This window comes from Ursus maritimus, unplaced genomic scaffold (assembly GCF_017311325.1).
Source record: "Ursus maritimus isolate PB19 unplaced genomic scaffold, ASM1731132v1 scaffold_2, whole genome shotgun sequence".
Taxonomy (NCBI): Eukaryota; Metazoa; Chordata; class Mammalia; order Carnivora; family Ursidae; genus Ursus; species Ursus maritimus.
The window spans coordinates 24,594,499-24,666,587 of NW_024424452.1; the positions used below are offsets into that span (position 1 = coordinate 24,594,499).

General features: G+C 43.5%; 1 protein-coding gene across 4 annotated transcripts; it reads right to left on the minus strand.

Annotated features, from left to right (window-relative positions):
* Positions 1–741: 741 nt before the first annotated feature.
* On the minus strand, positions 742–44,573 carry TMC5 (transmembrane channel like 5). Of its 4 annotated transcripts, XM_008696945.1 has the most exons (20): positions 43,783–44,573; positions 41,684–41,856; positions 36,711–36,800; positions 31,469–31,568; positions 28,769–28,856; positions 28,079–28,327; positions 25,315–25,466; positions 23,337–23,481; positions 22,045–22,200; positions 19,169–19,320; positions 16,740–16,818; positions 15,293–15,390; positions 13,333–13,428; positions 12,897–12,972; positions 12,576–12,709; positions 10,241–10,414; positions 8,707–8,785; positions 3,656–3,760; positions 2,437–2,479; positions 742–1,530 (listed from the first exon to the last, which is right to left on the minus strand). In XM_008696945.1, the coding sequence occupies exons 1-20, from the start codon at positions 44,571–44,573 to the stop codon at positions 1,484–1,486; spliced, it is 3,027 nt and encodes a 1,008-aa protein (XP_008695167.1). In that variant the 3' UTR covers positions 742–1,483. The 4 variants fall into 4 exon arrangements, with proteins under 4 accessions (XP_008695167.1, XP_040491198.1, XP_008695168.1 ...); XM_040635264.1 differs by lacking the exon at positions 22,045–22,200; XM_008696946.1 differs by lacking the exon at positions 10,241–10,414.
* Between the last annotated feature and the right edge of the window lie 27,516 nt (positions 44,574–72,089).

Below are 72,089 nucleotides of genomic sequence, written 5' to 3' on the forward strand. Positions count from 1 at the left end.
TGCTAGGGACGCAGGGTGGCTCAGTCAGTTGGGCGTCTGCCTTCGGCTCAAGTCATGATCCCAGGGTCCTGGGATCAAGTCCTGAGTCGGGCTCCCTGCTCAGCGGGGAATCAGCTTCTCTTTCCTTCTGCCCTCTCCCCTCCCACTCACGTCCTCTCTGCCCTCTCTCTCAAGTAAATAAATGTCTTTTAAAAAATAAAATAATCTGCTAGATAATAAGCAAAGGAGGGCACAGACAGTGTCCTGACTTGCTCACCATCTTGTTCACCACTACTTGGCACATATTTGTTGAATGAATGAACAAACACTACTAGCAAACACTAGCAGGGATAATACCCAAAAAATTAACTCAGTTGATGAAATTTAGTTGATGAAATGAGTTAACAAATAAGTGAACAAAAACATGAATCCATGACTGAGGATTGATTGGATGCTTGTGTTCCAAACGCACGTTAAATGTTTTCAAAATCCAGTTCCAATTACATTTCATGATAGTGATGACTCAAGAGGGGACTTCTCCCCTAAGTAATTTGGTCAATTCCACCTTTCTGCTTCAGTTCTAAGTCCAGTCACATGCCTTGCGGATCATTTGGCAAATCTGCAAAAGAATGCTATATGTTGGGGCACCCGGCTCTTGATTTCAGGGTTGAGAGTTCAAGCCCCACGATGGGTGGAGAGATTACCTAAATAAAAATTTTTTTAAAAGAATGCTATATATACATATGTGTGTGTAGACACACACACAAACACACACATACATATATATTCATTCCACACACACACATATACATACATCTGTATGTTTCACACTTCACCGTGGGTTTCATGTTCGATTCAACGAAAGACTTTGACGCTGACTCACGTATCAACCTCACAGGGGTAGAGTCCCAGTCCACACCCACACCAACCCTAGGTCAACCCCAAAGACTCATACTCGATATGCAATAAAGTTTATAGATAAGACCTCTCGTTGTAATTCACCTCTGGGTAACATGGGGTGGGATATTTGTAGTTTAAAGTCACAAACAAATATAGGTTCCCCAATTCAGAGGCCTCACATCCCTGATTGAGGATTCCATTTTTATTCAGGCTGGACTATTTGTCTGAGCACCAGTTTGCAAACCTTTGCCGGGTCTGGGAGGAGAAGTTTCTAAGGACCAATAATTCATATGCACATCTCTTAAAGACTGAATACATAATTCCCAGGTTATCTCTCCCAGGTCTTTATGAACCAGTTTAAATGTTACAATAGTCTTTATTTTAAAATCCCAAATATTTTTTCTTGGAAAATCAGAAATCCAGGTACGAAAAACCAGCAGGGAATGGCCAAATTTGCTTCAATATATACATTGTGGTCAGTTTCCTGTCCTGGCTCATGGCTGGAATTCCCTCCTGGGAAGCTCAGAAAGACAAGGGTGTCATGGAAGAAGCTGTTCCATCTTTGTCTTTTCATTTGATTGGTGTCTGGCTGCCGCAATAAACATCACGCCTTTGGATTCTCTTCTTGAACTGATCGCCTAAATCGCAGGTCTAGGTTGGACAGGGAAAAGAGAAGTTAGCACAGATGCACGCGGCCTCATGTCTCCAAGGGAAAGACCAAATTCAAGATCCCATGGCTTCTCACACCTTCTGCCTTTCTGCAATTCTCCCCCTTGAACCCCCATCATTGGGTGCCATCAGTAAATGCTATCCAAAAAGATGGATGGGTTTGTATTCATTCCCCTCTGGCCTCAGCTCCTGATTTTCTTTGGGAAGCCACCCTTCTCCATTCTCAGTCCCTGTGGTCTGCTTGGCCCAGCTCTATCTACAGATCTCCGATCTGGCCAATGAAATCATCCCATTTTTGTGGCCACAGCAATTGGTTCATGGATGCACACACCACCAGTCACACATTGAGAATTCTGGGTCTCTCATTCGTTCCCACTAGACTTGAATCTGAGAAGGTACAAGAGGCTGACAAAAGCATCTTGCAATTGTAAGGAAGAGCTTAGTCAGTAAGGTGCTAACATGGAAAAGAAAGGAACAGAAAGAAACCAGGTTCTGTTTTCTCAACTTCTGGCCATGCCTCAAGCAAGAATTATTCTTGGATTTTTGCTAGAGCCAGTTTGGGTCGGTTCTTTTTTTTTTTTTTTTAATTTTATTTATTTGTTTGAGAGAGAGAGAAAGAGAACACAAGTAGGCAGAGTGGCAGGCAGAGGGAGAGGGAGAAGCAGGCTCCCCGTTGAGCAGAAAGCCTGATGTGGGGCTCGATCCCTGGACCCTGGGATCATGACTTGAGCTGAAGACAGATGCTTAACCGACTGAGCCACCCAGGCGCCCCTGGGTTGGTTCCTTTCATTGAAAGAGTAACTGATGCATGAGCAGTTCTGACCCTCTATCTTGGGATATATCATTTGGTTACATTGGGTCTCCTTCAGTGCCAATTTGGTTACTCACCACGAGCAACATCATGTTCCCCGACATGCAAAGGGCCTGGTTGCTGAAAGGGAATAAAACAGGTGGCTTCATCACTGGAAAAGAATGTAGACTCAGGTCCTGTTGCACAGTTGGTGGGATTTGTGAGCCCCCACTATTTTAATGTTAAGATCTGACAGATGAAAACCAAGGCTCGGGCACAGACAAAGCAAACATGTTTTGTTTGGTCTTCTAGGGAAAGTGATTCCATTAATTTATTCATTTCACCCACATTTAATGAGCATCTACAATATGACAGGTAATATATTACGGCCTGGGGCTGTAAGGGTACAGACAGGGTCACTGCCTGCATAGGATTAGAGTCAGGCCTCTAGATCCTGTATCTACATCATGATGACAGTATTAATTTGCCCAGATAGCAAATGGCATGCCAGTCTCTTCTGACAAGATCCTAATTTCCGAAAACGAGTGGCATTTGAATTAACGTGGGTTTACTGTTTCTCCATATTTTCCGGGACACCAAGGAGGCCAGCAAGGGCTTTGGACTTAGACCAGGGTTTCAGACACCTCTTACACCCTCTTGGTAAGCATGAAATTGGTAAAATCTTCGTAAGAGTATGATATGGTAATATCTATTAACATTATCATGTGCGTGCCCTGTGGCAAAAATACATAAAAATAATTAAAACAAAAATGTTTCATTACACACTGCTTTTAGTCTTAGAAACAAAAAAACTTGGAAACAACCCAAATGTCCAACTATGTACAGACTGAAACAATGTCAGAAATATAGTATTAAGTGATGAGGGATGGGGTTATGATACTATGTGTATAGTATAGCCCCACTTTTCTAATAAATTAATAAACAAAAGTGCTAATAGATACATGTATATTTGCAGATGCCTAGGGGAAAAGATCTGGAAGAGTATACGCTGAACCATTAACACAGTGGGGCGAGATTTCAGGGTACTTTCCTTCTCAGCGGGATGTACTTCTGGATGACTGGATTATACAAAAGATATATCCACGCCCCATGAGGGCCTTCACCGTGATAACCCCAGCACTGAGAACAAGGGTCAGCATAGAAAGGGTTGAATAAATATTATTCGTTAAATAAAAAACACAGAAATATTTAAACATAGAAAGTAAAGTGCCCTTATCTTATTCTAGTTTCCTGACACACATTTCACAAGGAGGCAAGTCTGTGTCATGAGGACCCCAAGGCGACCTCCAGTCTCACCTCCACATCTCTCCTTTCTAGTGTGAATGAGCTGGTGTTCGCTCTCTTCTCCGCATCCTGCAGCTTGGTCAACTTTTCTATCAGGAACATTTTATCTTTGCCTTCCTGCCAAGAAGGAAAACAAAAACAAGAACAAAAACATGGAGGATGCTGTGAGGTCGAGAAGCAAATGGTGGAAAGAAGGTTGATTTTTTTTTAGGCAGGTAGAGTCCCAGACACGGGATAGAAACTGCCGCCATGTTTCTCTCTCTCTCTCTTTTTAAATATTTATTTATTTATTTATTTATTTATTTATTTATTTATTTATTTAAGGGCCGGGAGTGGGGGAGGGCAGAGGGAGAGAGAGTCTTAAGCAGACTCTGCACTGAGCAGAGCCCAACGTAGGGCTTGATCTCATGACCCTGAGATTATGACCTGAGCTGAAACCAAGAGTCGGAGGCTTAACTGACTGGGCTACCCAAGTGCCCCCACCATATTTTCTCTTAATGAAAGAGAAGAAACGTTTCACAGCAAAGCCAAATTATCCCCCATAGCCGCCCTGAATTGTAACATTCTCCTCTCAAGCAATTCTTCTAGCAGGCTCGAGTAGCAGCCTCTCTACCTTGCTGCTGAAAGCAACTTAAATGCCACTGTCTGAAGGCCCAGGACAAATGGGGTATAGTAGCCCCCTTCTTGGCATGCCCTGCATCTCAGAACCCATCTGGGCACCCAGCATTGCTGCCCTGTCCTCCCACTGAGAATGTCAAAGCTTACAGCTCTGCATCTAGGGACATCAAACATATTTCACTTGTCAAAGTTACTAGCATCAGTGGAGTAGACCCAGATAAAGAATTCTCAAATTGGGAAGGGAAACAAAGGAAGGGGGATATCTTCCCCAGAAGCATGAATCACGTACCTGTGAAGCTGCTGCAGATGGGAGCATGGAATATTCCACCAGTGTTGAAGTGGGCTAGCAAGCACTATGAATGGTCTGGCCAGTCTAGATCAATCCCATTTCCCGTGCCCTTGTTTCTCCTTAAACTTTCACCCACAAATTTGAGCATCTAACAATTACTATTATCAAGTAGCATCCAACAGTTATTGCTGTGGTATTTGCTTCATAATGATTTTCTTTTTTCTTAAAGGTTTTATTTATTTATTTGACAGAGAGAGAGAGAGAGCACAAGCAGGGGGAGGGGGAGAAGCAGGCTCTCCGCTGAGCAAGGAGCCCAGTGTAGGGCTCGATCCCAGGACCCCGGGATCACGACCTGAGCCGAAGGCAGATGCCCAACAACTGAGCCACCCAAGCACCCCTCATAATAATTTTCTATTTCCCTCATTCCTTCTAGATTTATTCACTGGAATTCTGCAAGGAAGAGCTGTCCTTGGGAATTGGCATTTTAAACAAGTCCCCTTGGATATAGTCAACTTGTTTGGAAATTGCTGGTCTCTAGCAGCTGTTTCCATACTCTAGTGCCAATTAGAATTACCTGGAGAGCTTGCAAAAATGCAAACTCCTAGGATTTATCCAAAAGATCTTGACTCAGGGAGGCAAAGCTGCATTGTAGTTAAGAGTACAAACTTTGGAACTGCCCAGTTCAAATCCCACCATTTACTAGCCCTGTGACTTTGTGCAGGTCGCTTCACTAAGCAAGCCTTAGTTTCCTTAATTTTAAAATAGGGATTAAAGATCTATATGCCCCATAGAGAATAATAAAAATTAAATGAGAATTTTTGTTCATTATTTAGCATATGCCAGGCATCATGTAAGTGCTCAACAAATGTTATCTGTTGCCATTACTGGCTGGAGGAGATGAGGGGAATAGGAATTTGCATTTTTAATCAGCATCCAAGAGTTTCTAATGTAGGTGATCGTATTTTGAGAAGGATTGCTTCTGAGCCTATCCCGAGCCTTTTAGTCTGGGTTCTTCTGGAGACAACAAGCCTGTCTTTGTGGTCCATCCTCTGGGCAAGACTTCCAAGCAAGCAGGCCTGCGATGATGCTTTTGGTGCCTCCCTGAAATGATGCCATCTAAATTCCTCCCCAGTTTACTTGGTACTGCTCTTACAACAGAAGGTTTTAAAAGCAAATCCCTTCCCTGTTAAGATCTTCTTAAGACTTGCCCAAGACATTCAAAGTGCTGCATCAGAAAAATACAGGCGATGCTTGTGGGGACAGGCAGGAGAATGAACATAATTAATCCATGCCCTTTCTTTACATCATATAAAGGGCCAACCTAAGTGATCTGAAACCCAAAGATTCAAGCAGATAGAACCCTGGGGAATCCTGCTTCTTTCCCATGTTCTGAGATGTAAGTGTTCATGTCATAATTCTGTTGGTATTTAGAAGGAAAGGGAACCAGCCCAGTAGCAATGAGCATCCCTATTCCCAGACTGTGGTCTCTAAATACCATTTCACCAGGACTCCTTGAATAAATGTCTGATGTTCTGGGACAGGTAATGAACAAAAAGAGCCTGGAACATCATGTCCTTCCAGACAGCAAGTAAGCTATCCAAGACTTCTGGTATCATAAGGGGCACCTGGCTGGCTCAGCTGGTAGCAGCTGCCTTTGGCTTGGGTCGTGATCCCAGGGTCCTGGGACCGGGTGGGCCTCCCTGCTCAGTGGGGAGCTTGCTTCTCCCTCTCCGTCTGCAGCTCCCCCTGCTTGTGCTCTCTCTCTCTCTGTCAAATAAATTAAATATTAAAAAAAAAAAAAAAGACTTCTGGGGTCATGTCAAAAGAGCCCGGTAGCTAATCCAAAAGGATTTCCACTAGCAAAGGATGAGACTATTTAAGCATAAACAAATTATTATAATAGAAAGATGTCCAAGTATACTTAAATCTATGAATCCATAAGGATAATTTAAAAATCCTCACTGGCCACATTCGGAGGTTGGTAGGCGTAGTGGGTCGAATAGTATCTCCCTTTTAAAAAGATATGTCTAATTTATCCTAACCCCAGTACCTGCGAATGTGGCCTTGTTTGGAAATGAGGTCTTTGCAGACGTAATTAAAGATTCTGGGATAAGACCCTTCTGGATGAGGATGAACCCTAAATTCAATGGCAAGTCCCTAGAAGAGAAGGAGAAACAGACACACGGGAAAAAAGAACTTACAAAGATGGAGGCAGAGACAGCTGTTAGGAAGCCCTGAGCCAAGAAACAGGCAGGTTAGCCACAGGCCCCCAGAAGAAGCTAGGAGAGGCATGGAACAGATTCTCTCTCAGAGCTCCGGAAGGCACCAACCCTGCTGACACCTTGATCTTGGACTTCTGGTGTCCAGAACTGTGAGAGGATAAACTTCTGTTATCTTAAGCCACCAAGTTTGTGGTTATTTGCTATGGCAGGCCCTAGGAACATAATACCCTAGGGTACCAACCCATCATTTCAAAAACTCGTAAATAAAGGGGAAAAAATCAGGCATCTGCATTGCCTTTCCTCTGTAAATTGTATTACAAGGTAATCAAATAGTTGATGAACAAAAATTCCTTTTTTCATAGAAGAATTCTAGCTACTCAATGCAGAAGAATTTCCAGAGTAGAGTACCACTATTTTGTCATCTCTACGGCATCAGTGGGTCTTCTAGGCAATATTCATCAAAGGCTGCAAAATCCATCAGGTGCAAGGTGGATGAGAGGCTTATCATGGATGGGTCAGGCCAACAAAGCATGGACCCACCGATTACTTTAAACATCACACAAAAATAGACAACTGCATATTTTATGTCTCGAGGTGATGCCGTAAGAAGTGCGTGGCATCATCTATGAAGTATCCTGGATAAAACACTGAATCCGGATTTAATCAGGTTTTCAAATCTCACCACCAGGGTATGGGAAATTAAAAGAAAAAAGAAACATGGTAAGCACCACGGCAAAGTTGCAAATCAGATATATCCAGAATGTAAGAACTACCACAAGACAAATGATCTGGTTTCTTCAACAATAAATGGCAAGAGAGGAGGGGTGAACGATTATAGATGAAAAGAAACAAGAGACATATCAACCAAATGCAACCTGTGGCACTTTCTCAGACCCTGATTTGAACAACCCTACTGTAAATGACACTTCATAGGGGCACCTAGGTGGCTCAGATGGTTAAGCCTCTGCCTTTGGCTTGGGTCATGATCTCCAGTTCTAGGATCAAGCCCCAAGTCGGGCTTCCAGCTCATCCGGGAGTCTTCTTCCTCTCCCTCTGCCTCTCCCCCTGCTTGTGCTCTCTCTGTTTCTCTTTCAAATGAATAAATAAAATCTTTAAAAAAAAAAAAAAAAAAGGATGGTCCAGAAAATTTGACCATTGATTACAAATGAGATGATAGTAAGGAATTATTATACTTTCTTTTAGGCATGACGATGGTATTGTGGTTATGTTTTTTAAAAGTCTGTTTCTCCATCGGGCTCCCTGCTTAGCAGGGAGCCTGCTTCTCCCTCTTCTCCAGGCTTGTGCTCTCTCTCGCTATCTCTGTCTCTCTCTCTCTCTCAAATAAGTAAATAAAATCTTTTTTTTAAAAAAAAAGTCTGTTTCTCTTAGGCACATAGAAATTTTTTATAGAAAAAATTATTAAGTCTAAGATTTGCTTTATTTATTTTTTTGATCTGTTCTTTTTTTTTTTTTTTTAGATTTTATTTATTTATTTGACAGAGAGGGAGGCAGCAAGAGAGGGAACACAAGCAGAGGGAGTGGAGTGGGAAAGGAAGAAGCAGGCTTCCCGCTAAGCAGGGAGCCTGATGCGGGGCTCGATCCCAGAACGCTGGGATCATGACCTGAGCCGAAGGCAAATGCTTAACGGCTGAGCCACCCAGGCGCCCCTAAGATTTGCTTTAAAATAATCCAGACATGATGCGCACTAGGTGTTATACATAACTAATGAATCAATGAACACTAAAAAATAACAATAACAACAACAACAACAACAATAATAATAAATAAGAGTATAGAAATGTTGACGGTAGCTGGCACTGGGTGGTGGGCAGGTGTGGGTTCAATGAACTATTTTGGAGTATGTCTGGAAGTTTTCATTATAAAATGTTACAAAAAAGTGGGAGGAGGATAACAGAGGGACTAATGGAACTTACATTAATAATCTGTTCATGGAGAAGTCTGATCATAATCTTCCTTCCCTCTGTGATCTGCCAGTAAAGGTAGGTTATGATTCTAGAAGAGAAGAAAAGAAAGAATGACAGACACTTTTGCCAATGTTTTGCAGGCCCCAAATTCCAAAAAGGTGCAAAGAAACTGAGATATGTGCTTGCAAGCGGATTTTGGCCCGACAATGTTCCTAAAAAGTTGTGTCTGGGTGAGTTACAGGTTAAATACATCAGAGCAACGGTTTTAGGGGCACCTGGGTAGCTCAGTCAGTTACGCGTCTGCCTTCAGCTCGGGTCATGATCTCAGGGTCCTGGAATTGAGCCCCAAGTAGGGCTTCCTACTCAGCGGGGAGTCTGCTTTCCCTTCTCTCTCTGACCCTCCCCCCCCAACTCATGCTCTCTCTCTCTCTCAAGTAAATAAAAATTTTTAAAAGAGAGAGAGAGAGAGCGCACAACGGTTCTCAACCTGGCTGCACATGGAATCACATGAGAGATGGAAAAAAGACTCATTCCATGGCCTCTTCTCGGATCAATTAACTGAGCTTCTCTGGGCATAGGGCCAGACAACAGTATTTTTAGAAATTACACATGATTCTCGCATGCAGCCAGATTTTGTGAATCTGGACAGTGTTATTCAAACCTCAATGTGATACAAATTTCCTAGGAGTTTGTCAAAATGCAGATTCTGGGATTCTGTAGGTCTGGGGGGGGGGGGACGGCAGGTATTGTTTTCTTCATAAAACAGGCAAAAACAAAAAACAAAAAAAAAACCCAAAAAACACAAAAAACAATCTGGGGTAGGGCCCAAGATTCTGGATTTCTAACAAGCTCCCCAGTGAATCGGAATTATGATGCAACAAGCCTAAGTGTTTTAAAGAGGCCAGTGGCAACCCAGTGGAGGGAAGGGAGGGCATGACCAGGGGCGAGGACACCCAGGTTCTAGTCCCTGTGTTACTCATAGGCTGTGCAGCCTGGAACCTATCTCTGCAAGTCAGCCTGCCTCTGTCTCATCACTTCCACCTGTAAAACCAACTGTTCACACAGGAAGATGAACCTGATCTTGGCAGATCTGTTTTTTCACAAGAAGTCAGAAATCGATCGTTTTTATTTGAAAATGGAAGAACGTTATCCTACCTGCCAACAATGCCCAACCCATTTCGAAGTAATCACACTCTCAGAAAGAATCACACATTTAATTTTCCTAAGCAGGCTCAAATCCAGATTTTCATTTTGTTTTCATGTTATTTCTTAAGAGGGGGACGGCAGGTATTGTTTTCTTCATAAAACAGGCAAAAACAAAAAACAAAAAACAAACCCAAAAAACACAAAAAACAAAAATGAAAAATGTAGGACAAGATGATAGTAAGTAACTTTTTAAAAAATTCAAGGGCAAAGTCAGGAGCATCTAGAACACTGAGCTACACTGTAGCCCTTTGCTTTCCTGGCAAACCTCCCCCAGACTATCCACCAGCAGAGTTACCAGTGTGTTTCCCCCACCAGGTTCCGGAGGAGATCCACTTACAGCACAATGAGGGTGAGGATGAAAAAGAAATGCACGCTTCCGATGAGGTTTCGGTAGATCCAAACAACCCACAGGGAGCTGGGCCTTTTACTCAGGGTGTCGATCCAGCCGTAGATGGAGTGAATGAAGAAGGGCAGACCTCGGAAGGGGCCACAGTCAGCTGAAGGTTGCAACCTGGTAAAACAAGGGACAGTAAAACCTCTCCAGCCTAAGATTCGGGTATAGCTTTTCCTAGAATCAAACCGTCCTTTCTGGGCTCTGGATCTGGAACCAGCAATTCTGGCCTGCTGTACGCATACCCTCCTCCCAGAGGAAACCCTCTCCCTCACGGCCTCAGCTGGGGCGTTTTGTACCCGTGATCTGTGCTCTGAGGACCTGTTTCCAGACAGGCTTCTCACTGCATCTACTGGTCGCCAATCCAAAGGCAGTGAACTGTGGGATTACTGACTTGAAGAAATGAACTGGGTGATCGGATTCTTTTTCTGGGGAACTCAAACTAAGAAATATGAAGAGGGGACCTTGTGATCTGTGGAAACTGAAGTTGGGGCAATGGTGGCCATGTGTAGTCAGTTGTTAAGAACCACCAGAAACTAGAGGGAAACTAGGAACTGGTTGGGAAGAGAGAGAACAGAGAGAAGCAAAGACATCATAAAACAGAGGAGCCTGCCCTGACGCCACTTGAGTTCCTGATGGTTCCAGTTCCGCTTACGTCCTAAAAGTTAACTCCTTTATTCATTCATTCATTCATTCATTCAATAAAAGTTTACTGCACCTGTATCTGGCACTGTACTAGATATTAAGCCGTGGGGACTCCATAATAAACAAGACAGACATAGACTCTGCCCTCTCGGGTTCACATTTTTTTTTAAAGATTTTATTTATTTATGTGACAGAGAGACAGCCAGTGAGAGAGGGAACACAGCAGGGGGAGTGGGAGAGGAAGAAACAGGCTCCCAGCGGAGGAGCCCGATGTGGGACTCGATCCCGGAACACCGGGATCATGCCCTGAGCCTAAGGCAGACGCTTAACGACTGCACTACCCAGGCGCCCCTCGGGTTCACATTTTAGTAAGAAAGATGTACAACTAGGGACACCCGGGTGGCTCAGTTGGTTAAGCATCTGCCTTTAGCTCAGGTCATGATCCCAGGGTCCTGGGATGGAGTCCTGCATCAGGCTCCCTGCTCAGCGGGAAGCCTGCTTCTCTCTCTGCCTCTGCCCCTCCCCCTGCTTGTGCATGCACTCTCTCTCTCTCAAATAAATAAAATCTTTTTAAAAAATAAATAAACTATGAGGAAAAAGAGAAAGATGAACAACTAATGAGTAATGATTAAACAAAGATTCAAATGAAGGCATTTCTGACCATGAACGATGAAAAGAAACTGCCCTGAGAGAGAGAAGAGGAGGAACTGACGTAGATGAGCATGAGGGAGCAAGAGGGTCACATCTCGAAGATGACTTCTGAGCTGAGAACCAGAGGGTGGACAGAAGGCCCCCAAGCAAAGGGAGTGGGAGAACACTTCAAACAGAGGACTCCACCCCGTGTCAGGAGAGGCTCACAGGGTCCCGAGCATGGAGCAAGAGCCGTGAGGATGAAGGAAGGTGGAGCCAAAGTGGGGTGAGGTTGGAGAGTTAGGAGGGAACCAGCTCAAGCAGGGCATTTTGGTTCATTTTGCTGGAGTTCTGTCCCCATTCTGGGAAGTTGCAGTTCTTCAAGGAAGTGAGGAAGCTGTGCCCGGTCGCCTGATGGGTGGTGACCAAACTAAGACCTATTCCCTCCCTTTGATGTTGTGTCTGCTGATTTCCAAGGGAACTTGGGTTAAACAATGCATTAAGCATGTCTTCTCACTCTGATGTTTTGACATCTGGGGCCTTACTGCCCCTGGAGAGATGGCCCTTCCCGGGTCACATCCCACCCTCAGGGTCACTATCCCCGTGCCCTGATCACCCCAGGGCCAGGTACCAGACAACTCCAGACAGCCCCTATACCTCGAAACCCACTGAAATTGTTCCAACTAGCCAATCCTAAACCTGCCTACCTTGTCTTGCCCTTTCCTCCCCATGGAAACCACAACAAAGGCTCTTGCTCACATTTTCTCCTCACTCCCTCTGCATCCTGACCAATCCTGGGCCTTCCTCACATGGCCCTCTGTGGTGCAGTATTCCCACCTCTCCACCACCACTTCTACTGGGGTCTGAGAATAACAAATCATCTTTTCAACAGCATTCACCTTTTGATCTACTGGCCTCACCATGACTTAATAATAATAAAGCCAACATGTTAAAACACTCACCCACCCCTTCTCTAAGATCTCACCACGAGGCTACTACCTCCTACCTCCAGATGGTGATGGCCAGGGTGCACAGGACCCCGGTGAAGGATGGGAAAAAGAGCAAGAGGATGAAGAATGTCATCATCTGTGAGGCTCGCCAGGCTTTGCTTGGAGGCTGGAAATTCATCATCAGGCTGATCTGAAGAGAGAGAAACAGCCACCTCCCATCTGTGGCCAGAGAAGTAGGCCAGAGGGACCCCAGCCAGGCACTGTCTTCCTGATACCCTTCCCAGCACCACCCCCACCACCCTCAATGCAATTCCGACCACCACTGGGTCACACGGGACTGAGAGAAACTAATTGATTCCAACTTCAGACTGACTCACATTTTTGACATAAAACATGATGAAAAGAGTAATCATTTGGATAAAAGGCAGCAGAGGGCAGAAGAAGGTTCCAATCCTATGAGGGAGAAGGAGTGTTAGAGGTCAGGGGGAGACACACACAGTGGGGAGTGGGGGCAGATACAGGGTGTGGAGGGAAGAGAAAGAGGGTGTTATGGGCTGAACTGTGTTTCTCTAAAAGCATATGTTGGAGTCCTAACCCCTAGTACCTTGGAATGAGATTATATTTGGAGATATTTGGAGGTAAGGCCTTTAAAGAGGTAATCAAGGTAAAATGAGGTCACTAGGGTGGGCCCTAATGCTATCTGACTAGTGTCCTATTACAGTTATTTATAAAGTGCTCATAAGGGTAACAATAGCCACAACATCCCCACTTACAAAATATTTCTGAGTCAGTCTGAAGATTTTCAAAACTTACCACACCAGAGTTTGTGCATAGATCAGTTCCAAGACATTCCTGGCAATGTCAAACTCCTGTAAGCCAAGACTTGTCATAAACTGCATTCCAATGAGTCTGTGAAAACGTCACTGAGTTTAGTCTCCAAATCATCAACTCTCGCCTTCAAAAGATTCCCCACAATCAACAAAGGAGAGCCTTATCAGTTTGAAATAAAGTCATAAGTTTCCTTGCTAATGTTTGAAAAGTTCCAAGTATAAGCATATTTCCAAAGAAATAATTGAAGGAATTGAGGGAAAATTGACTCAATACAATGCATTCAAATAGAGGTACGGCCGAAGAGGTTTAAAAAGATTCTAGAGGGGTGCCTGGGTGGCTCAGGTTAAGCATCTGACTCTTGATTTCGGCTCAGGTAATAACATCAGGGTTGTCAGATCGAGCCCTGCATTGGGCTCCCTGCTGGGCACGGATCCTGTCTAAAATTCTCTCTCTCCCTCTCCCTCTGCCCCTTCGTCCGCTCTAAAAAAAAAAAGAAAAATTCTAGAGAACTTTATTTAAGTTATCCCACCTGCTATTTAAATAGTTAATTATAAGCTAACAATAGATATTATTCAAATGAGATCATTATTAAAATTATCCTACTATCTTATTTATACCACTCTTTGCTTGTTCAACCATTTTCATAGGGACCAGATAAATTCAGCACCTCCTAACCCAAATAAACTGAATATTTTTCCAGTTTTGATCACTGCTATTGGATTAATAGTGTTTGCCCATTTTCTAAATCCACAAGAGGAAGCCAAGGTCTCCATTTATTCTGAGGAAACTTGAGACCAGTTTGAATTCTTCATACAGAGAGGATGCTCGTTTAAAAAAAAAAAAAAAAGAGGGGCGCCTGGGTGGCACAGCGGTTAAGCGTCTGCCTTCAGCTCAGGGCGTGATCCCAGCGTTCTGAGATGGAGTCCCACATCGGGCTCCTCTGCTATGAGCCTGCTTCTTCATCTCCCACTCCCCCTGCTTGTGTTCCCTCTCTCGCTGGCTGTCTCTATCTCTGTCGAATAAATAAATAAAATCTTTAAAAAAAAAAAAAAGAAAGAAAGAAACTGCCATAAAACAAAACAAAACAAAACAAAACAAAAAAACCTCCTCACCTTTACGTCCAGACCCTGGACAGAGGCTGTAATAAAAGCGAGCTTGGACAGACTGAATGAGGAGATTGGGCATGCAACGTACCCACTGAGGAAAGAATCTTTATGTTATGTCATCCTATCACGGGGGCAGCTTGCAGAAGAAACATGTAAGTGTCTATAAGGAATGAGATGCCCGGCATATTATTAACAAATAAATGAACCAATCAATAAAAGAGGACTATATATGGACCAGTGATAATACTGCCTCAATTCTGCATACCTGGCCCCTAAAATAACAGCACATTAATCAAATTCAATTAAATGAATCATGACATAAATTGAGATGTACTCTCTGGGAAAGATGCCACAGCTGAGTGATAAGATTAATAAGAGCAAACACCACAATGATTTGCAGTGTGACCCCATTTTTGTCTTTGAAATTATATAAAACAGACACATACACAAAGCAGTTTGTGCACAGAAAAATCTGGAAGGATATACACTAGAATTAAAATTATCTATGGTGGAAACTCAAATGACTTTCAGTTTCTGTGTTTTATTTCTAGCACTTTTTTTTTTTCAAGAAAAGGTTGTAAAGGTCTAGCTGAACCAAATGTTCAGGACCTGGACCACAGGACTGTCAGATAAAAGTGAAATATCGGTTAATTCAGAAGAATGCAGTATCCCAAAGAACAAAAGGCAGACTTGTAACAGTGCATGTGGAAGTATATAAGAGACACTTATGTACTAGGCATGTAAGTATAAAGGATACCCATACTTTCTGCTCAGCCAAGACTAGGGCTCTGGTTCCAACATCAGGCATTAATTACTCAAGGCTGACAAATATTTACCTCCTCAGGAACTCGCCCAGGAAGGAATCAGCTAAAGAGAACACAAAATCCATCAGAAGGAGTCGATAGATTTCCTGGCCAATGAGGGTTTCCCAACACTGAAAGGCAAACAAAAATCAGGAGATGGGGGGCGCCTGGGTGGTGCAGTTGTTAAGCATCTGCCTTCGGCTCAGGGCGTGATCCCGGCATTATGGGATCAAGCCCCACATCAGGCTTCTCCGCTGGAAGCCTGCTTCTTCCTCGCCCACTCCCCCTGCTTGTATTCCCTCTCTCGCTGGCTGTCTCTCTCTCTCTGTCAAATAAATAAATAAATAAAATCTTTAAAAAAAAAAAAAAAAGAATCAGGAGATGGGAAGGGGCTGTTGCTTCCCACTCAGTTCCCATCCATTCCTGGCATCCTGCACTCATTAGGACATGGCTAGTAGCTCAGTTTGACCAAATCCTTGTGTACCCAGAAAAGCAGACCCACTCTGGGCAGAGATGCACCATTAGTTTGTTGAGTTTGTTTTCAAGGGTGTTGATTCCCTTTCTGTGCCCCTTCAGTAAGTCTGGTCCCCCACATGTACCCCAAGCTTTCCCTTCTCACTCTCTCTCCTCTTAAAACTTTTCATCCCTGGCCTATGCTCTCTGGATCCCATTTCTCAGCCAGGGAGAGTAGAAGGCATCAATGGCAATAATGTCTTCACTCTTTTTATTAACCTTATGAAAATCTATTAATAATGCTTGATTAAGAAAGTGGCCTAAGGGGGCGCCCGGGTGGCTCAGTCAGTTAAGCATCTACCTTTGGCTCAGGTCATGATCCCAGGGTCCTGGGATTGAGCCCCACATTGGGCTCCCTGCTCAGCGGGAGCCTATTTCTGCCTCTGCCTGTTGCTCCCACTTCTTGTGCTCTCTCTTTCAAATAAATAAATGAAATCTTAAAAAAAGGAAAGAAAGAAAGAAAGAAAGAAAGAAAGAAAGAAAGAAAGAAAGAAAGAAAGAAAGAAAGGAAGGAAGGAAGGAAAGAAGGAAGGAAGGAAGAAAGAAAGGGAGGGGCAGGCCTAGGAGTTTGGCAGGCTAACACAAATTGGAAGGCTGAATTAGTCAGTTCATGAAACTGGTGGTCAATTACCTCTGCAGGAAGTCACTGCTATGAGCTGATGGACTGGGAGCTTTTAGATTTGACTGAACAAGGAGAGGGAGGTTTTGAGTGCACAGCCCAAGGATGGATGGATGGATGGATGGATGGATGGATGGAAGGAAGGAAGGAAGGAAGGAAGGAAGGAAGGAAGGAAGGAAGGAAGGAAGGAAGGATGGATAAATGGACAGATGGAAGAATGGAAGGATAATATGATATCTACTCTAAGATCATGAGTAGAAACTCTGAGAAACCAGAGAAACTCACTTCCTCCCTGGTGGTCAAAGGTTAAGAAACCAAACTCAAGGCAGAACAGCATAGAAATCTCACCTCTTCACCAGCCTGGGCCACAATGTTGAGCCAATAGTAGCAAAGAATTCCAATGATTGATATTTTCAGAAAGATGTTTCTAAGTAGCAGAAGAGAAAACAACTATTATTACCTTCCATGACAATTATTAGAACTGTTTGCCAATATTTCCTTTTGGTCACATGGTAGGACTGAAATTTCTGCTCCCCTGTGGTTTGCGTGGGGCCATAGGGCTAGTTCTGGCAAATGAGTTGTGAGCAGAAGTGAGGTGTGTCACTTTGTGTCACTTCTAGGCTGGAGCATTTAAATGCCAATGAGACTCTCTAGAACTCACTGTCTTCCCTCTGGAATGGCCATCAGCAATATTTGAGATGGTTGCTGCTCTCAGCCGGGACCCCTGCACGAATGACATGAGCAAAACCCCCTACCATCCACAAAGGACATAGCGTATGGGCAAGAAATAAATCTTTGTGTTCTAAGCCATTGAGACTGAGAAGAGAGGGGATGTTTGTTACTGCAGCATGACCTAATTTATATCAACTGATATACCCTCTTTTGGTGTATCTCCAAACTATCTGATTTCACCTGTCACTGATCGTAAAAACAGTAAACATACATACTATTCACTGGGTGCTGACATGGACAGTACGCTGTGTTAAGAACTTTACTGAATCACCTTAATCTTTACAACTTAATGTTTACAACTTTATAACTCTTAATCCTTATAACTCTATCACCAGGTAGATAGCATTTTATGTCCCTCTTACTGATGAAGAAGCTGAAGCTCAAAGGTGAAACAATTGAAACAATTTGTCCAACGTCACACAGCTTGCGAGGGGCATGACAAAGATTGAAACTGAGGATCATCTGCTCTAATAGCCTGAGCTCTTACACCCAATCATTTTGCCGTAAATCAACACCTGCTGGTTTTAATAGGGCTTCAGCATTGGTGTGCCAAGAATTGTGTGCCAATAAACTAGTGGTTCTTAAAGTGTGTCCTCCAACCCAGTAGCATCGGCCTCATCTGTAAATTTGCTAGAAAGGCAAATTTTCAGGCCCCACCCCAGATCTACTGAATCAGAAACTCTGGGGACGGGGCCAAGCAATCCCTTCAGGTAATTCTGTTGTACGCTGAAGATTGAGAACAGTAGTGTTAGACAATACCTTCCATGAAGGAAGAGAACTGGATCTGTCTTTTTCCATGCCAGATCCCCAATCTCTTGCCCATACCTAACTTGCAGCAAACCCTCAATATCTCCTGGATTAATGCGTTAGTGTACTTTTATTGCAGGGTAGCTCCACGTTAAACTTGAAAACACCCATCTAAGCTGAGAAAAGCTCATCTTAGATCGAAAAGAATTGTCTATTTCTGAACTTTCCCATTTTCTCTTCACGCAGAGAAGACTTTGAATATTTTGAATATTTTGTGAAGCAGTACAGATGGCTGATGGCTATGAAAAGACAATTAACCTCTTTAGTGATCAGGAAAAACACAAAAAGCAAAGTGATTGTTTCAAAATGGCCCACTGAGGGGCGCCTGGGTGGCTCAGTTGATCAAGCCACTGCTTTCACCTCAGGTCATGATCCCATGGTCTTGGGATCAAGCCCCACATCAGGCTCCCTGCTGAGCTGCTCCCTCTCCTGCTCCCCCTGCTTGTGCTCTCTGTCAAATAAATCAATAAAATCTTTTTAAAAATATGGCCCACTGAGCATACAGGTCTACCACCCCTCCATCCAAATTCTTCAAATGAGGTTGGAGAGCTGGTCAGGAGTCAGATCTCAGAGGCCATGGAAAGTAAGGGCTCTGGAATTGATCAGTAAAGAAACCCAATTTGCATTGTACAGACCTATTGTTATAAACACCACCATAACCAGAAACTAGTCAGGGCACTAGTCAGAAGAAGGAATAAGGACAAAATTTGGGTAATTTTATGCTTTGTTTATCAAAACCCTGGGGTTACCTCTAACACAAAAAGGCATACCCTTCCAGCCAATGATTTGCCAAAAGCACCCCCTCTACCTCCAAATGGGTGTCTGAATTACAAAAATTCCCCTCTTTCTCCCAGCTGAGGCAGGGGCAACCAAGGCTCATAGCTTGACTAATGGGAACACTGGATAAATTTCAGTCCCCACACAACTCCTCAGCCGGGAACATTTTGCAGTCTACAACATACACATCTGTACATCTCATAACTGAGACCTATCTTAATCCTCAGGCTGATCACAATTGGCAAAGATAAGCCCTTACTTTGAGCAGATGGACTTCACTGTATTTTCTGAGTGCTTTTTGGATTTTCTTGCTATGAACCCACAACACACAAACACACTTTATTCTTGGAATTCTTTCTGGAAAACAGCACTTTGGTACTAGAGCCTAACCCTTTCTAGCTCCCACCTCATTGCCCTCTGTGCAAATGGAGGCTGGTGTTGGACGAGGCAGACACACCTACCGGATCAGGAGGGTATAGACTTCGTGCCGTGGCATCTCATACCGCTCCACCAGCCTGAACATGGAGTAGAGGCGTGGCACAGCCAGGTTGATGCAGGACACAAGGAAAGGCAGTAACAGCACTGCCCCAGGGTCCTTGTGGCTCTTCAGGAACTGTAGGGGGTGAAGGGAAAGAACTGAGATGCCAAGTGTGCACTGAACTCCTCGGCCTTCCACAGAAGACTGCCCACGATGGGAAAATGCCAGGAATAGCTCCTCTGGGGTTAGCTAGCAGGCTACCAGTTCTTGAGCACTTACCCTGAGCCAAGCATCACCCACATGACTGCGGGTAATCCTCACAACAGCCCAGCAGGTGACTATGAACAGACTTATCTGATTGGCAAACTGAGGCTCAGAGAAGCAAAAATGCTTGCCCAGGGTCACCCACTAGGAAGTGGCAGATTTGAACCCGGTCGATGTGTCTTAGGGGCCTGAATGTAAACAGCCATTCTGTGACTTTACTAACTTCAGAAAGAGGTCTGGGGTGATGAGAAGGCGCTCCCTGGCTTTCGGAGCAAACCCTTAAATCTGGTGAAGTTATAGCACGTGGGTATCGATCACTGTAGAATTTTTCCTCCCCTCTCCTGTGTGGCCCTGTTCATTTTCACCAGGCTTCGCTGTCCTTGGGTGCTGAATTAGGGGGAAGGGAGGCCTCCACCAGCCCACGTTATACCTTTGTATGAAGTCCAGAGAGGCACCCCTTTCTTCATGTGAATGCGACACCCAAGCATTTGGTTCAAGGTGGGGTCTAGGGTGTCCCTCTGCCAGGCATCCTTGGAGTAAGGGATTCCAGTGGATTTTTCTTCTGTCTCCCACTACCCCCTTCCCCACCCCCAGGCCTGAACCTGCCTCCCTTTACCTCTGGATGGTTTTGAAAGCCCCACTTGAACTTCTGCAGTATTTTTGTAGCCAGGGTAAGCCGGGTCCAAATACGGCCCCCTCCCCACGCTTATAAGCTGCAAGGTCTGGAGCCAAATGCATAGCTTCTCTAAGTCTCTTTTCCCTGTCTGTATAATGAGGAGATAATCGTGTAACCCACAGAGTCATTTCAAGAATTAAATGAGACCAGGGGCACCTGGATGGCTCAGTTGGTTAAGTGTCTGACTCTTTAGGTTGGCTCAGGTCATGATCTCAGGGTCATAGGATGGAGCCCCACATGGGGCTCCATGCTCAATGGGGAGTCTGCTTCAGATTCTCTCTCCCTCTGCCCTTCCCTCCACTCTCTCTCTCTCAAATAAATAAATCTTAAAAAAAAAAAAAAAAAGAATTGAATGAGACCAAATAAGGCAAGGTCTGGCCCCTAAATAACACAGGTAGGACATCACTCACAGAAAACTGTATTTGCCAATGAATATGACCCCTGGAGCAGTACAAAGGGTTGTTTCTGCCTGGCATAGAGCAGATGTTCGAACAATAGGAATGACTCCACTTCTGCCTCCTCACCTCCTTAGCTGCCCTCCTTCACTTCAAGTGGGTGTAAAGAAAAAGCTTCCAGGTGAAGAAGAAACTCAGAAGTTTTCTTTATGCCTATAATTGCCTGGTCACAGTTTCCACCCTAGGTAGGCATTGCCAAGCCCTTAAGCATTGAGACTCATTTTCCCCTCTTTCAGGGCACTCCTTAATACGGTTAATGGCAAACCCTCAGGTTTATATAATCCCACATCCATTTTCTTGCTGGCTTCTCCTTTACTTATTCACCCATTTGATTGAGCACCTCCTTTGTATGATGTATTGGGCCTGAAGCCCAGCTACCAGACAGATGTATAAACAGGTATTTTCAATACTACACATGATAAGGACACAGGGAAAGCTTACAGAGTCAGGAACATCCAACTCAGTCTAGTGAGGGTGGTGGTGGTAAGAGGAGAAGTTTGCCAGATAAAGGAATTAGGGAAAGTGGGTTGGAAAATGAACTGCACATTTCCCACCTAGAAATAAGGAAAGGCATGGTGTACTCAGGGAACTGCGTTCAGTTCAGCATGTAGTGTTGTTGGAGTATAGGACATGGGTAGTTGTGGGGTGTTGAGACTAGAGATGTGGGCAGGGGTCAGATCATATAAGATCTGTCAATCATGCCATGGAGGATAGATTTTATATTGAGGGTAACAGGAAGCCATTAAAGAAAGTGACATAATCAGACCAATCTGTACCACAATTCTAGAGGTCAGCAAACTGGCTACAATCAGCCCCATTTTCCAGGGGATTTGAAAACCAAAACCTACAGAAAAACAGTACTTTGCCCAGATCACCCAGCTAATTAGTCTCTGAGTTCACACCATTAGGAAAAAAAGAAAAAAAAGCTAACATTCCTTCATCACGCACAGTACTGGACACTGAGTCGACTCTTCACATAACTTTCTCTGGTCCTGACCACACACCTACAAAGCCAGGTACGATCATTCCGGTTTTGCAAGTGAGGAATACAGGGATCAGAAAGGTTAAATCATTCACGACAGTCCATCAGATCACAATACTTGCTGAGTATCTACTCGGTGCCAGGGGCAGTGGGAGGCATAAGGGATATAATAATGAAGGAAGAAATCCCAGATCCCAGGTCTGTGGTCCAAGTGCCCATCTCTCCACTAGCCCAGAGCTTCTCACTCCAAGGTGTGCACACACATCACCTGGGGACACGGCAAAGATAGATTCTGAGTCCGTGGGCCAAGGGAGGGCCCCAAGATTCTGCATTTTTTCATGAGGTTCCAGCGATGTCAACACTGCTGGCCACGGAGTCTGGTTTGAGTAGCAGCTCTACACTGCTCTCCCCTCCAGCATTCCACCCCACCCCTTCACCTCGTTCTGTGCTCTGGACCCTGGGGCTTCTGCCTCTGTGGTTACCTCTGAGTTGTTCTCAGCCAGGTAATAAACAGCGACACAGCAGGCAACCGCCACTCCAGTAGAGACAACCCAGGCCGCCAGGTGGGCAGAGAAGCGGATCAGCTGCTGACTGAGCGTTAACTTGACATTCTCCTGAAGGATTTCTGACAGGTTTTCCTACAAACACAAGGAAGTCAAGTTGGCCCACAGTACCCTCTCCACTGTTAGCAAAGACTCTCCGGGTGAATGCTTGCCACTCCGAGACACAAACCCACCCCAGATCCACAGAAGAAAGAAAGGGGAAAGCTCACGTTGGACACGGATTATGAGAGACCCATGGGAAAATCTCAAATGGACCAAGAACCCCCATCACGGCGTCAAACCCCTTTTCTATCTTAGAGGAACAGATGGGACCAACAGATTGGGACCGTGCTCTTGGGGAAAGTGCTTTGAAGTCATGAAACTCTTTTTTGAAGAATAAGGCTTGGTATCTACACCAAGAAGTCAGCAACTTCAAACCTCTTGTCAAAACTCCTTTGCTTATAAATTCTGCTTGGTTTTTTTTTTTTTTTTTTTTTCCTGTTTCACCCATCCCCCCACCCAGCTCCCCTCTGGGAACCACCAGTTTGTTCTCTGTATTTAAGAGTCTGGGCTTGGGGTTTTTTTTGTTTGTTTATGTGGTTTTTCGTTTTTTCCCCTCTTTCTTTTTAATAAGTTTTCTCCTACAAACCAGGGTTTCTCAACCTTGGCTTTAGTAACATTTTTCAGCCCTTATTCTGTGTTGTGACAACTTTCCTGTGTATTGCAGGATGTTTAGCAATTCAGGCCTCCACCCACTAGACACCAGTAGCACCCACCACCTCACTGTGACCATCAGGAAAGTCTCCAGATATTATCCTATGTCCCCTAAGGGGCAACACTGTCCCGAGTTGAAAACCACTGGAAAAAAGGTTAAACTGGAAACTGTGAGGTCAAGAAGAATTTACACTTAACGTTTTGACATAAATCCTTCAACTGCCCTCCAGTAAATGTGTACCAACTACAGAGCCACCAGGGCTTGTGAAAAGGTTCATTCTCTAAACCATCGGCAGCACTGGGCATTATAAGTATCTTTAGGTGTTTCTGGTTCTGTTTGTTTCTTTTTTATTTTCTTCCTTTTTTTTTTTTTTTTTTTTTTTCTTCCTTTTTTTTTTTTTTTTTTTTGCCATGCTCATGGACCACAAGAAAAAAATCATTATTACTTTAAGAAAAGTTATGGACATACTAAAGGAAGCTGGTTTGGGAAGGTGTTGTGTAAAGCAAGCTCGCCTTACCCTTATTTCAGTGCTAAGATTCTTCTGTTTCAGCTTGACAGCTGTTTCGTGAGTGATGGTGAAGTCCCAACAGAAAATCAGTTTAGCGATTCCTCTGGAGTAAATGTGGGGGTTAATGAAGTTGTTCCGGAAATACCTGGCCATGCTGGGGAAAGCAGAAACCAAAATACTCAAGGGTGATTGGAGCAGGCATTGGGGAGCGCAGGAATTAAGCAAAAGAAAGTCCGATCATTAACAGGGAAAGGAAACACGGCAGAGCCAGCCCCAGGATCTACTGGAACAGTGTGATCTCAGACATAATGGTTAAGAGCACTGGCTTCAAGATCTGACAGGCCTGGCTGACTATCCTGGATCGCCACCTGGGGGATCTTTGTTGTTTTAACTGCTATGAGCCTCAGTTTCCACATCTATACAATGGGGATAATAATAGGACCCACTCACAGAGCTTTTATGAGAATTGTATGAGTTTTTGCTTGCTGCAGCACCAAACTGACCCAAACTTAGGGGCTTAAAAACAACACACATGTATTCTCTTACTGGAAGTCAGAAGTCAGAAAATGGTTCTAAATTCAAGGTGTTGGCAGAGCTGTGTTCCTTCTGGATGCTTTGGGGGAAAATCTGTTCCCCTGCCTTTTCCAGCTTCTAAAGGCTGCCTGCATTCCTCGGCTTACGGCCCCTCCCATCTTCAAGGCCAGGAGAACAGCATCTCCTAGCCTCTCTGATTTTGACCCTTCTGCCTCCCACTTATAAGGCCACTTATGATTAACTGGCCCATTTTAAAATCCTTAATTTAGTCACATCTGCAAAGTCCCCTTTGCCAGGTAAGGTAACATATTCACAGGTTCTGGGGACTAGGACCTGACATCTCTGGGAGGTGGGGGGCACTGTTCAGCCCACCACGAGAGGCAATGTAGCAGTTACAGTAAGCACTTTATCAAGGCAGATGCTATTATCACAGCAACGTTAGCAGGGCTCAGTGAAAAATCAGCCCAGGAGGCACTTAGCACTAAGCCTGACACGTAAAAAGTGCTGTGTAAAATGACACTACCTCTCCAAAATTTGCCACCACGGACTTAACAGCAGCTTAAGAAACATTTCCTAGTTTGAATAAAATAGAACAAAATGAAATCTCACTTTACTTCAAGCTATGGAGCTGGCTCTGAGGTTGTTACGGGCTGGACTGAATACCCTAAAAGTTCGTATGTTGAAGTCCTAACCCCCAGTACCTCAGAATGCAAGAGTATTTGGAAATAGGGTCTTTACAGAGGTAATTTTGTTAAAATGAGGTCGTCAAGGTGGACCTCATCCAAGATGACTGGTGTCCTTATAAGAAGAGGAGATTAAGACTCAGACATGCATTGAGGGAAGACTGTGTGAGGTCACAGTGAGAAGGCAGCCATCCATACACCAAGGACAGAGGCCTGGGAAGAAACCAACTCGACAACACCTTGATCTTAGACTTCTAGCCTCCAGAACTTGAGAAAACAATTTCTTTGAAAACACACAAAAACCTCTATTCTTTATCAAAACGTATAGTCTGTGTTTTATTTTATTTTTTTTAATTGGTTCTCAATACCCTATTTAATTCTTTTTTTATAATAATATTTTTTATTATATTATGTTAGTCTGTGTTTTAAAACAGGAATGATCAGGGGCGCCCCGGGGGGCTCAGTCAGTTAAGCATCTGCCTTTGGCTTAAGTCATGATCTCAGGGTCCTGGGATCGAGCCCTGCGTCGGGCTCCCTGCTCAGCAGGAGCCTGCTTCTCCCACTCTGTCTACCCCTCTGCCGACTTGTGCTCTCTCTCTCTGTCAAGTAAATAAATAACATCTTAAAAATAAATAAATAAAACAGGAATGATCAGACAGCAGTAGGAAGTCAAAATTGCAGAGACACTGTTTCCTGGGTAACTTTTGAGTCTCTTGATTTTACCTCAATCTAAACAGAGCTTAGAATCAAGAAATGCAAATGCTCCATACCTGTATAGCAAACTGAAAAAACAGACGATCAAACACGCTCCGATTGTGAAGAGGTAGGCCAGCTGCATGTTGTAGGATGCCCCACCGTTCCTGTGCCGGATCGTAGAATTGGTGTAAAAGCCATAGTACATCACTGTGTTTCCAAAATAACCCTGAAAGTGACAATAAACTCTAGGTCAGGTGGGTCTACCAAGAAAACAGTGACTATGGTCAATCAGCACAGTGCATCTTTCCCCTCTGCAAAAAAACTTGCATCAGTCAGTTTAGACATTTTGTTTGCAGGGAAAGGACACCCAAGGCCACTGAGAATGTAGACATTTTATCACTAGGCTCTTCGAGTTGGAAAGGACTCTCAAACCCTCCTTACGATGGAGGGACCTAGTTGTCACCACCTGAAACAGTGATCAAACAAGACATGGCTAAAACCAGGACAGCCAGCCAGTATGGGCCCCTGTCACCTGTTAAGTAGTATGGTCAAACATAGAAAGGAATCAAGGCATTAGGTCTAAATTTCAGTTTACAGGAAATAAGAGGCCAGAGGAATAAATCAAAGAGACCATAAGGAAACAATCAGACAATTCCAGAAGGTAGGACATTGGTGTCTGCATGACAACTGGCCTGATTTCTGCAACAAGCCAATGTCAAGAAAAAAGGGGGTTGTGTCTGGAGAGATCATTCTAGATTAATTGAGAATTCAGAGAAAATGCAAGCAAATACAAAGTATGGGCCTTAACTAGATCCTGGTCTGAAGGAGCAAGCTACGGGACAACTGGGAAAATTTGAATATGGTTTGGATTTTAGATAATATTATTTTTTTAATTTTGCTAGGTGTAAGAACTGCAGAAAGTGTCCTTATTTTTCAGAGATGCATGTTGAAGAAGTTTGGTGTAAAATGTCCTGATGTCTGTAATTTACTGTAAAATGCTTCCAAAAACTAGTAAGATAAAACAATATGGCAAAATATTAACAATTTAAAAACCTATGTAGTGATTAATATGAACGTTTACTTAACTACTGTTTATTTTCCTATGGGTTTAAAATTTTCCATAATAAAATGTTTCATATATACAAATATAAAAAATATACATCAGGGGCTCCTGGGTGGCTCAGTTGGTTAAACATCTGACTGTTCTCAGCGTAGGTCTTGACTCTCAGGGTTGTGAGTTCAAGCCCTGTGTTGGGCTCCGTAAAGAGCTAGACAGTAAATCTCTTTGGCTTGGCAGCTAGAGCAACAGCTCCACTCGGCCACCATAGCAGGAAGGCATCGCAGACACATAAACCAAGGGATGTGGCCATGTTCCAAAAGGATTTTATTTATCGGCACAAATTTGAATTTCATGTATAATTTTCATGTTTCACAAAATGTTATCCTTGTTTTGGTTTTTTTTTTTTTTCAACCATTTAAAAATGTAGAAACAGGTGGCAGGCCACATTTGGCCCTGCCTGTAGTTTGTCAATCCCTGGTCTACAGAATCCCAATGGCAGAAATCTTTTCTAGAAGGTAAACTCACAAGACAGGGACCATATGTCTCTCAGTAGGGAGCTGGGCAAATAAGTTACGGCTGCTGTTAAAAAGGATACTGTGGATCTATATAGATGCTCAAGGTACACAGTGAAGCAAAAAATGTTGCAAAATAAGACCTGTAGTAATCTGTTTTCTTTTTTTTTTTTTAATTTTAAAAGATTTTATTTATTTATTTAAGAGAGAGAGTTCGTGCACAATTGGGGGGAGAGGCAGAGGGAGAAGGAGAAGCANNNTCCCTGCTGAACAGGGAGCCTGACACGGGGCTCGATCGTAGGGGCTCGATCCTCGGACCCTGAGATTATGCCCTGAGCCAAAGGCAGACACTTAACCGACTGAGCCACCCAGGACCCCATCTTTTTTTTTTTTAAATGCTTACCTATCTACTTACGTATCGACTTAATTATCTAACTGCATATGTTTGTACATACCTGTCTATCTCTGTCCATATAGAAAGAAAACAGTGGACAAAGATATGCTCTGAGCTGGGGCATTAGACAAGGGAAAAAGGCTAATATGGACTTTCACTTAAAGTTTGCTCTCTTCTCCAGTAGGAACCTTTCAAAAGGAGCATTGTATTTTGTAGAAAGAAAAATAAGAAAGAAAGTGTAGCTCTATGAACACCAATACGAGATGTCTACCACAGAGCGGGTGAAAGAAAGCAAGTCATAGGTGGTATATATGAATAATTCATCTTTTGTTAAAAAAACAAAAGAAAGGGATGCATATTTACATGTGTATATGCGTGTGTGCGTGTGTGTGTCCGTATGTGCACAGAAAAGGAGATAGTGAACAACATAAACTATTAATATGGTTACCTCTAAAGACAGAAAGTCTACTGTGTTGTGTGTATGTTACTTTGAGGGAGAAAAAGAAACACATTTTAAAGCCCCACTTTCAGGGCACCTGGGTGGCTCAGTCCCTTAAGTGTCTGATTCTTGATTTCAGCTCAGGTCATGAATCCAGGGTCCTGTGTCAGGCTCTGCACTCAGCAGGGAGTCTGCTTCAGATTCTCTCTCTCCCTCTCCCTCTGCTGTTCCCCCACCTTCTCCCTCTCTCTCTCTCTCTCTCTCTCTCAAATAAATAAATAAATAAATAAATCTTTAAAATACACAAACAAACAAATAAGTAAAGTCCCACTGCCCCTATCATTTGACTCCCAGGCAAAGTGAGAGGTCTGGCAAGGTATGCCCAGGGGGTTCCCAGCTGGTGAACTCCAGGTGGGCAAAATTAAAGACTTACCGCCCCAGTGAAAAACTCCAGTCCGGTGAACTGGAGGGTGTTCTTCTCAGCCACGGTAAACTGAGGGATTGTGATAAAACTGAAGGTCACAATGAACGAGAAAATGTTGAACTTCAAAAGCCACTTCAGAAAGTTAAAATAGGAGAGGACGCTGGTTCCGAACTTGCCTCCGATGACCTTCAACGTCTTCTGCCATAGGCTGACGGAATCGAGCAGTTCTGATAGGCTGTTCTTAGATCTCCGGTACACCTGGGGTAAGACACCAAGCATGCGGCTTGACATTCCTTCAACAAACACCTACTGAGCAGGTCCCATAAGAGCAAAACCGGCCACTGTGTCTAGAGCATTGTAACATACCAGGTATGTACTCAGCGTGTTTGTAAATGTTATCTCATTTCATCTGCAGGACCACTCTTCAAGGTGAGTGCTATTATTACCTCCCCAGGTTTGCTGTCGAAGGTGACACTCACAACAGCTCAGCTGTCCAAATAACTCAGCAACCTCTTAGTTCTTTGCATGCCCACCTGTTTTGTCTGCATCTAAACTGACCCAATTTCTATGGCTTTCAATGAAAGAGCCCTGAATTTTGGGTTCTCTTCCCCTTGGGTCCCTTTCATTCCCACTCTGCCACCTCCCTGTTTTTACCCTCTTGTTATGCCCATTTTATTGACTGCAATAAAGGCCTCTTACCCGTGAAATGGAGTTTAGACACTGAGCACAGCAGTTGAGCTCAAGCATTCGACGGGACTGCTTACTTTTCTCTTTGTCAACCATTTTCCTGTGGGGAATGGCAGAAGAAAGGGAGAGACACCCATGCTGTAATGATTTCGTTCCCAAAATATTTACTGAGTGCCGATGATGTGCTAGGCACAACCCACATAGTGAGCCAAAAGAGAATGATTTCCCCAGCTCATGGAGCAGACATCTCCCCTAGTTGGGAGAGAAAGACAGTAAACAATAAATAAGAGGTGTACTATGGAAAAGAAAAAGGAAAATAGAGCAGGTAAGGAAATGGGAAATGCTGGAATGGGGACTGTGCTATAATATTCGAGCAAAGCCTTGAAGGAGGGGAGGGGTTAGTTGTATGGATAAGGGATTGTTGCATGCATAGGGAACAGCCAATGGTGGGACCCCAAAGAGGCTGGGATGGCTAAAATGGAATGAACAGGGGGAAGAGAGGTTGAGTGATAGATATTGCAGGGGGAGGGGAAGGGTCCTATAAGTCAGTGGTCCTCAACTTGGGGAGATTTTGCCCCCCAAGGGACATTTGGCAATGTCTGGAAATATTTTTGGTTGTCAAACTCTGGGGGAGAGAGGTTTGCTACGAACATCTAGTGGGTAGAAGGCAAGGATGTGCTAAACCCCCTACAATGAACTGGACAGAACCCCACAACAGAGAATGATCCATCCCCCAATACCGGTCATACTGCGGTTAAAAAATCCTGCTGTAAAGTCTTTGGGGCCCTTATAAGGCCCTTACCCTGTGACAGAGGCAGCCATGCAGAGTTTGAAATGGAAGACTGCTTTCAGAAAGATCCAGCCACAGTTGGATTCTTCACCTTTCCATGAATTCATTGAATCTACCTTGCTCTGGTTCTTTTCTGGTTTTCTTTGTCCAACCCCACATCACCGTCTTCCGAGGGTCAGCTCACATGCCCTCCTGCTTTGCCCAAGCAGCCTGTATCACTCTAGCTAGTCCTGCCACCACTACCTTGATTTGGCCTGATTTCCTTTTTCTCATGTGTAAGTTACTTGTTGACAAATCCATCTCCCCCAGACTTTGTAAGTTATCTTTGCAGCCACAGAATAATTGCATCGTTGAATTATTTATTAGCAATTGTTGCATCCACTCCACTAGTTTCTACCAAGAGTACAAATTGTAAAAGAAAAAGGATGAGGAACAGTAAATATGAAGTCTGACAGCTAAAACAGCCCTCATTCTTAACTCTTGCTCTCTCTCTCTCTTTTTTTTTAAATTCTTTTTTTTTTAAAGATTTTATTTATTTATTCGACAGAGATAGAGACAGCCAGCGAGAGAGGGAACACAGGCAGGGGGAGTGGGAGAGGAAGAAGCAGGCTCCTAGCGGAGGAGCCTGATGTGGGGCTCGATCCCATAACGCCGGGATCACGCCGAGCCGAAGGCAGACGCTTAACTGCTGTGCCACCCAGGCGCCCCTCTTTTTTTAAATTCTTGCCCTTAGAAAGCTTCTCCAGACTTTTTTTCTTTTTCTCTTTCCACTAAACTTTGAATTTTAGAGTAATTTGAGATTTACAAAGAAGTTGCAAAAACAGTACAGAAAATTCCTATACACTATTCACTATTTTCTCCTATTAACATCTTACATTTCTTTTTTTTTTTTTTTTTTTTTTTTTTAGAGAGGGAATGGGGAGTGGCAGAGGGAGAGGGAGAGGGAGAGAGAGAAACCTTAAGCAGACCATGCTCATTGCGGAGCCCAAAGTGGGGCTCGATCTCATGACCCTCAGACGATGACCTGAGCTGAAATCAAGAGTCGGAGGCCCAGGCTACTGAGCCACCCAGGTACCCCAACATCTTACATTTCCATGGTAGTTGTCAAAACTAAAAAAACCAACATTAGCACATATACAAGTACCTAAACTCCACACTATTCTGATTTCACTCTTTCTTCCACCAATGCCATGTTCTATTCTAGGACCCCATCACCCATTCCATTTAGTTTTTCTGACAGTTTTTTTGACTTCCCTTATATTTGATGTCCTTGGTAATTTTGAGGAGTACAGGTCAGGTATTTTGTAGAATGTCCCTCCATTGGGGTCTGCCTGATTTTTTTCTTTGGTCATACTGGGGTTATTGTCTTTAGGAGTGAGTACCACAGAGGGGATGTGCTCTTCTAACCACTTATCTCTGGGGTTGCTAACCTTGATCACCTGGCCAAGGGAGTGTGGGCTAGACCTCGTCACTGGAAAGTTACTCTCCCTCACTTCCCATGCTCTACCCTTTGAAAGCCCATCACTAAGCACAGCCCACACTCCAGGTAGAGGAGAGAGGAGCATCTATATAGATTATTTGGAATTCTTCTGTAGGAAGATTGTCCCTTCTTTTGCATTTATATATTTCTTATCTTTCTTTTTTAAGATCTATTTATTTATTCAAAAGAGAGAGAAAGAGAGAGCAAGTGCGAGAAGCAGAGGGAGAGGGAGAGAATCTCGAGCAGACTCCACGCTGAGCATGGAGCCTGATGTGGGGCTCAATCTCACAATGCTGAGATCACAACCTGAGCCACAACCAGGAGATGGACCCAACTGACTATACCACCCAGGCGTCCCTCTTCCTTATCTTTCTGAGATGGGGCAAAAGTAGAAGACCGAGATTCATGTGAAATCTGGGGAAGAAAAGCTTTGGGTCCATACTTAAGGTTCCTTTTCTCTTCCATGGTTCTTGGTTGACTCCTGATGGCTTTAATTCTGTCTCTAGATGTCATTGGTATCAGAGATGCGATTAACTTTTGTCCTGTGGAGGAAAATAAATGGAGTTTAATTTTGTTTCCTTTCACAGAATATCAGCATTTAAAAATATGGCACTGAACTTCAATAATTTTTTAAATATATATTTTATTTATTTATTTGAAAGAGAGAGAAAGTGAGCGCACGACTTGGGGGAGGGCAAAGGGAGAAGCAGACTCCCCACTGAGCCAGGAGCAGGACAAGGGGCTCTATCCTAGGACTCTGGGATCATGACCTGAGCTGAAGGCAGACGCTTAACTGACTGAGCCACCCAGGTGCCCCCAAGCATGTTCTTATAAGAACACGAGGAAAGAAGAATAAATATATGGACTCAGTGATTCCCCAAGCCACAAATGAAAACAAGACAACGTGGGTTGGTTTTTTTTTTTTTTAAGTAGGCTCCACACATGGCATGGGGCCCAATGCAGGGCTTGAACTCTTAACCCCGAGATCAAGACCTGAGCTGAGATCAAGAGGTGGACACTTAACAGACTGAGCCACTCAGCCGCCCCAACGTGGTGTACTTTTTAACCTCAAAGCCAAAGCAAATGACAATGTTTGCACACAATTCCAATTTGATAGTTTTCTTTTTCCTATGACAAGAAGCATTCAGTGAAGCCACAAGCCCCTGCATCTGGTCAGGCTCCTCCCCTACTTGAATGTCTGAATCACTTTCTCTTGACCCCCACACTCCAGGCCCAGGTACCTTCTTTATATTTCTTGACTGTTGTCATATGCTCTTCTGGCCCCTGGAATAACTCCCCCATCTTCTCCCAATAACTCATATTCACATCTTCACTGAGCATGGCAGATACTGTGGGTCACCTACCCCAGCCATTTCTCCTTTTCAATAGAATCCTAATTTTGTTTAGGAATCTACCCCTTCCTTCCCAAGTCCCTGAGCTTCTGCAGGGTGGGACCCATCTTCAGGCACAGAGGGGGAGCCCCATGAGTCCAAGCTGATCCTTGCAGGTGACTGATTAGGCATGAGCATGCGACAAGATGTTGGCCAATGTTCTGTGACGGGTGATCTGCTGAGGAGTCTCTTGGAAAAGGTTTCTTCCTTTTCAAAAAGTTGAAAACCCCCCACAAAATCTCCAAGAAAAAGACAGATCCTTCTTCCTCTGGATGTTCTTGAGGACACATGTGAAGCCTGGAACTGCAGTCACCATCTTGTAACAGTGAGGAAGCCAGTTGGGGGTTTGAGTGGGGTAACAACAGAGGGAGCGAGCTTGTTCCCTGGTTGAGTTATTGAGCTGAACTCTTTATTTGACCTAGTAGAGGTGAAAAGGAAATTCCCCAAAGAGGGCCACCAAGTCACTCTGCTGAAGACAAGAAATTTGTGTCTCTCCTGAGAGGGAAGGGCAGCTAAAGAGAGAAGAAGAAAGTACAAGGAGGAAGAGGAAAGAATACAGAGATGTGGGGAGACAGTAGCATGAGAGGAGATACCCCAGTCTTCAATAAAGGGGCTAAACCCGCAAAATGCTTTAGTGTGAATGGATTTCTTTCCCTCCTAGAAATCACTGAGAGAGGCTGTACTTTATGTCTGGAATATGATGGGATGAACAGAAACAGCAGACAAGGAACCAGTGTTTGGTCTCAGAAACAGAAAGGCCGGATGTAGTGTCAGCTAAGACCTGGTTTCATGGCGAGCTTGGCAATAAGGGCCATCGTATGTTGCTGAATCCAGGGTGGGGGAGGAACTGGACCAAAGCGAGACAGCGGTTAAAGCGTCTTGCTGCATTTGAGCCCTGGTTCTGCCAGGTCATTTAACTTACTCATCAAGCAAATGGAAGTGGCAAATGTGCTTACCTCAAAGTGTGGGGAATAAGTCAAACTAAATTCGATGGCAAACTAAATTCGATGGCTAAGCAAAAGGAAGTGTTCGGCAGAGTGCAGGGCACAGAAAGTGAGCTTGATCAAGGTAAACTCCTTTCTAGCTGTTAGTTGCTCCCAAGGTGACCCCTTCCTGGGTCCGTCACATCCTTAGATCATCTACCAAACTTCAACCTACTTGATGTCTTAAAACTAAATAATCCTGTAGACAACTTGGAAGTGTTCCTTGCTCCCTTTCCTAACTCCTTTCTCCCAGCGTCTCACTACCTTGAATGTTTTCATGTGAAGTACAAGGAGTGTCTATGCCCACACTTCCTGGGCCATGAAGGGTCTGAGAAAATGATCCATTCAAAGATGTTGAAAACCGCAACAATGGCTTGCTCTTTTTGTCATGTGGGCAGCTGAAACTCTGAGAGTCTGTCACATCGATGTCAGAAACGCGTGAGACCATGCCGAAGCTTGAGTTCACCAGCGTCTTTTCTGGAGCAACCCCAGATGGAACATTCTCAACCTCGATGATGATTTCATTCACTTGGTCATCAGACAGCATCTCTTGCCTCCTCCCAGACTTGCTCTCCACCAGAGTAGCCTCCCAAAGACCTCATAGAGTAGTCACACTGGCATTGTTGGGAGCTGCCAGGAAAAGTGATGACAATCACAGAGAGATGCCCCATTCACAGGTTTTTAAAGACCAGGATGAGATTGCCAAGGCCAGCCCTACACAAATCACGACATAACTCCCTACATCTACACCAGAGGGGTCTCTTCATGAAGAGGTGTGTTTTCCTGCAGAGACCTCTGTCTTGGTAGCTAGGTAAGAAACTGGAAACAGAATCCTTCATTAAAGACAACAGGGTTCTAGAAACAGAAGGCAGAGATTCTTCTAAATGACTCATAATCAAAGGGCAAGATCTTCCTTTTCAATTTGGTACCTGTGGCCTAAAATTTATATTTTATATTTACAATTTTACATGCCTATATAAACCCAGATGGGTTTATAGAAAGACAATTATTATCTCCTGACTTCCTTGGGTAGCCAACCTACCACTTGTCTGTACCCCCGTATCCACTCTCCATTTTTCTCATACTGCCAGAAGCTTCCTTTCCTGTGTAGGCACTGGGCTCAGCTAAAATTCTCCTAGCTTCCTTTGTGGCTAACAATGGACCTGTAACCCCATTCTGGTCAGTGAGACATGGAGCTTCCAGGAATGATTTTTAAAAGGTGAAAGTCTGCCTGGTTCCACTTTTTGCCCTTCACCATTTCTCCTTCTTCCTCACCAGAGGCTGTCATTTTGAAAACAAGAGGACACACATTCAGCTGCGAAGGATGATGGAGAAAGAAGCTACGAAGGAGCTCAGTTCTGACAGCATCCTGTGCAGAGCTGCCATACAAACTATGAAGCCCCTCCCACCACACATAGTACGTGAGAAAAATAAATCCCTTTATTGTGAAGCCATGCTATTTCAGTGCCAGAACCTGAACACAATTCCTACCCAACAGACCTGATTTAGAAATCACCTCGGCCGTGTCATTTATTTAATAGTTGGGGAAACTGAGGTGCACAAAAATAAATTGACCTCCACTCTCATCACACTCTCATTAAACGGCAGGATTGGCCAGGACTTTCCTCCTCCTCCCCATCAATGATAATTAACGGTAACAATACCTGCCATTACTACAGGCCGAGTACTTTAGAGTATATAATTTAATTTTCATAATCACCCTATACATTATGTGCAACAATGAACCCTATTTTATAGCTAAGAAAACTGAGGCCCCAAAAGATTATTTGCCTCAAGTCACAAAGCCAGCAAGCAGCAGAGCTGAGAGTCAAACCCAGGTCCATCTGGACCCAAAGCAGGGCCTCTTAATCACTTCACCCTGGCCCCTTCCCTTCCCGTAATGAGATGCTGATGTATCTTTTATTCGTTCATAAATAAATGAATATTTATGAGTACCTACCATGTGCCAGGGGCTTCATGGGTGCATAGCGTAACCCATCAAAGTGACATCTTATCAGGAGGCTGTCCACCAACTAATTCTACATGGTTTGAGAATCCAAACCAATGCAAAGCAAAATGGTGAAGAAACCAGATTCACCTTTGGGTTCTCTACTTCTTTAATTCTCTCTGCCTTCTGGGACTCTCCCTTCACCAGAGGCCCCAACCTCAGGCTGGCTAGATCGAGCAGTCCAATGAACTTAAAAGCCATTTCCTTTCCTCAGTAGTTAAAGCCATTTTCTCCTCTAGTGGGAACCGAATGGAGAGTGTGATCATTTATACCTTCATGGTTTTCCCTCCCAAGTAGCAATACCCAACCCTGTAGAAGATATACCTCCCCTTGAGAAGGCTCTTAAAGAACGAGGCTAGGAGTGCCTGGGTGACTCAGTCAGTTTAACCTCCAACTCTGGATTTTAGCTCAGCTCATGATCTCAGGGTCGTGGGATCAAAGCCCACATTGGGCTCTGTGCTCAGTGCGGAGTCTGCTTGAGATTCTCTTTCTCTCCCTCTGCCCCTCCTCCTGCTCTCTCTCTCTCAAATAAATAAATAAAACTTGAAAAAAAAAAAAAAGAATGAGGCTAAAGGCTGTCATATCGGCTAGATATGGTTTTAGGTCATGAGGCCCCTTGATTTGCATTACTGTATAGAGGATCCCATCAGCTGGTTTACTCCTTGTTGTTCACAGATTTGCCTCCCAGTTTCAGCATCCCCTGGCCTCTCTCCTCTTTTGCTTCCCTTTCATCTCTCAGTCTCTGCCTCTGATCATACCTTCATCACCACACACAGTGATCCTTACAGAGCTTCCTAATTTCACAGCATTCTTTCTCCAGTCCAACCGCTCCTACACTCCAGCATCATAATAATTCTAAATTATTCAGAAAAATTTTGATCAATGCAGACTCAGAGGCTCTTGTTCCTTAACTCATTCATAAATCAATTCAACAAATATCTCTGAGCATCTACTATGTGCCAAGCTCTGTACTAGGTCCTGCAAGGTAATTCTACTTTCAATTCTTCGCTTCCCCCCTGTCCTTCCAGCCACACGAGCCTGTACATTTCACCTTGGGCCCACGTGAGTTGGGTTTCTGTCACATGAAATCAGAAGAGTCCTGATGAAGACACTTTGATGTCTAGGAGAGAAAAAACTGAAAAAACTCTGCATATCTAAAGATAACCCCCGTTACGGTAAATTAAGCAAGTACTGTATCAGTTACCACAACGGAGGCCAAAAGGAAATAGTGTTATCTGTATTGCCTTGAACGTGTTCCTCTCTAAGGTTGATTTTTTTGGATAGCACCCATTTAAGCCTTACCTTGGGGTGACTTGTGCCAGTCATATCCAGACAATGGTGGGTTTCCATAAACTGGGTGGGGGCTACTTTCACCCACATAAGCAGGATTCACTAGAATGAAGAGGCAGGAGACATCACCAATTAATCCCACCATACTAGATATTCCTGAGCACATAATGGTCAGTAAGACCTCAACCTTGACCTTCAGGTCCTAACAGACTAATGATTTAGTGCTTGGGTGGAAAACAAGATATAAATATGGAAACCATGCTATTCAGTACAAACAGCTTCAATCAATGGTTTTCATTTAAGTATAAGCCACGGTTAAAAATAATTGTTACAAGGGAATATTACTCGGCCATAAAAAGAATGAAATCTTGCCATTTGCAACAACATGGATGGAGTTGGAGGATATATTGCTAAGCAAAATAAGTCAATCAGAGAAAGATAAATACCATATGATCTCACTCATATGTGGAATTTAAGAAACAAAACAAATGAGCAAAGGAAAATAAGAGAGAGAGACAAACTAAGAAACAGACTCTTGACTATAGAGAACACATTGATGGTTACCAGAGGGGAGGTGGGCGGAGGATAGGTGAAATAGGCAATGGGAATTAAGAGTACATTTACCACAATGAGCACTGAGTAATGCATGGAATTGCTGAATCACTATATTGTACACCTGAAACGAATATAACACTGTATGTTAATTCTACTGGAATTAAAATTTAAACCTTGGGGGCACCTGGGTGGCACAGCAGTCAAGCGCCTGCCTTCGGCTCAGGGCATGATCCCGGCGTTATGGGATCGAGCCCCACATCAAGCTCCTCTGCTGGGAGCCTGCTCTTGCTCTCCCACTCCCCCTGCTTGTGTTCCCTCTCTCGCTGGCTATCTCTATCTCTGTCAAATAAATAAATAAAATCTTTAAAAAAAAAATGTAAACCTTGATAAAAATTTAAAAATTATTACACTAAGACCCAGGACATACCTACACATAAATAACTGAAAAGCGAGTTTCACTAAACAATACTTTGCTTGACTACATAAAAGGCTCTCCAATATATTCTTATTCTATTCCATTTCTTTTTTCTTTTCTTTTTTTTTTTTTTAGGTACGCTCCATACCCAGCAGCTCAATACAGGACTTGAACTCACGACCCTGAGATCAAGACCTGAGCTGAAATCAAGAGTCGGACACTTAACCGACTAAGCCATCCAAGCGCCCCCTATTCCATTCTTTTCTATCGCATTTTTCAGAACTAATTTCACAACTTGTTCATGGACTACAACTCGAGTTTGAAAAATACTTGTCTAGGGGGTTGAGAAAAATAGGCAGAGCAGAGGACGTTTAGGGCACTGAAACTGTTCTGTATGATACCATAAGGGTGATACATGTTATTACACCTTTGTTCAAACTCAGAGAATTTCTAGCACCAAGAGTGAATTCTGATGTAAACTATGGACTCGAGATGATAACGATGTGTCGGTGTAGGTCCATCGATTGTAAGACATACATCATTCCGGTGCCAGATGTTGATAATGGGAGAGTCTTTGCTATGTGGGGAAAGGAGTTATGTGGGAAATCTCTGTACCTTCCCCTCCCTCAATTTTACTGTGAACCTTAAACTGTTCTGAAAAAAAATTAAGACAAAAGAAAATGAAACAAACAAAAAGCTTGTCTAGATAATCACAGAAGTTTCTTCTACTTCTAACATATTATGAGAATGCATGAATAAATTTGAAATATGGCACGATTTTCTTAGGGACAGAGTCTACGCTCAGCATCTACACGACAGTGTCATGAATAGTGTATTTTTATTCAACCCACAGTAAACATTAAAACCTAAACTCCTCAACAGAGAAAATAGAACCCATTTTCATGTGAACAATGCACAAAATTACATTGCAGGAAGTTCTGAACTTCTTGCTGGGGATCTGTTTCCAGCTTTGTTACTGGCTGATGCCCTCCGGCATGTTACCTAAACTCTCTGAGCTACGATATTGTAGTCTCTAAAACAGGAATAATGATGGGACCTTCACATAGCATTGTTGAGGGAATCGCATCAGTTAACACATGCAAAGTGCTGAAGGTAATCCTGGAACATAGTAAACTATTGATATGTACTAACTATTGTGGGAGATCAACAGTTATTCAGCATTTATCACACCACCATTCCCTGGACACCTTTACTGAGGTTGGGCTTGGTCATGTGACTTTTATCAATGGAATATGGCAGAAGTGACAGTATGCCAGGTCCATGCCAAAACCTTAGAGGCATTGTGTGGTTTTGCTTGCCACTTTGAGCACTTCTGGCTTATGCCATGGAACAACAATGCCCCCAGGTGGCTCGCTGGTTCAAGAAGAAGGACACTAGGCTCTAGACACAGAACCCATGACCAGGAGTCAAGCACTGCCATACCCAGCCTAGTTCAAACTCCAAGCAAACCTGTGGGTGAGAAATAAATGCTTCTTTATTGCACAACACTGGGTTTTTGCATCTGTTTGTTATGCAGCATTACTGTGGCAATAGCTAACTGATACATCCCTTACCAATGTTGTTGCTATTAATTCATTTAGCACTGCTTAAGCACCTACTGGGGCCAGGCACTGTGACACTAGGAAAATCACCTAGAGCTTTAGAGAATACATGGATGAAGATGGGTTCTTAAGGAGAACATTGTCTATAACGATGGCATAGTACTGGACAAGTGATTGCCAAGGGCTACAATCCTGGTCCTACAAAGGAGTTCAGAAAAAAGAAGTCACACTTGACTACTTTTTTTTTTTTTTTAAGCATAAGTAGTCAGGGGCGCCTGGGTGGCTCAATTGGTTAAGCGTCTGCTTTTGGCTCAGGTCGTGATCCCAGGGTCCTGCTATTGAGCCCCAAGTCAGGCTCCCTGCTCAGCAGGGAGTCTGCTTCTCCCTCTCCCTCTGCTCCTCCCCACCACTCATGTTCTCTCTTGCACACTCTGCTCGCTCTCTCAAATAAATAAATAAATCTTCTTTAAAAAAAATAAATAAAGCATAAGTGGTCAGGAATATTTTTGCATTTGCCCTGATCCTACCCAGCAGCAAAACAGGATAAGTATGAGTCAGGCTTTGGGTCAGACAAACTGGCTCTTTCAATTTAACAATGAGGTGATCTTGGGCACTGCGCCTCTGAGCCTCAGTTTTCCCATCTATAAATAGGGAGAACAGTAGTGGCTCAGTGAAAGGTGGTTGTTCAGATTTAAACAAGGCAATAAAAGTTAAGATCTTGGCAGAGTTTCCAGGGCATAGGAAACATTCAAAATCTGCTTGGCATTATTAGCTCCACTTGCATTGGGATAAGGCTGTGTTTCTCAATCTTTTCTATTGGCCCCCTAAGGAGTCTTTTTAGATATTTCTTCCCTATTACCCTCCCCCATGAAATTTTAATATTACAGAGATACTGTGTATCTACTTATATATGTGTATTGGTGCTTTATATATAAAAAGAGGAAGAGTTTTCTGGCCTTTGAAGAATAAATTTTACTGGGGCGCCAGGTGGCTCAGTTGTTTAAGCATCCAACTCTTGGCTTCGGCTCAAGTTATGGTCTGTGGGTCCTGGGATCAAGCGGTATGTCAGGCTCTGTGCTCAAGAGGGAGTCTGTTTGAGAGTCTCTCCCTCCCCCCTCTGCCCATGCCCCCCACTTGTGAGTGCACACTCCCTATCTCTCTCTCTCTCTCAAATAAATAAATCTTTATTTTTTTTAAGATTTTATTTATTTTTCAGAGAGAGAGAGAGAGAGCACAAGCAGGGGGAGTGGCAGGCAGAGCGAGAAGCAGGCTCCCTGCTGAGCAAGGAGCCCAGTGCTGGACTCAATCCCAGGACCCTGGGATCATCACCTGAGCCGAAGGCAGACACTTAACTGACTGAGCCACTCAGGTGTCCCTAAATATATCTTTAAAAAAAAAAGAATAAATTTCACCCCCTTGGGATTTATATTGCCCCCCCCCCCATTGAGAATGCATGACATAAAGGTTTGGAACAGCCCCAACAAACATTTTCTATGCAAACATGTACTAGTCTTTGTTTTTCATCAGTGCATGACAATGCATCCCATCCCCTCCTCTCCACCTGCTTCAAACTCTTCCCCATTGATCCTCTCAGGCATAAGGAATCCTCCAATTGCATCAACTAGCACTTGGGTCCCTCATTCTGTTCTTGGTTGAACACTCCTCTTTTCTGGCCCCACAGGCTCTAAATTTCTATAATATTGACTCTCGTGTAATGAACTGGCTCCTTTTACTAGATAGCAAGTCCCTATTCCCTCCTGGAGGATAAGAACTTTGGAATTTCCTTTGCCTCCCAGAGCTAAACCTGTACACACAGCAGATTCTCAGGACAACATCATTGTTCACATATGAATAGTCTGCTTGCTCATTTTTTTGTTTTTGTTTTTGTTTTTAGTCTTGACATGCTGGTGTCACCCACCCTTATGCTTTAAATAACTTGAGGACAGAGTTGCCTCTTACTCCCTTTGCCCCCCAGTAGGTTCTGAATACCCACGTGCTGACTGAACAGCACAGTCTGAATCTAGCCCACAAGTGATTTTGTTTACCCAGTTCAGTGCTTTATTTTTTTTTTCTTTGCTTTGGAGCATGTAAAAATCAGGTGGTTTCACTAAACACCCAGATTTCTTGCTTCTTTAGAAAAATCTGAGGATTTGGCCATAGTGAGCCCACATTTCCCCATAACCCCAATGGGCCAAATCTACATATCAGTCACCTCACGTAGGCACAGGGTGTGCACACTCTCATTTTGGATAATCCCTAACCAGGCTGCTTTGACAAGTGATGATACTGCTTGTCTTTTCTAGACCCTCAATATTCAACCTTTGTAAGGTGGGTGTTTGAACAGGGAGGGATTGACCAATTCTTCTCCTCCTGGGACTTTTAATAATTGCTCCCCTAAGCCCACTGATTTGACTTTCTTCCCAGGATATGATCTTCATCTTACAAATGCTTACCATAGCCATAGCCAGGAGCCCCTGGCACAGAGTTGCCATACGGATTTGCCATCTCCAGGGCTTTCATTGCAATACTTTCAGGGTAATCTTCATTCTCTCTCCCATGGATGCCCAAGGGGCCATCACCCTTATGACGAAATGAGGGCCGGATTGAAGATGTTCTCCTGAGCACCCTGAAATCCCAAAATGATGGTTCAGTATTCACCCAGTAGCATAGTAAGGATAGTCATCCATTCATCATCCATCCATCCATGCATCCATTCATTCATTCCACAAATGCTGACTGAATGCCAACCATGTGTTAGGCAAGGTCTAGCGGGTGAGAACACAAAGATAAAAACATGGGGTGTCTACCCTCAAGGAACTTTCAGTCCAATCTGGTAGAACTTCTGAGACACAGCTAAGCAATTACAATACAAGTAGTAACTGGTGAGTGCCAGAAGACAGGCCCAAGGAGCTCAGAGGAAAGAGAAAAGAATTCTGCCTGGCAGTTTGGAGGGAAATCTACATGGAAAAGAAACATTGCAGGTGGGATTGGAAGGATAAATTCATACATAAAGAGTTAGGAGGAGGGCATTCCAATGATGAAGAACAGCATAAATAAAGGTGTGAGACCATAAATAAAAGTGCTGAGTATATAAAGGGAATACTTTAAAAATCAATTAACCTGGAGCAATGGTCTCAATTTTAGGTACATTCCAATTCCCAGTTCCTGCCCCAGACAATGACATCAGAAGCTCTGAAAGTTGGGTCCAGGCACCTGTATTATTTTTAAAGTTCCCCAGGTAATCAGGTGATTCTAAGATTCAGTAGGGAGGGGATAGGGGAGATGGGAGGAAGTCAGTCAGGCAGGTCTTTGGAAGAACTTTACATTAGACCAGTGCATCCCCCTTAAATGTTATCATAAGCAAAGCAGTGTGGCCTTTCTTCCAAAGGTTATGGAGAACCATGGAAGATCAGAAACAAAGGAGTGAGAGAATCAAAGGTATATTTTGAAATGATGAATCAGGCAGTGGGGGAATAAGACCAAGGAGGCCATTTTGATCTGGTTCTGTTAATCTTCATATTTAGGTTCTGAAGACCTTTGACCCTACTGCACACCCAAATCTTAAATCCTTATTCCTCAAGATAAATACAAGCCATTAGCTTTTGTTGAATTTACAAATATTACTAGTAGAACTAGTACATGCTAAATGAGACTCATATTGGTTAAATTTTCACAGGGTAAAATTTGTTACGGATTAAAAGTAATCTGACTAAAGAATCACGTCTTGTTGGCAACAGGAACATTGAAAACTTAACCCAGAAAAAAAACAGATTTGGTAGAACGAAGTCATCCAAACTAACACTGTCAATGTCCAGTACTGTACTTAGTAAAATTTGTCAATGACTAAAAATTGCTGGAATATTAAAAAGATTTTTGACAAAATTTAGTTCTACAAAATCTGAACTAGGAAACATTGGACTTAGTTTTTTAGAATGAACTTAAAGGAATACCAACAATGGGGGAAACTATGATTGATAAAATATGATGAATACAACAATGTAAAAGATCAATAAACTAAATCTGCCATAAACAGGAAAAGTGACCAATTCTGATGACAATAATTATAGTAAAATAAAAATGAAAGTGGAAAAAATCAGGAGTGGTCCAACTACCTTGAATTTTAAAAAAGCAATTGAGGAATTAAATTGAGTTCACGGAATTAGATCTTCAAAAGATTTTCTTGGTTAAAAACACATCCCTGTGGATATAATTCTGGTTAAAAGGTTTGGGTTCATAACTATCAAGTCTTAACCCTAACTTTATTGGCAAAGTAGTAGGGTCAAAACAGTGGGAATCTAAATGTCTTGTAGGGATTATAGGAAGAGGTAGGAGACTGTGGAAGGTGCTATCCAAGCAAGAGGTGATGAAAGATTATGTCCAGGTAACGGCTTGAGAGCTCAGGCTGAACGTCCGTGGCCCAGGTGAGGTCTACAGGTAGGTATGAAAGTTTCCTACAACTTCAGGTCACAAAAACCATCTAATGTGTCCCTAACCCAAACAACACCAACCAGGTTCCATTGGCTTGATGATCTAGCATTCAGCCCCCACTTACTCTCTGGTTATTTCTGAAGTCTCAGAAGAGCCATAATCATGACCATCCTCAGCAATGGGGTAATCAGGATTCCCCCAAAAGGCTGGAGAGTTTTGATGGTCCTCAGCATTGGGATAGTCTGGTTCCGCAGAAAAGATTGGAGAGTTAGGTTGGTTCTCAGCTCCTGGATAATCAGGCTCTCCCAGAGTGTCTATGTATGGATTGATTCTGGAACCAGCATATTCTGGATTCCTTCTGGAACCGGGATGGTTGGAATGTGCTCTGAAGCCAGAATGGTTAGAGTTTCCCTGAGCTCCAGGGTAGTCTGGTTCTCCCAAAGAGTCAAGATAATCAGGATCTGTTCTGAAGCCTGCATAGTTTCCACTGCTTCTGGAACCAGCAAAGTCAGAATTCTGTTGGGATTCAGAGTAGTCTGGCTCTCTGGATGAGCCTGGATGGTATGGTTTGCTCCAAGGTCCAACATAATCTGGCTCTGCCAAAGATGTGGGATAATCTGAACTTCTTCTGGAGCCAGCAGAGAATGGATTGCTTCTGGTGCCAGACTGGCCTGGATTACTCTGAGATCCAGGATAATCTGGTTCTGCTAGAGACCCGGGATAGTCTCGACTTGTTCTGTAGTCTGCAGAGTATGGGTTGCTCCTGGTGCTAGGGTAGGCTGAGTTGTTCAGGGCATCTGGAGAATCTGGATAATCCTGAGTTTTCAAATGCTCCCAGGTACGGTTCCAAGATCCTGAATAGTCGGGGTAGTCTGGATCTTCCTCATACCCCTTATTGCTGTAGTAGGCAGACATGCTGGCACAAATTCTTCACCTGGAGTGTTAAAATGTTCCTGCATTTGAGTTACTCAGGGATCTTTTTTTTTTTAATCTGAAAAACAAAAAGAAGGAAAAGTTCAGATTTTTTTTCTTCCCTGCTGAGATTGCTGGTTATCTTCCACTATCTATTCTCCTTTCTTTCACAGTTAGGTACACAGCTGCTCAGAATCAGGACTATGTTTCCCAGTCTCCTGTGCACCAAGATGTGACCAGGACAGTGGACAATGGGACGTGAGCAGAAGCAATAAATATAACTCCCAGGTTTGTGCTATTTAAGGCAAGGGGCATTTCTCCCTTTCTCGGTCTTCTTACCTACCTCCTGTGGGGTGGAATGTGGAAATGATGGTGTGCCATCTTGGGCCACGGACACAAAGGCGGCACCCACCCTAGGGATCACAGCACAACAGATGGAAGACATCTGGGTTGCTGATGACATCACAGATCAGTACCAGCGTATCAGCTTGGGCTTTTATATAAAAAAAAATAAAACTTTACCTTGCATAAAACACTGTTTTGGGGGGTCTCTGATACATGTGGCCAAACTTAGATCCTAACCACTACATTCCTTGGGTTGTGGAGCGAGCAGAACAAGAAACCAAAAGACTGGAAGAAACAAGGACTTTTTGAGCACTTTGAATGCACTTGTGTTTGTAGGATTGATCAAAGCATAAATTAGTATGAGTGCACAAAGGAAGAACGGTTAATGGTAACTAGAGGAAATGGGTGGGTAAGAAGACAATTGCTACCATCCCTTCCAGTCTGAAAATATGATTTTGTGAGTTCTCTGAGCTCTAATCTATAGACATGGTATACTTTCCAAATCAGAAAAAATGGGATTTTAATTTCTAAGTGTGCTAGATATCTGTTGCTTTTACTATTACTCATTTCCCCTTCTTTTGGCGTCAATGCCCTGATTTTCATCTGGGCATCTGCCCCTCCCCATTCCTGACTCCAAGGACAGTCACATGACCCAAGCCTAGCCAATCAGTATCCACCATGCCCCTGGCCACAGGGTTTGGTTCAGGAATGGGCACATAACCCAGATTGGTCCTCTAGGACCGGATTAACCGGGAAAGACGCACTCTTATGTCACTAGGTTGCCATGGTGATGGAATGTGAGCCTGGAACTGCTGGTATAGTGTCCATAGAAACAGAGAAGAAAATAATTAGGGGAGAAAATGTAAAGGAAAAAATCAACAGGATTTGTGGACTGACTAGATATGGGAAGAGTGAAAGGTAAGGAAATCAAAACACAAAAATAACTCCAGAGTTTCAAGCCAGCGTGATTAGATAAAGTGTTGATGTCATTGAAAGCAGGAAGTAGACCATTTTTAAAGTTCAGCCAATGTTGACAAGTTTATCTCTACGCAAACGAAAAGGGTTAGACTCTTTGTTGAGTAATCAGAGCTGAAGAATTAACTTTCTGCCATTAACTGTAGTTTAGAATGCTCATTTGCCAACTCAACTCCAAATTCCTCAGCATAGTGGAAGTCAATTGTTTATTATTTTGTCCCTGCCCAGCATCCATTTCTCTCTTTTGTGATAACACTTTTCTTTGAATAATACCTCTTCCACCTCTCAGTCCACATGGGCCACATGTGGACATAAAACCCAGGTAGAATTCTTTTCTTTCTGGCCACAGTGATTGGGTCAGGGTACATACATAACCCAGTCAGAGCCAGTGACATTCAACTATGGGAGTTTTGTCAGAAATGTTGGGAAGAGAGAAGCTCTCTCTTGTGGCTGGACTTGATGTTAGGAAGTTATAAGACTAAGCTGCCAGCGGTCACCAGTGGAGGAGGCCTGTCTGAGAGTGATGTCAACAGGGAAGAGATAAATGCCAAGAGATAAACCAAAAGATCAAATACTGGTGACAGGGTTCAAGCACCTGAATCCAGCCATGCCTGAAGACAGCTGACCACTGGACACCTGAATCATTACATTCCCTTTAGACTTAGGTTAAAATTGGATTTCTGTCATTAGCAAATGAAAGAGAAGAATTCTGACGGATATGTCCAGTTTTGCAAACAGAAACATCTACACGCACACACACATGCAAACATCTACACAAACTGTGTCACGAAGACTAAATACTATGTGATAGTGCAAATTATTTGCTTCTATTTAAGACTACAAGTTAATATATTTATGATCTAGGATTTCCGTGACCTACAAAAACCCCAGCCATCTAAAAAGTTAACTGATGCCTTCTAAATTCAAGAAAGTGAAACCTGGTATAACAATACCAACCTAAGAGAAATGAGTATGTCCACCAAAAGGCAATAAGAGCATTCACAGCAGGTTTTTTTCCATAATTGCCAGAAATTGGAAACACCCAAATGTCCTTCAATGGCAGAAGTCAATAAACTGTAGCATATTCATACAATGAAATACTACACAGAAGTAACAAAGACTGACCATCTGCTGGATGCAATGACATGGATACAGCTCACAAATGTAACAATGATTGATAGAGTCAGACACAAAAGTGTACAGACTGAATAACATTTACCCAAAGTTTAAGATCAGGCAAACTAGCAAATGGTGTTAGAAGTCAGAATAGTGATTACCTTGGGGAAGGGAGGAGATGGGAAATGACATGAGGGGGCCTCTGGGTGCTAGAATGTTCCATATCTTGATCTGGGTGATGGTTACATGGGGTGTGGGTGTGTGTATGTGTGTGTGTGTGTGTGTGTGTGTGAAAATTCATCAAATACACTTAAGAACTGTGCACATCTCTGTAAATATATTTGTCCTTGATTTTAAAAAGAAAAGGAAGATGAAAAAGACCTAAACCAGAAGCCATAACATAAAACCCTCTTATTTCCCCCAAGGGGCTATGGAAAAAAAAAAAAAAAAGAATGGTTCTGGCTCACAAACATTCCCAATTTTCTTATATGTATATCACAGAAAATCTAAATTAATGAAAGCAAAAGCTAAGTAAGGATAGGACACGTTATGTGAATCGAATCATCCGTCTATGTGCTACTGTAAAATGAAAGCCCTTGGCATCAGGTATAATTGGATTTAGTTTCCATCTGCTGGCTGTGGGGACCTGGGCAAGCCACTTAACCTCTCTGAGTCTGTTTCCTGGCCCATCCAATCCTGACAATAAATCTCAGAAGGCTGTTGTAAAGAATGAACGAGATAAGGCACAGAAAGTAGTTGGCACCAAGGAAGCATTCACTGAAAATAAGCTATTATTTACCATTATTTGTATTTATGTGTAACATAAACCCTGGCAAGTTCCAAAAGAGAAGGAAGTTGGTGGATAATAAAAGTTCTGCACTCAACCAGGACACCATTAAAAAACAGACAGTGTTTCTGGAACGCCTGGGTGGCTCAGTCAGTTAAGCATCTGCCTTCAGCTCAGGTCATGATACCAGGGTCCTGGGACTGAGTCCCGCATGGGGCTCCCTGCTCAGTGAGCAGCCTGTTTCTCCCTCTGCCTGCCTCTCTCCCTCCCTCTCTCTCTCTGACAAATAGATAAGTAAAATCTTTTTTAAAATAAATAATAAAAAAATAGAAAATATTTAATAATATTATTATAGGGGGGAGCAATTCTGCATAATTCCTAGGTTGACGTAACGCGTCTACCCGAGAATTAAAGTTTGCTGTGAGCTTCTCATTAGTCCAGACTGAAAGGGAATCATGAAAGGCTATCTAATACTCACTACTTGTGAAAAAGGAAGTATACCAGTTCTTCAAAAGGGCCACACGTCTTCCCAGGGTGAGGGATCGGATAACCACACAATAAAGCCAGGGTTCAGGGTCACCAGCAAAAAGCTCCGAAGCTCTAGCAAATTCAGACCAAGCTGCAGGGGTAGAGCAGGGAGGAGACACAAGTCCCCTCCAGGTCACTATGAGATCAGCAGCCCCCTCACAGAAAGGCAGAGGCATATGGCTATTTCCAGCCAATGGTCTGTGAACTTAAGTGACGATGTCACTTCCAAGCCAAAGCATTTAGAAACCCAAACACAACCTTCTAGCTCCATTTTTCTTCCTGCAATGGCAGCGAATGTTATTTCAGACAGGGACCCATTCATCAGCCTGGGTACAGTTCTCTGTTTCACTGATATCATCTGACAGGAGCTTATATACTCCACATCTTTATCACAGCCCAGACACAAATGGTGCTCTAACCACTACCACCCCTATTGGGACAAATTCCTAAACAAAGAGCTAAGCCCACAGAAAAGGACTGGAAAAGAGGAGGGAGGAGGAAATAAGCACAAGGAAATAGTCTTGTACTGATTGTCAATGAAGTGGGAGTGATCTTCCGAGAACCCTACCCATAGTTTCCTAGTAACTCTTTTAGGGAAACAAATGTCTTGCCCTTTCAAAAGAATACTTTTGCTTTGTGCCTTGGAAAAGCACAAGGAAGATACTATATATATATATATTTTTTTTCCCCCTCCCAGTAGTATTGCTCTACTAACTTCCCAATAAGGGCTATTGAGCTATCTATTCTGAGTTCTGCTTTTGACATCCCATTGACATCCATCTCATCCTTGACATCCCATTTAGGGTTTCCCACTTCACAGTTTCAATGGTTTTCAATCACATTCCCATGCAATTATATGCTCATTGTAGACTCCCTGTTTGATATTGCAAGGCTCCTGGTTTGAATGAGTGATCATAACAATCCTGCATTTGTCATTCAGCTAGTCCAGGAATGTTCAGGGGGTGAATTATATCCTACAGTCTTGATGAGGTCTCATTCAGCTACTTCTCTAGATGTCAGCTGCCTCTTAGCCTTCCCAGACTTAAGACAACATAAGCCAAGGCAAGCCACCCATAAGCTCAGTTCTACAGCCACCAAAGTGGCCTCACAAATCATAGGGACCTGAAGGCATGAGGGTTGTCAGGCCAGTTTTGTGTGTGGTGACAAAAAACTGGAAATAATCCAGAAACCATGAACAGGGGATGGGCCAAAGCATAGACAGCACATCTGCATAATGGAATATCATGGAGCTATCAAAAAGAATGCTTGAGATCTTCACACAGCAACAGAAGATAGCTGGCTATGCATGGCCCCTCTCTCTAATCTCCTTTTTCTGTCTCCTGCCCCGGGTCCTGGGATCAAGCCTCACATCAGATTCCCTAGAATCATGGCCATGCAGATGTGAACCATGAAAAGATTAATTATGCTAACTGAGGCCAGTTATTACCCAAAAGAAAAGGAAAAAGAAGCCAATGGCCTGGTAAAACAGCACCAAATGCAGAACATCATCCCATAAGAGGTAAATCCAGGCCACAAATTCTATTCAGCTGCATATTTTATCTTTTAAAGAGGTGAACTTTGGGGGTACCTGGGTGGCTTGGGTCATGATCCTGGGTTCTGGGATTGAACCCCCTTGTCAGGCTCCCTGCTCAGCACGGAGTCTGCTTCTCCCTCTCCCTCTGCCCCTCCCCCGCCCCATGCTCACACGCTCTCTCTCCCTCAAATAAATAAAATAAAAAAAAAAAAGAGGTGAAGTTTGTCGTGCCAACAAGTGACAGGGTAAACCTTTCAGCCTAAGTGAAATCAATGTTGCCTATGCTAGCTACATTTCAGTAAACGTAAATGACATAAGATACATGCCTATTGAGCCCGACAGTCAAAATCATCAAAGCCATCCTGGAGAAATTCATAACTAGTTCCAAAGAGCTACCATCTTTTTGCCTTGAATGTTTTCAGTGCTACTGAAGATGGTCCCCAAGTTGTTGCTCTAATTTCCAACAGCTGCAGGTAGGCAGCCTTTTCACTTACACAATGTCACCCCAGAAGGAAAACCAGGAATACTTCCCAAACTGATCTTTCTTCCTTTTCGCCGGATTACACCCAGTCAGTCCTACATGCAGCTTGCAAAGAATCAAGTGCAAGACGCTGACATAGAAAAACAAGAATGGCAGGGTTAGCCTCCATTAAACTAGGTTTCCTCAATCTCAGCACTGTTCCCATTTGAAGCCAGAGAATTCTTTGTTGTTGGGCAGCTGTCCTGTGCATGGTAGGATGTTCAACAGCACCCCTGGCCTCTACCCACCAGGTGCCAGTAGCCCCTCCCCCAAGGTGTGACAACCGGAAATGCCCCAGGCATTGCCGAATGTCTGCTGGTGACAAAATCACTACTCCCACCACCCCACCCCTGTGTTCCAGAACAGCCAAGTTAAGCTGATATTAACGTGGGAAGATATAAAAGGGCTCTTCCAATTATCCAAATCGACTATGTGAAGAAAAAATTACAAGAAAAAAAAGGAAGAGGATGCAGAACAAAAGGAGACTTTGTCATTAAAGAGAAAAGAGAGGACATTTTGGGTGAAAGTGAAAGCTAAGTGAAGAAGTGAAGTGGACAAAGTAGGAAAATGTGTACTTCTGAGACATAATAACTCCCAGGATTATTCTGAGCCCGGCAGCGAGCAGAACAATGTACATGCATGGTCTCACTTAGTCTTCACTTGATTCAGCGTGGAGACTCTCTACGCTCCCATCTTACAGATGAGAAACTGGGGCTCAGAAACACTTGCTAATGTCTCTGATTCTCGCAGTTAGTAAGTGGGGACAAGGATTTGAATGTACATTTCTTAACTACTACATTTGACCACCTCCCACGCAGACGGACTTTTTCATTCTTTACTTTTTAATTACTTACATATTTGGAACAATCAATGAAGATTGCTCAAGCAGAAAGGGAAACAGGGGCACATTTTTTCCCCTATTAAAGATAGAAAATAAAAACAACACAACTCTGATCCAGGTGAAAAGAAGCCTTCTTTGCAGGAAGGAAAACAGTAAACAAGCTGAATAAAAGGAGGCAAGAATTGGTATAGAGGGAGACATACAGGGGCACCTGGGTGGCTCAGTCAGTTAAGTGTCTGACTCTTGATTTTGGGTCAGGTCATGATCTCAGGGTCATGGGATCCAGCTCCACATCAGGCTCTGTGCTCAGTATGCAGTCTGCTTAAGATTCTCTCTGTCCCTCACCCTCTGCCCTTCCCCTGCTCTCTTTCTCTCTAAATTAATTAATTAATTAATTAATTAGGGGGGCACCTGGGTGGCTCAGTTGGTTGAGTGTCTGCCTTCAGCTCAGGTGATCTTGGGGTCCTGGGGTTGAGCCCCACATTGGGCTTTCTGTTCAGTGGGGAGCCTGCTTCTCCCTCTCCCTCTGCCACTCCCCCTGTTTGTGTTCTCTCACTCTCTCTGTCAACTGAATAGATGAAATCTTTAAAAAATAATTAATAAATAAATAATTTTTTTTAAAGACAGACAAATAAGACCAATGGAATAGAATGGAAAGCCCAGAAATAAACCCTTGCATATAAGGTCAAATGATTTTTGACCAGGGTACCAAAATCATTCAACAAGGAAAGGACAGTCTTTTCAACAAATGGTGTTTGAGAAATTAAAAAGAATGAAGCTGGACTCTTACCATATACCATACCAAAATTAGCACAAAATGGATCAACGACCTAAAAGTAGGACCTAAGACTGACTGTTAGCCTCTTAGAAGAAATCATAGGAGAAAAGCTTCATGTAATTGGACTTGGCAATGATTTCTTGGATGTGATATGAAAATACAGGCAACAAATATAAAAATAGGTCAACTGGCCTACATCAAAACCTTCTATACATCAAAAGACACAATCCAAAGAGTGAAAAGGCATCCATGGAATGGGAGAAAATACTTACAAATCATACATCTGATAAAGAGTTAATATCCAGAATATACAAAGAGCTACCACAACTCGACAACAAAAATCCAACAAAACAAAGAACTAGATTTTAAAAATAGGCAAAGGACTTGAATAGACATTTCTCCAAAAAAGATAAACAAATAGCCAATAAACACATGAAAAGATGCTCAACATCACTAGTCATAGGAGAAATAAAAATCAAAACCACAATGGGATATCATATCTTTTCCATTAGGATGCTATCAGAAAAACAGAAAAAAAGTGTTGATGAGGATGTGGAGAAATTGCAATCCTTGTGCATTGCTGGTAGGAATATAAAATGAATTAGTAGTTATAGAAGACAGGATAGCAGTTCCTTAAAAAAATTAAAATAGAGGGATGCCTGGGTGGCTCAGTCAGTTAGGTGACCGACTCTTGGTTTCAGCTCAGGTCCCAGTCTCAGGGTCATGAGATCAAGTCCTGCGTCAAGCTCCAGGCTTAGCTCTGAGTCTGCTTGGGACTCTCTCTCCCTCTCTTTCTGCCCCTCCCCCCTGCTTGCTTGCTCTCTCCCACTCTCTATCTCCCTCTAAAATAAATAAATAAATAAATCCTTTCAAAAAATTAAAAATTAAGGGGCACCTGGGTGGCTCAGTTGGTAAAGTGTCTGCGTTTGGCTCAGGTCATGATCCCCGGGTCCTGGGATCAAGCCTCACATCAGGCTCCCTGCCAGGGAGCCTGCTTCTCCCTCTCCCACTCCCCCTACTTGCGCTCGCATGCTCTCTCTCTCTCTATCTCTCTCTCAAATAAATAAATAAAATCTTTAAAAAATTAAAAATTAAAAATAGAATTACCATCTGATCCAGCAATTTCATTGCTGTGTCTATGTCCAAAAGAATTGAAAACAGGGTCTCAAAAAAAAAAAAATATATATATATATATATATATATATATATATATATCCCCCCCATTTTCATAGTGGCATTATTCACAAAAGTGAAAAGGTGGAAGTGACCTGCATCCATCAATGGATGAAGGGATAAAAAAAAATTGATATATCCATGCATTGAAATATTATTCAGTCTTAAAAAGCAAGGAAATTCTGACCCCTGCTATAACATGGATGGACCTTGAGGACACCATGCTAAGTAAAAGAAGCCAGTCACAAGAAGACAGATAAGTATGAATTCAGTGTAGAAGTTATCTGGAGTAGTCAAATTCACAGAAATAGAAACAGGCAGCAGAACAGTGGTTGCCAGGATCTGGGAGGAGAAGGAAATGGGATTTATTATTTGCTGTTTGATGGGTATACAGTTTCAGTTTTGCAAGATGAGAAAGTTCTGGAGATGGGTTGCACAGCAATGTGAATATACTTAACACTACTGAATGTATACTTAAAAGTGGTTAAGATGAGGGGCACCTGAGTTAGAATGGCAAAAATAGACAAGGCAAGAAACAACAATTGTTGGAGAGGATGTGGAGAAAGGGGATCCCTCCTACATTGTTGGTGGGAATGCAAGTTGGTACAGCCACTCTGGAAAACAGTGTGGAGGTCCCTTAAAAAGTTAAAAATTGAGCTACCCTATGATCCAGCCATTGCACTACTGGGTATTTACCCCAAAGATACAGACGTAGTGAAGAGAAGGGCCATATGCACCCCAATGTTCATAGCAGCAATGTCCACAATAGCTAAATTGTGGAAGGAGCCGAGATGCCCTTCAACAGATGACTGGATTAAGAAGTTGTGGTCCATATGTACAATGGAATATTACTCAGCTATCAGAAAGAACGAGTTCTCAACATTTGCTACAACATGGACAGCACTGGAGGAGATAATGCTAAGTGAAATAAGTCAAGCAGAGAAAGACAACTATCATATGATTTCTCTCATCTATGGAACATAAGAACTAGGATGATCGGTAGGGGAAGAAAGGGATAAAGAAAGGGGGGGTAATCAGAAGGGGGAATGAAACATGAGAGACTATGGACTATGAGAAACAAACTGAGGACTTCAGAGGGGAGGGGGTGGGGGAATGGGATAGACCGGTGATGGATAGTAAGGAGGGCACGTATTGCATGGTGCACTGGGTGTTATACACAACTAATGAATCATCGAGCCTTACATCGGAAACCGGGGATGTACTGTATGGTGACTAACATAATATAATAAAAAATCATTAAAAAAAAAAAAAAGATGAGGGGCACCTGGATGGCTCAGTCAGTTAAGCGTCTGCCTTCGGCTCAGGTCATGATCCCAGGGTCCTGGGATCAAGGCCCGCGTCGGGCTCCCTGCTCAGCTGGGAGTCTGCTTCTCCCTCCCTCTCCCTTTGCCACTCCACCTGCTTGTGCTCTCTCTCTCTCAAATAAATAAATAAAATCTTTTTTTAAGAATGGTTAAGATGATAAATTTAATGTTACATGTATTTTATCACAATTTAAGAAAAAGGATAGTAAAGACAAAAAAAAGGAAGCAAGAATTTTTCCAAATCACAGTCATTTCAAAGTGAAAACCCATTTTCTAAAAAAAAGTAAAACACTAAAGCACTGTGTCTGGGGGAAAACGGGAGAGAAAATGCTGGAACAAGCCGAGTGTGTGAAGGCTTTTTTCTCCAGTTCCCAAATAAGCTACAGAAGCTCTAAAATAAACCAAAATTAGCTACAATCAAAGCATACTGAGTTTTTGAACTGTGTCATTTACGTTAAACCTCAAAATAAGCACAATAAAATCATTATTGAAATGTTGAGCATAGATTTCATCCCAGCAATGAAAGGAAATTGAAAAACCAACAGCCCTGAACACATTTCCAGCCCCACCTGCACTTGACAAAGACAGCTGGAAAATGGGACACTTTCAGCCCACCTTGTCTACCAGGGTGACAAGGAGCAAAGGAGAAGCAAAACCTGGGGGTACAGGTAAGAGCGAAGACGATACTCTTGCTATCCAGAGAAATGTACTTCCTGGGGGCTTCAGAAAAACTAGACCACAAGACAAAGTTTAAGACCACAGAGAGAGAGACTCAACAGTTCCCCACCTCCAGCCCAACCCTGCTCAATGGCTTTCCACTGAATCTGGAAGAACATCTAAACTCCTTACTGTGGGGGCACCTCGCTGGCTCAGTTGGAAGAGCCTGTGACTCTTGATCTCAGGGTCATGAGTTCAAGCCTCATGTTGGGGGTAGAGATTACTTAAATAAATAAAACCTTAACAAAAAGAGTAATAATAATAATAATAATAAATAGAGGTACCTGGGTGGCCCAGTCGGTTGAGTGTCCAACTCTTGGTTTTGGCTCAGGTCAGGATCTCAGGGTCAGCCCGCAGAGGACTCCACACTGGGTGCAGAACCTGCTTGGAATTCCCTCCTTCTCTTTCTCCCTCTCCACTCCCTCTGCCACTCCCCCTGCTTTTGAAAGACAGCATGAGCAGGGGGAGTGGCAGAGGGAGAGGGAGAAGCAGGCTCCCTGCTGAGCAAGGGCTCAATCCCAGGACCCTGGTATCCCGACCTGAGCCCGAGGCAGACGCTTAACCAACTGAGCCACCCAGGTGCCCCCTCAAAAAAATTTTTAAATAAATAAAAAATAAATAAACTCCTTACCATGGTGTGAAAAGTATCCATGAGCTGGGCCCTGCTTACCTCTCCCCTTGTTCTTCATCCTCTCAATCAGATACACTCTTTCAGTAAAGAATCAGATAGGAAATATTTTAAGCTTTGTGGACCATATGAACTCTGTAGCAACTACTTGACTGTAGCACAAAAGAAGCCCTAGACAATATATAATTGAAGAGGTGTGTCTGTATTCCAATTTGTGGACACCAAAATTTGAATGCCTATAATTTTTATATGCCATGAACTCTTCTTCTTCTTTTGATTTTTGCCAACAATTTTAAAATATCAAAACCATTCTTAGTTCACAGGCCACATCCAAACTGAGGGGCATAGTTTGCCAAGCCCTGACTAAACACACTGGCCTGTTTTCCTGGGTCATGGCCTTTGCACATGCTATTCCTTCTGCCTAGAATGCTTGTCCCTTCACTCTTTGCCTGGCTAACCCTTCATCCTTAAGGTATCAGCTTAAATGCTCCTCCACAGAGAGGTCTCCTTTATTCCTCCACATGCAAATAGTTCCCCCTGAGCTTCTATCATAGCATCCTGACCTTTTGCCCATGGGACTTACCAGTTTGTAATTATATGTTACTTTGTGTGCTTTTATTGTTCAATATTTGTTCTCCACTAGACTGAAAGCTCTGTAATGGCAGGAGTTATACTGTTTTGCTCATTATATACCCAGCATCTAGCACCATGCCTGGCATGCAAGAGCACTCAATTAGTATTTGTTGAATGAACAAATGAAGGTTGTCCTACAAAGTTCTCATTCATCTCGTCCATCACCTGGAATCCATCATGGTGATGACACCTCAGCCAATGGGAGGCAAAACAAACCTACACTGGATTCTCTTGGGGAAGGTTGAGGGGTAAGGGTTCACACAGACTAGCATTTCTCGTGCCCGGGTCCAATTTTTGGCATAAACATATCCCATTTATAAATTGAGAGTTTTGGATCAGTTTAGGGATTTTTGAAAGGATTATTTCCCTTGTGGAAAACAATAAGGAGTCTCCTGGAGATTATTTCTTTCTTCTTAATTCCCATTCGATATTTCTGACAACTAGGTAAAGTCTCCACTGGTGTTAATTAGTCTTTAACACCTGTCTGAATTTGTCATTGCCTCTTTTTCAACAAAGACAGAGCAAAGCTCCAAGCTCAGAACCTTCATGAGGCCACAACTTATGACTAGAATTTATTTTATTTTTGAAATTAGCCCCAAACTCCCTCATGCCACTCCTCTGTGATCAAACCCGCCTACCACCCTCTGCCCACCACTGATCTATTCTCTGTCCCTCTAGCTTTGCATTTTTCCAAAATGTCATATAAATGGAACCACACAGAATATAGCCTTTTGAGAATGACTGCTTTCACTCAGCAAAATCTAGCTAGAATTTAATAACATGGTTTGGTTTTCCCTCTATGTCTGTACATATTTTTTTTAATTTTTTTATTGTATTATGTTAGTCACCATACAGTACATCCCTGGTTTTTGATGTAAAGTTCGATGATTCATTAGTTGCGTATAACACCCAGTGCGCCATGCAATACGTGCCCTCCTTACTACCCATCACCAGTTATCCCATTCCCCCACCCCCCTCCCCTCTGAAGCCCTCAGTTTGTTTCTCAGAGTCCATAGTCTCTCATGTTTCTGTACATATTTAAATATATAGTCACCTATATCTATAAGCAAGCAAGTTTTCCATTTACAATAATGACCTAAGTTTCCTTTTAAAATAAATCTGTTAGGTAAAAAGAATAGATAAATATTAGTATGCACGGTAAAAAAAAGGGGGGGCAAAAATCATGAAGGTGAAACACAAATGACTAAATTCTGGCACACAATAGACATTACAGAATCATATAATAGTATTGTACCCCCTCCCCCCAACACACGCACACAAAATACCAGTCTGTAATTCTAAGAATTCCTGAAAGGGAAGAAACAAGAATTTTAAAAGAAGAAATGGTCCACTCCCAGGCATCTCATTTCAGGCAAATTTTCACAATCGCAGTTCTGGAAGCTTCCATTCCTTTCTCAGGCACCTGATCTTGAAAAGACAATTCCAACACAAGGAGGAGAGGCCACCATCCACCTCTGAGCAGTTACCAGGGTAGGAAGCCATCCTACACTAAACACACCCACATTTCAGCAGAAACGTAGATTTTGTTTATGTTCTTTGTTACCATGCTAGCTTAATAATTACTTTGGCTGTCATCAACCACACCACTACAAACAAATGCTTTAGAATCATTTATCTGCAGCGTGTAATGCTTAGAACAAGGAACTAAAGGCGACTTAAATAGTATCTTATAAGAATGTGAGGGCAAAACCTTCAATCACCCATTTCACGAAAGCCTCCGGCAACTAAGCATTAGTTCACACCCCACGGGACTTCTCAGAGACTCTTCCACCTTTGACCCAGGTGGTCATAGCCATACACTTGGATCCTTCAGAAAACAAGGTCTGTGTTTGCAGAAGACCAACATCGAAACTATGACTAGGAGAGGGAAATAGAAATAGAGCTAAGCAGGTATATCTTCCTGTTATTTGTATTTCCCTTTCATAAAAGAATTTACTTAATTTTTAAGACATTTACTTAATTCCCAAAGGAAGGTAATTATATTTTATGAATGCAAACAGAGGGGCTCCTGGGTGGCTCAGTCAGTTAAACGTTGGACTCTTGGTTTTGGCTCAGGTCATGATATTGGGGCTGTGGGATAGGGGGGCCCCCCAATGTCAGGCTCCGTAGTGGGTGTGGAGTCTGCTCAAGATTCTCTTNNNTCTTTCCCTCTCCGTCCCCCTCTGTCCCTCCCCGTCTCTAAAATAAATTAAGTAATTAATTAATTAATTTTTTTTTGAAGAATGTAAGATTTTTAGTTTGCTGAACATGTGAGAAAGAGTCAGAGGCTGGAAAGTGAACATGAACTTTAATCTCATGAAAGTTATCACCTAGAGGTGGCAAAATTCCACCCAGAGAATTGTCTAATGTGCTGCAGTTAGGTCACGAAAGCTTTTTTTTTAACACCAAATTAAGATGACTCTAACATATTTTTAAAAATAATTTGGGAAACTTGGGATGATAGAATGGACAAATGTCACCAATTAAACTTCAGAGGAAAATTCAAGAAAAAGCTAGGATGGGATCATTCTTTTATTTATATGGATATTTTGAAGGCCCTCAAATCTCATTACACTGGCTAAGATAACCTCTTTTTTTTTACTACAATCCATTCTTGGTGAGACGTCTCTGGACTTTCCCAGAACTCCCCAAATTCTTTCCAGCAGTCTCACTCTTTCTATAACCAAAACCTCTCTCCATGCAAATGACATGTTTTAAAAAATATTTATCTTTTATTTTATTTAATTTTAAAATATTTTAATTTAATTTAAAAATATTTTAAATTTATTTAAATAATATTTAATAACATTTATTTAAATATTAAGTAATGTTTAAATAAAATATTTAAATAATATTTAAGTAATCTCTACACTCAATGTGGGACTGGAACTCACGACCCCGAGATCAAGAGATCAAGTGCTCCTCCGACTGAGCCAGCCAGGCGCCCTGCAAATGACATTTTGTTACAAGATTTTCTTGTATATAAGACTTCATCCCCAAAGTAGGTGAGGCCCACAGGCCTTAGAGGTAAAGCAGAAGGATGCAAGGGAATTGCAAGATGACATGGTATTTAGGTGCCAATATTCTGTTTGAAGTGCAGGGTGTGGTTGGCTTTCGTTCTTTTAGAAAGAGATTGGTAGAAGCCCTGTGTCTAGGGCATTGATTCTCAATCAGTGCTATTTGCCCTCAGCACATTTCACAACGTCTGGAAGCCTTTCTTGCTGTCACAACTTGGGGTGAGGTGTGCGATATTGGCATCTAATAGGTGGAGGCCAGTGTTACTGCTAAATATCCTATGATGTACAGAACAGTCCCCCAAAACAGAGAATTATCTGACCCAAAATGTTGGTAGTGGTGAGGTTGAGAAAGCTCATGCTAGAGGAGATCATCTAGGGCAATACTGTCTAATAGACCTTTCCACCATGATGGAGTCATTCTGTACCATGCTCTCCAATACAGCAGCCACTAGCCACATAAATGTACCGAGTACTTAAAATGTGGCTAGTGCAAGTGAGGAACTGGATTTTTAATTCCATTTAATTTTATTTTATTTTATTTTTTTTTTAAAGATTTATTTATTTATTTATTTGACAGAGATAGAGACAGCCAGTGAGAGAGGGAACACAAGCAGGGGGAGTGGGAGAGGAAGAAGCAGGCTCATAGAGGAGGAGCCTGACGTGGGGCTCGAACCCGGAACACCGGGATCACGCCCTGAGCCGAAGGCAGACGCTTTAACCGCTGTGCCACCCAGGCGCCCCTCCATTTAATTTTAATTAATTTTAATGTAAATAGCTGTAGTGGCCATGGGGCTGCCCTATTTGCAGTGCAAGTCTAGGGAAGATTAAAGCCTAAAGGAACTTCAATATATTTTTTTAAGATTTTATTTATTATATTTGAGAGAGAGAGAGTACAGAGCAAGAGAGAGAACTTGAGCAGGGGGTGGGGGAGTGGCAGAGGGAGAAGGTGAGGGAGAAGCACTCTCCCCACTGGGCAGGGAGCCTGATGCAGGGCTTGATCCCAGCACCCTAGGATCATGACCTGAGCCAAAGCCAGACGCTGAACTGACTGAGCCACCCAGCCACCCCAGGAACTCCAATAGTTAAAGCTTCGCTGATCAGGGGCGCCTGGGTAGCTCAGTCAGTTAAATGTCTGACTCTTGATTTCAGCTCAGGTTATGATCTCAGGGTCTTGGGATCAAGCCCTGTGTTAGGAGACTCTCTCTCTCTCTCCCTGTCCCTCTGCTCCTCCCTCCCTCTTTCTCTCTCAAATAAATAAATCTTTAAAAAATAAATAAATAAAGCTTCACTGATCAGTGCATATCAGAGAGCCTCAAGCTGGGAGCCCCGGAGACTCACTTGGGAGCGTGCTGGAGATGGGGGCCTGTGGATCATCAGATGACCAACTAGTCCCAGTTTACCCAGAACTTTCTTGGTTTCAGCACTACAAGTTCCATGTCCTGGGAACCCACCAGTCCCAGGAAAACCACTTGAGCTCAGGTCCTATTCCCCCAAGTTTTCATTCAATGGTTCTGGGATGCGACCTGGTAATTTGCCTTTTTATTAGGTTTCCCAGGAGATTCTTCTGTACGAGAAGGTTTAAGAATCACTGCAGAGCAGCCGTTAATGGAGGCGGCAAGGAGCAGGCAGAGGGAGGTGGGAAGGGAAAAGTGGTGGGTTGCTTGCACCTTGGCAGCTCAGTGCCTTCTTGCATGGCTGGACCCCTCCAACCTGTCCCAGAAGAACAAGAACCCCTCTCTGGGAGAGCCAGAGACAACACAAGATACATACAATGGCTCTTGCACCCACTGAGGCCTTCTAGAAGGAGTGGCGTCTTCTGCAACCCTAGGAAGGACCTCATTTCCTAGAGAACTACAGGCTGTGGAAACCCCTCCTCGTCCCCTTCGCCACCACCTGTGTGCTCAGAATCCTGCCAGGAGCATTGAAAAATGATAAACCTTCACATCCCCTGTGGCTAGGATCCCCTACCGCTTTCTCTACCACTGGGTCTCAAAGGCAGGAGAGGACAGTAAAGCCAGGGTGAGCTCTATCCACACCCTGGGTCTGTGGCAAGCCTCCCTCTTTGAGAGGAAAAAGAACCCCCTTCTGGATCCACCTTTGGGACTAGAAGCTTAGTTCTTAATCAGACTAATTCAGATCCCTATATGAGTCCTTACAATGCCTATTTAAGCAAACATTATATAATACAACCCAACTATTATGGTTCCAGATTTGGAGAAAGAAAAACAGAAGCAGAAACCAAGGATAACAAAACAACCAATATGTATGTATCAGACACTGTTATGAGAATCTAACAGGTATTAACTCATTAAATCCTTACCACAGCCTTAGTAATGCGTGCTGTCATTATCCTTATTTTACTGAGAAAGATACTGAGGCACAAAGAGGTTCAGTAACCTGGCCAGGGAACACAGCCAGTGGAATACAGTATTGTAAATGCCTCTTCCTCTCAGGGAAGCAGATTTTTCTCTTTTTCAACTCATTTGTTCAACGCCCACATCTTGCATTCAGCCATTTTTTGCCCATGTTGGGTAAGCATGGTGTTAAGCTTGGGAAGTTTCTAGAATCAGTGCTATTTGCAGAAAGCCCAGGAACAGGGTGAAGAAGTGAGGAATTTGCCTGGGACCCAAATTTAAGGGGGAGAACCAAAAATCCCAGTAACCTAGATAAATACTATTTTATGTAATATTTTTAAAAATAGGAAATAATGCAAAAATACACGGTGAATAAAGCATCAACATTTTCAATAAAGAATAGGCTTGGGATTTTTTGTTTTAAGATTTACTTATTTTTGAGAGAGAGAGTGTAAGCAAGGGGAGGGACAAAGGGGGAGGGAGAAGCAGACTCCTTGCTGAGCAGGAAGCCTGAAGCCTGATGTGGGGCTCGATCCCAGGACCCCGAGATCATGACCTGAGCTGAAAGCAGATGCATAACCGACTGAGCCACCCAGGTACCCCAGAATAGGCTCAGGATTACTGATTTGTATTTTTGTTCCAATTTGGCTCGGTTCCATAGGAAATGGCAGAGAGAACCCTGCAATTCAGGCATTTCATGAGTCACCCGAGGAATGACAGTTTCAGCAGGGCAAATTAAACCACCTTCCTGGGATTTCCACTTACCTCCTCTCCTGCTAGGGGGCTTTCCTCTGATCATAAAATTTATGAGTCAAGTCTCTGCCACAGAAGAAAATTCCACCTCTCCTTTGGAGAGCCACGATTTTTCATTTATTGAGGGTGCTAACAGATGAAAGATTGGAAACAGCAACTCTGGACCTCCAATACTCCCTGTGAATTTATAGAAATAGGACTTTCTGCTCTTCTTTTAAATGCTACCCACCCTGATTCAAATGCCATTGAAAATGGAACTAGTTTGTTTCTGGTGTTTGTAAAAATACAGAAATCTTACCCAGCCCCTTACTTCTTTCCCTATACATAAGGAATGTTCTTTTCACAAATGACCCTACTGATGATTAGCATTGCATCAACCTGGGTTTATCTCTGGGAACATTGAACCTGAGGTGGCTGAAAATAGCCTGAGCAGTAATATAATCCAATCTCCTGGCACTCCATTCTGGGAACTCTTGGCAAACATAAACCATGGAGTGATTCACTGAACTTCTAGGAAGAGGTCTATACCTTCAACCTGACCCTTCCTCCTGGGGAGAGGATCCTGCCTGGCAAAACGTGATTATAAACCCCACTTCTTTGACATCCATATCCACTGAGCTCCTCTTTGCCTCTCTAGGGCAGAAGGAAACTAGTCAGACAACAATGATATCAATAAGCATAAAGACAGTACCATTTATCGAGTACCTTCCTGGGAGCCAGGCACCATGCTATGCCCCTATCATGCATAGCAATTGTATCCTCCAACACTTTACGGAGAGGTATTATTATCCCCACTTTATGACAATTACATGGAGGCCCGGAGAGGGTTCGGTAATTTGTCCAAGCTCACACAGCCAAACAGAGGCAGATGGGATTCTAACCTGTGTGTCTCTATCTGAACTTGGATCGTCATCATTATCATCATTTTTATCAGAGGAAGAAGAGAAGGACAAAGAGGAAGATGGGGAGAGTTAGAGATAATATTTACTGAGTGACTTACCGTGCACCGTGCACCGTATTTTCTTATTAACCCTGATATCCACTGGGGGAGGTGGGAGCTCTTAGCACACAACCCATTCTACAGACAAGCAAACTGAGCCCTGGAAGGTACAATAACTCACCCACAGTGGCATAGTAGGACCTGGGGAAACCCAGATTTGCATTCAGGCAGACAGCTCCAGAGCTTGCTGAGCCAACATGCTCCCTCGTTTCCCACCTCCCCACAGTCGTTCTCTCCTCTGACAAGTAATTCTCGTGCATTTATTCCGTACCTGGCATCTGGTGGTAAGCAACAGGACAGCCCGTTTCTGCCTCCTCCCATGGCACATTCCCAAGGGTTCTCTATCATTTCTGTGACCCCCACACCCCCTTCAAAACACCTTTTCTTGGGGCGCCTGGGTGACTCAGTCTGTTAAGCCTCCAACCCTTGGTTTTGGCTCAGGTCATCATCTCAGGGTCCTGGGATCAAGCCCCTCGTGGGCTCCATGCTTAGCTCGGAGTCTGCTTGGGATTCTCTCTCCTCCCCTCCCTTTGCCCCTCCCCCCACTCACACACGCACTGCACTCTCTCAAATAAATGAATAAATAAAATCTTTAAAAAAAAAAAAAACAACCCTTTCTTACCTGCCGTCTGTCCTGGCATTTCCTCTCCACTCTGCGGAGACACGAGTCTTCTTCTTTTTTTTTTATACTAACCCATAAAGCCCATGGTCTTGTGCCTGAGACACAGCCCTGCCTGCTCTCTTAGTCACCGCACTGGGCCTGACCACCCAGTTTCCAGACAGGGGATATTTACCAGCTCCTGGCAGTTTTATATCACCCTAGATATCGTCTTCCCCTCATTGGCCAATAAATAACTGGGTCACACCCACTTAAAATGCAGATCAGTCCTTGATCCCCAACGTCATGGTTGTGCCATGGCCTCTGTGTGCTGGGTCTGCAAAGAAGCCTGGGAGCCCAAATAGTGTATTTCTTTCTTCCTGAACCCCAGCTACACCCTCCCAACAATGTTCCTTTGGCATCAGCACACTAAAAAGAGCAAAGTCCTTTCTAAAGGTTATTTTATCTCTTAGACACCATAAGGAAGTAACTAGGTTGATTTTTTTTTTTTAATCCCAGAGAGTGAGATGGAGTGGAAAGAGCCTTCTTTTCATGTATTCACCAAAGCATTCTTCCACAACACAATGCTCCACTGGACACCCTCAAGCACTGGCCAGTTTATTTTGTAGGTACAGCCCCTGGGGCAACATTCAGACCTTATAAGTTAACTCCATGATTATGATGGCTTGGCCCTTCCAGAGATAAAGGACAGGCAGAGTGGAACTAGCCCACATCGCACAGCAAGCTAACTTGCATCAAATCCTGACTCCAGTGCTCTACAACTTACCCCTCTGAGCACGATTCTATCCTTTTGAACCTCAATTTTCCCCACCCTCATCTGCGAAATGGGGACAATATACTCTATCTCCAGTGGCTTTAATAGCCCCCAAAATGATCATCCCTGGGGCGACTTGTGGAATGCATGGATTGCAGAATCCTGCCTACCAATCAGTATGGAGTTGAGCCGAATCAGAATCCAAAGCGAAAGGACAAATCAGTAAGTCTCTTGTAGGTATAAGTCCGGGGTTCTCAACCTCAGCACTGTTGACATTTTGGGTGAGGTACGTTGTGTTGTGGGGGTTGTCTTGAGTATTAGAGGATGTAGCACATCCCCAGCTTCCCTCCACTCGGTGCCAGTAGGACACTCCCCAACACTAACCACACAAGCTGTGGGCAAACAAAAATATCTCCAGGAATGGACAAGTATCCTTTGGGAGGCAAAATCACCCCCAGCTGAGAACCACTGCTGTGAATGATACAATGTGCCACAAACTTTGGCTAGTGTCTCCCAATTCCCATTGATAAGACAAGGAAATTAGCACCTCAGCATTTTCCTCTAGGAAAGTTTTTCTTCCCCTCTGTTTCCCCACTTCTAGAAACTATACCATATTTTGACATACTGCGCCCATCCTATAGATCAGGGAACTGAAGCTCAGAAAGCAACTTGTCAAAGTCCCAGAGCTGGGAATTACTCCTAGACAATCTCTGAATCCAGATCTAGCCAGAATAACCACTATGTACCTGTCCTTGCCACCTGAAATCCTCCTCCCAAATACCTCACCAGCTGCAGTGGGTAATGCATTGAAACAGAGGAACTCCTGCCGTCTTTACACAACAAAAGGCTGCCAGTGACAGTCTCCCTGACACTAGATGGAGACTAGGATATCAGGTGACACTCCTTCCTCCGCACTGAGTATAGGGGGTTTCTTAGGAATGTTCCTGGCTGTGTGAACTACACAGAAGGCAAGAAAGCTCCTTGGTCACTTCCTCCCTCCCCTCCCACTTTCACTCTCCCCTCTGCTTCCTCTAAATGAACAGACCTGCTGTACCATCCCCTCTCCTCTTGTAGTGGAAAGTCTTGGCATTCATGGTAGCCAATGTTTATTGAGCATCTGCTAAGTGCCAGGCACTGTTCTGAGAGCTTTATGTTTATTTGGTCCAGAAGAAAACCATAGGGGGTAGTTATCATTATTGTCCCCATTTTCCAGATAAGGAAACTGAGAGATGACGGAACTTGAATTGAATGTTAGGAACATACAGACTTTATGATCAATAAACCTGGGTTCAAATATTGAGTTCTCTACCAGCCACCTGTGTAACATTCAGCAAGTTACCTAACCTCCCTGACCCTCAGTCTCCTCATCAGTAGTATGGGACTAGCAGGGATTGTTGTAAGAATAAAAACTAACAGGTGCTTCTTATCCACTCAATAATTGTTTACTGAGTATCTACTGTGTGCCAAGCACTGGGGATGTATCTGCAAAGAAAAAAGCAAAGGAGCCTACTCTTGTAGCATGCATACCCTAGTAGGGACGAACTCATGTGTGCGAACTCAGTTAATCCTCAAGACATTAATGCACAGTCTCTGGAGCTGGACTTCTTGGATTCAAATCCTGTTTCCACCTAATTGCTGCGGACAAGTTATTTAACCTGTCTGAGCCTAAATCATGGGTAAAATGGAACCCGGAGGCCATATCTCAGGAGACTGTCCCTGGGGGAAAACAAACGTCTAACATTTAGGAAGTGCTTCTTTGGTCCCCAGCACACACAAGGCTCACAGAAACCCTAGGAGAGACGTCTTATTTTGAGCCCCTTTTTACGGAGGTGAACACTGGAGCCCAGAGAGGGTAAGTAACTTGCCCAGTGGCGCAGAGCGCAAAAACAGTGCGATGCCAAAGCCCGAGCTCTGAATCACTACCCGGCGCAGAGACAAATTCACCGGGCCCGGCACGATTCAGTGAGCACCCTATAATTGGGTGCGATTATTCTTTCCCTCCACGCAGCCCGAAGCGGGAGCCGCCAGCTAGATCCTCCCATTCCGAGATTCCAGGTAGGGGGTAGTTCTCCCCCCCCCGCCATTTCTTGTACCCCATCCCGGCTCACTCCCTGCTCCCCGCCCCTCACCCCCGCCACTCCCCTGCCGCCCCGCGTTGGAGACTGACCTCCGCTGGGGCGCCCGGTTCTTCCTATTGATTCCCTCTCGGAGCCAGGGAGGAGGCTCCGCCAAAGCCTCTGAGTCCCGGTGGATACCCGGGAAGACAGTCCCTGAGCTGGCCCCGAGACCTGGCGAACCCGCCTCACCTCCAGTCGACTTTGGCGTCCCCTGCGCCTGGTGCTCGGGCCGCTGCCGGGTCCGCTCGCCCGCGTGGCACAGCGACAACCCTGGCCGGGGCAGCAGGTAGGTAGGCTGCGCGTCCGGACTTCCTGCCTAGAGGGGGGAAGATCGCTTTCTTGGAATCTAGCCAAGTTCCTGCAAGTGCCAGGTTAGTACACCTGTTGGCATCGGAGACCTCTATTCGCTGTCCTGGGTCTGCGTTCTTTTTTCCTTCCATCCGGCAAACCTTACCTAGCGCCCACCGGCTGCCGCGCGCTGGCACCTGGAGGATCCGGAGGTCGCACGGGCTAGGGTGCGCTCTCCAAAACATTGGCCACTAGCCACATGTGGTTATGCAGCCTTTGAAATTGTGGCACCAGTGAACTGAGATGTTTTTAAGACAGAGGATTAAAAAACAAAAACAAAAAACAAAACCCACAACACATTTTTCAAACTCATTACGAAGTTTTAAAATGGAGACACCTGGGTGGCCCAGTCAGTTAAGCAACTGCTTTCAGATCAGGTCATGATCTCAGAGTCCTGGATGGAGCCTTGCCTGCTCAGCGGGGAGCCTGCTTCTCCCTCTGCTGCTCCCCCTGCTTGTGCTCTCTCTCTCTCTCTAATGAATAAATAAAATATTTTTTAAAAAATAAGTTTTAAAACGATTGCATGTTAAAATGATAATATTTTGGATACAGATAGTTAAATAAAATATATTATTACAATTATTTTCTCCTGTTTCTCCTTTTCTAAAATACAGCTACTAGAGGGGCACCTGGGTGGCTTAGGCGGTTAAGCATCTGCCTTCAGCTCAGGTCATGATCACAGGGTCCTGGGATTGAGCCCCACATCAGATTCCCTGCTCAGCCAGGAATCTGCTTCTCCCTCTCCCTCTGACCCTACCCGCTGATTGTCCTCGCTTTCTCTCTCTCTCTCTCTCAAATGAATAAATAAAACATCTTTTTAAAAAAATAAAATACAGCTACTAGAAACTTTAAAATTATGTGTCTCCTATTATACTTCTATTGGATACTGCTGGTTTGGGGCAGGAACCCATATGATGTTCCCCATATACCTCTCCCAGTTCTCTTCTAGAATTTATTCAGTCCTTCCTTATTTCCTTCAGGAAACATTTGGAGAAGACTGGTGGGAACCAGGCCTGGTCCTAGTGTTGGTTTGCAAATTCAGGAGCTTCCCAGGTGTAATCTGAAATTGGCCCTGTACACAGAGGGCAAAGAAAGACCCAGGAAAGAGACCACTTCAGATTGATAGGTGGCAGGTATAATAAGCAAGGGAACTTGCATACAAGGCTTGTCTTGGGCAGTTGCAAGACAAGTAGATCCCTGCACCTGCCTTTCAGAATCTTAAAAGTTTATATAGAAGCCTTAATGGGGTTCCATCATGATATTTTCAACACCTTACTCTCTCAAGTTTGCGTTCTTGAAACCAGCTCCTACGGTGGAAACAGTGGGCAGAATGTACATACCAAGGACAGGGGAGAGGGTGAGGAGACTGTAATTGCCCAGGGCCAGCTCAAGAGCCAATTAATGTCCATGTCCTCTCCATGACATCCTCCAACAGCTAGACCTGGGGGAATAGCATGTGAAGCAAACAGATACTGCCAGTGACCTTGGAGCTGGGAGTCAGGTCAGGTGAGAGAGGTCTATTAAATAAAATGTACAATGAGTAGGAAAAAGCAACCTAAGGAATGGGTGGAAATATTTGCAAACTATATATCTGATAAAGAGATAATATCCAGAATATAAAAAGAATTTCTACAACCCAACAAGAACAAACAACAAAAATAACTACATTTTAAAATGGGCAAAGGACTTGAATAGACATTTCTCCAAAGAAGACGTACAGATGGCCAACAAGTACATGAAAAGATGCTCAACATCATTAGTCATACGAGAAATGCAAATCAAAACCACAATGAGATGTCACCTCAGACCCATTAAGATTGCTACTATCAAAACAACAGAAAATAGCAAGTATTGGCAAGGATGTAGAGAAATTGAAACCCTTGTTCACTGTTGGTGGGGATGAAAATTGGTGCAGCCATTATGGAAAACGGATCCTTAAATAATTAAAAATAGAACTACCAGCCAATCTAGCAAACCCACTTCTGAGAATACATCCAAAAGAATTCAAAGCCGGATCTCAAAGAGAGATTGTGCACCCATGTTCATTGCAGCATATTCACCATAGCCAAGAGATAGAAGCAACCCAAGTATCCACCAACAGATGACCGGATAAAGAAAATGTGGTGTGTCATACAGTGGCATTCTACCCAACCTTAAAAAAGAAGGAAATTTTGATACATGCTACAACATGGATGAACTTCGAGGACATTATGCTAAGTGAAATCAGCAAGTCACAAAAGGGTAAACTGTATATAATTCCACTCATATGAAATACCTAATGTAGTCAAAATCATGGAAACAGAGAGTAGAAAGGGTGCGGGGAGGGAGAGAGGGAATTCATGTTTTTTTGGTATAGAGGTTCGGTTTTACAAGATGAACAAGTTCTAGAGATCTGTTGCACAACAGTGTGAATATACTTAACACACGGAACGGTTCACTTAAAAATGACGACGATGGTAAATTTAATGCTATGTGTTTTTTACCGCAATTTTAAAAACTGTTCAGTGATGTAAATGCAATTGTGAGTACTCCAACCAAAGGAGGTAGGACATGCTGTACGAATTTATAACTGGGGGGTTTACTGGGTGCAAAGGAAGGTTTCCATAAGGAAGTGATGCTTCAGCTAACTTTGGAATCAAACAGGTGAGGAGCGAGAGCGGCTTGTGCAGAGGCAGCAGCCCTCGCAAAGACCCCAGGACAACAGGTCATATGATGAGTCTGAATTTATTTTACATAGCACACCTGTCTCCAGCTTGCCTGCTTCATGAATAGAAACCATGATCATGATGACAATTATAGCCAACCTGTTCTGCAAATTACTTCACTTAATTAATTATGTAATTCACATAAATGTTAAGAGCAGGGATTCTGAACCAGTCTACTTTGGGTTAAATTCCAGCTCTGCTATATCCTTACTGGCTTCATAATCTCAGGCAAGTTCCCGAATCTCTGTGCCTCAGTTTTCTGTAAAATGAGGACAATAATGGGACCTACCACATGGGGTTGGTGTGAGGACTAATAAGGTAGCATACACTATGAGTTATATTACATATATTGTGCCTGCCACATAGTAGGGGCTATTGAGTACTTACGAAATAAAAATAAAACTGAATTACATGGAGGCAATTGTGCTAGCCACTTTACGTGCTCGGATATATTGCAAATTGGTCAAAAATTCCTCCCATCCCTGTAAGCTTACCCTTTGCAATGTGACCTGCAGAACCAGAATCCATTTTCCCACGTAAAAGTAAGGTGCATTCCCAAACCCAACAGGGCTAACCTTGATCCTCGAGTCTCCTTCCTCTACTCTGTCTTTCCCAACACCTCCCCTCTCAGGAAGCAACAGCTCCATTTTTGCAGATGGTTTCTCAGCTCAGAAACCTCAAAGAAAGCATCAGTGGCTTTCCTATTTTCACTCCACATCTGCTCTGTCATCTGATTGTTGAATCCCCAGTGCCCAGGACAGAGTGTGGCCCATAGTGAGCACTCGATACTTGGTGAATGAATACAGTCATGGGACTAAGAGTAAGAAAGGAGAAGGAAGTAGACCAACCCACAAATTCAATGAGGACCCTGCAGCCCCTGATTGCTTCTTTACCATCATCAGCATCTTCAACTTCGTCAGCATGCCTCCTCCATGTGTGTACCTCACTTTACAGTTTGCAAAGCACTTTCAACCCCATGTCATATTTGAGACCTACACAACCCCAGGACAGGGTTATTAGAGGAGTGAAGAGTCATACTCTCCCCAGATGCCAGTTTTTCACGGAGAAACAGAAAAGAACTGGTGAGCCTTGCCCACAGCAAGTTTACTCAGCGGTGAAAGAGCTGTGATTCAACCATGACTTCTGACGCTGAGTCCAGGAGTCTTTACCTCAAGCAAAAAGGCTGTACGTGCAGTGGTTAGATGCATGAGCTGTGAAGTTTGGACAAACAAGACTTTGAAACTTGCCTCTACAACTTCCTAGCTGTGTGATGTTGGGAAAGTTGCTAGCCCTCTCTGTGACTCCCATTTTCTCAATCATCAAGCAGGGATACTGATAGTATCCCCTGCATAGGGTTGTTCTGAGGGTTGAATGAAATAATATTTGGTATGTCATGATTAGCCAGCTTTATTTTTTTTTAAGATTTATTTATTCATTTATTTATTCGGACACAGAGAGAGAGAGCGCACATGAGAGTAGGAGGAGGGGCAAGAAGGAGAAAGAGAATCTCAAGCAGCCCATGCAGGGATGGATCCCACTACCCTAAGAGCATGACCTGAGCCAAAATCAAGAGTCAGATGCTTAACTGACTGAGCCACCCAGGTGCCCCATTTTTAACCGGTTTAAAAAAAGTACTTTTTGAAGCACCTGTTGGTTGAGGCTCAGTTGGTTAAGCATTGGACACTTGATTTCAGCTCATGTCATGATCTCAGGGTCATGATCTCAGGGTCCTGAGACAGAGCCCTGTGTCAGGCTTTGCACTGGGCGTGGAGCCTGCTTAAGATTCTCTCTCTCCCTCTGCTCCCCATCCCCCCGCCAAAGCGTGCATGCATGCTCTCTCTCTCTAAAAAACAATAATCATACTTTTAAAAATATAAGCATGTTACTTTGTGTTCATTCAAACACTTTTTTGAGTGGCCCCCAACTCTGCCCAAATTTCTCCAGCTAACTTG

Coding starts and splice junctions, on each gene's coding strand:
- TMC5 (XM_008696945.1), bottom strand. CDS start 44,573: ATGTCTGCCTACTACAGCAATAAGGGGTATGAGGAAGATCCAGACTAC. Junction 41,857..43,782: donor ACTTCAGAAATAACCAGAGA/GTAAGTGGGGGC, acceptor TTGGGATTTCAG/GGTGCTCAGGAGAACATCTT. Junction 19,321..22,044: donor TGGCTGAGAACAACTCAGAG/GTAACCACAGAG, acceptor CACCCCCTACAG/TTCCTGAAGAGCCACAAGGA.